Here is a 57,809-nt window from a genome sequence, read left to right on the forward strand (position 1 = left end):
AACTGTCATATTCCTTACTCATGTTACTTGGTACAGACATTTTCCTTGGTAGAACATTGGGGATTAGGCCTGGTTTTACAAGCTAAACCTCTCACTTATATGACAGTCGCATATAATTCTATTATATTGAAAACAATGTGTGAGCAAACAAAACAGACATAATGGTTTACTTTTATAAATTTTGACTTGGATGGAGAGTTGTCTCATTGGCACTCATACCACATCTTCTTATATCTATAATTGGTAAAAATGTAAAAAATTCGGGTACAGAAGTCAACAAAAACAAACAAATATGTCAACAAAGAAACATAAAATGGCATACAGACACTCTTAAAACAAAGCATATAAGCAAGTGAGTTTGAACATCTTAACTTTGAGCTACGATTACTTTATTGAAGAAACACAGCATACCGTTCTGATTTTTACTAATACTGCGTCGATACCGCTGTAGGTGGGCTATCCATCTAGAGTGGGCCCTCAGCCAAATTGTAAGTGCTTTGATATTGGCATGATTTAGATTATTCATTTTAGTCGTAAACTTAAAGCTAATACATTTATGTACTAAAATTGCACTATGACAGGCAAAATTGACATAGACAATTTAAGTTGTTCAAGAAATAGACTATTCAATATTTTGTTCAGCAGTAGAAAAAGTCATGATTATTTGTTTTCAATAATGGCAATATTCGAAGCAGGGTGGTTTCACATGTTTAATTCAAAAGATTGACTATCTTATGATTTCTTCAAAGGTTTTATGAATTGATTTGATATTTGATCGACTGAACATGTTCTGTAACATCCTGTGTCTAACTGACTTTATCTTTGACTTAGAACTGTTTTTTTAAGGAATGGTTATGTCATTGTGGCTTTGATATGTTTGTTTGTGACATAAAATCGACTGTAATAGCTTTAAATAAGAAAAATATATTACTCGTTAATTGTCCATCGCCAATTCTATACCGAGATACAAAGCATACACCTAAATGTACTCTTAATACTAGAATGGTAGATTATTGTAACTTGCATAATTTACACAAGCCTTCTTTGGAAACGTCCCATCGCTAAAACGGTTAGTTCTATTTGAAGTTTTTAGCTAATATACATCTTAACTGTGATCTTATAAATACAATCTCACTCGTGCACTTAAAACGTATTAAAAAAAAACAAGTGTGAATGTCCTATCGTTTATATATGTGTTGTTTGGTTGCAGTCTGATAGACGAATTATTACAGTGCGGTTAATTTATTTTCCTTTTAAATTTGTCTAAAAGTAGATACATCTATTAGTAAGTAAACTTTTCATATTTAATTGCGAACTATTTGATATTTTAGCATTACATAGTGTTTTGTCGTGGTTTCGTTCATTAATTCGTGTTTTATGAATTTGTACGCCTCATGTGCTCATTTTTATATTACAATGATTAAACAATACATCAGGCTTATACCATATATGATTAAGGAAACGCTTTTAACGAATCGACCGATAAGTCATGAACTGGTCTAAATATAAACATCCATGTCCTTCGGAATATAACTATTCGTAACTACATACGAGTTATGTCATTTTCACTACAATGTTCTTGTGTTGTGGTGTGCAGTTTTGCTGTGTTGTTTTAAGTCTGGAGGTATGTAGCACTCAACTCTTTACATTTAAATGTATATGATACATATTAACCCTGTGTTTAATATTAAAAGTTTGTAATGAATGAATAAAACACCTTATAAATTTCGTGCGTCCGAAGCGCAATTCTAAATTAATCAGCGAACGCACAAAAACATTGGAAGATTTTCGATTGAAATTTATGTGATAAAACCACAGCCAAAACATGTGTTTTTAAACTGTTAGGTAATAACAGGCAGAACTAAGTTATAGAACGTTTCGGTCTAAATTAAAAATTCTCTGCTGTTTCAAATGTGACACAAAATTTTATAATTACTCATTTCAGAATCTCTTACCTGCCTGGAATGTAAAAACATAGTTCAACCACATGACTGTTCTACTGTTACAAAGTGTGGCCCACATGAGGTTTTGTTTTTTATCTTATACCTATGTTATCAAATACGAACATATAACAATGTATAAACATACATGTGCCTATAACTGACGGCAAAGATTATTATTCAAAAATATATTTATTCTGATTATCAATTATAATTTCCAAAAATTGAATAACCCTATTGCAATTGATGACTTACCTTTTTTTATCAAATTTTTAATGTTTGAATTTTGGAATTGACTAAATAAATTGTAGTTACAAATCACACATATTAAGTAAAACACCGGAAGATTACAGTACCGAATTATTTGATTCGATGTATGTCGAAAAGGCATATTTTAATATCAATATGTTATAAACCAGATTAATTATAAAAGTCATCTGTACATGGTTTCCATTACTAAATTATGTATTCGTTATAAAATAATTTCTGACTATCTGTAATGGAATACGATACTTAAATATGATATTTGTTCTGATATTGATTTATGCCAAGTTGTAAAAAACAAAATTAATAAAACGCTGCTCACCGGGTAATATGGAAAAACTTAATAAAAAGTAAAAAGCCCAAAGAAACATCATAAAAGTCAAAATTGTAAAAGACGAAGGGTATGGTCTTCAAGTCCAGTTTGCTTGTTTTAGTGCATTTTGTTTGTTTGTATCTGTCGTAAATGAAAGTCGAAGCTAACAGGTAAGCTCAAATACTTTACAAGCAAACATATCATTGAAACAAAAACGAGGCCAGATGCGTCTAGCTTCAGCAAAACATCTCTTGGATTGCATGCACTTCGGTTGAAAACTCGTGATGAGCAACAAGTTTCAAATCAAGGAACAATAAAGCAATCAGTAAACCAAGAAGGATGCACATTGACAATTGTGATTTGGAACCTAATAAATTCAGAGTTCTTATATCTTAAAAGTTGATATTAAGCTACCGGATTTGTACTTACATGAGCAATATGACGAGGAGGATCTGCTTACCCTTCCAGAGCACATGAGATCACCTTCGGTTTTTGGTGTTTTACGGGTTGCTCAGTCTTAAGTTTTCTATGTTGTATTTTGTGTACTGGTGTTTGTCTTATTATCGTTTTTCGTTTTTTTGTCATGGCGTTGTCAATAGAAATAAGAAGATGTGGTATGAGTGCAAATGAGACAACTCTCCATCCAAGTCACAATGTGTAAAAAGTAAACAATTATAAGTCAAAGTCGGCCTTCAACACGAAGCCTTGGCTCACAACGAAAAGGAGTTTATTTTAGACTAATGAGTTTGAATTCCCTTTGGTATCTTTCGTCTCTCATTCTATGTGCAGAAATAAGATGGAAAAATTGAAAACATTGAACATTTTGAAATTTTGATAAACATTTCCGTTGGTGTATGAATTAGAGTAATGATATGTGTAATATGGGGATTGATTAAACTGATAATATCATGTACATTATTTGAAACATATAACGTTAGTTTTATATGACGTTTTTATTGCAGTTGGTTTGTTTTCAAGAATAGTCAAATAAAATTAACAATAGATGACATACTTTTTATAGAATGTTTTTTTTAACTGAATAAGTAAATTCTTGATAGTATGTGTGTGTTTCTTCCTTTGTAATGCAACTATTTAAACAGAACCTCTGATGAAACATAAAAAGCTAATGTTCGCTTTGTTTGCACGTTATAGAAATGCTACACTGAAAAGCAGATAACAAATGATGGTCACGTTTACTACAACGTAGGATGTGAAGATCAGACTGTAAGTTTAACGATATATACTCTATTATGATAAAGAAAACGATAGAGAAGAAACCAGCAGGCAACCAAAAACATGAAGTCGAATAAGATATACAACGATATGGTCAAAACGAAAAAGACAAAAAAAAAAAAACCAAACAAACAAACAAACAACAGTACATAAAAGGATACACATATATCAAAGATTGAGTAACACGAACCCCACCAAAATTTAGGACTGATCTCATATTCTCCTCAAGAGTAAGCATTGTTATAGTAATGGAAATCTAAGTGTTACTCATAGAAAATAAACATTTCGTGATAAAGTAAATTTTGTCTTGATAGGAGAAAAGAGGATGGGATGGTGGATTCGACAAGTTGAAATATTAGTGTTCATCTGTGTTACAGATATTCTATAACCCAGAGACGATAATTTGTGATAAAACATTCTGGCAGATATGGTATTGAATAATGTTTTTTAAGGTACCACTGTTTTACATTCCTGGTCTGTTTTTAAACTCAGTATTGAAATTTATATACTGAATTATTATTGTAGTGTATAAAATATATTTTTCAAACCTGTGAAACATTTATTCGCAAGGTCATCAAATATATTTTAACTGCAAAGATTCTCTATATGTTCCTCTTCTTTTTTTTGCAGATATGCTTAAGGAGCGCTCCGTTTGGAAAAAGAGATACCACAACAATATGCTCAAATTGTTGTGATTCTGATTTATGTAATATTAACAACCATTGTGTATCAGGTATGTTACAATCACTTATCCGTACACATTGCTTTTTCTAATCTACTATGGAAAATGTTCAATTGTTAACATATTTCTTTCATGAGGCGTAATTAATAATTTTGCAGTTGCAAAAATACATATGTGTAACGGCATTATTTTGAATTTGTCTCTTCTGTATTGAAGAGTCTGTGGCGTATTTTGGTAATACAAGAAATAAAAGACATTTTAATATCTTTATAACTAAGCTTTAATTAAATTGCACGTTATGTTATCTTGTTTTTTAATTTACGAAGTTGGTAATCAGAATATAAATCGATTGACCGTGTTTACAGTTTTTCATTTATGTACCACTGGGTCGGTGTCACTGCTTATTGCAACTCAATTAGTGATGTTAAAATCTTCTCAGAATCGGACCTGATCAAATTAAAGCAATGTATTCATATTTCATGTCACACAGACGACGTATTTTGATAAATCATATAAGTCAACGGACTCATTGCGGCAACTTATATGTACCTTGTTTAGTATTGAGGCCCTTGAATCTTAAATGATCTGGCTTGCATAACCTTATGTATTTAGTGTACCCGATGATGATAACTATGGAAAAGCGTGTCATATCTGATTTGTTTATAACGCAGATGCGGAATTCCTTTTGTATTTTCATATTCGTCTTCTCAACGATAGCGTGTTCAATTTGCATACTTAACCTTATGTAATGTAAAACATAAAAGAAAATTATCGGCTTAAATTGCTTAACCATGACAAGTAGAACTGCGGTGATGACATATTTCAGCGTAATTACCTTTTACATCTGAAATTGAACACAAATGGTACATTTGACCAGCATTACTCCAATCTTTGATTAAAACAAAAAAAAAAAAAAATACGTACAATGATCCATTAATTTTACTGATATCTTTATCATATTTGATAAGAAGGTCATCAGTAAGACAGCAATTAGTGGGCAGCTATTTTGTCATTCGTTGCTATAACATGCCATGATATCCAAGTATGAACATAAATCAACATTTCACACGTGAGATACATCCTGTTATTTCAATCCTCTGACGTCATGCAATATCAAGTGTTGTAAAAACGTTATCAACGACACTCCATTTTAAGTGCAAACTAGAGGGAAAATTATAGATGTTATAATTCACTACATTTTGTATTAATTTCTGTTAAATATCAGCAATGAAGAAGAATAACTAATCCACGGATAACAATATCGAAAAATATTCATCGCGTTGCCGCACAACAGAGATGATAGACGCACGCACTACGCACAGTCATGCATTAAAATGTTATTCGGTTACTCGTTGAACATTTTTTGGACATTAGAATTTTTATTTTTCATTCTATGAGAATATTTGAGTCTCTACATATCTGGGGATGTGATGTCTTTTTGAAAATTTTATTTATGCAGTCGGGAATCCAACCTTTGTTAATAGTTTGAAATATTGCTATGCATGTTCAAGTGGAAGACCAACGTCGGACGATTGTAACCAAATTACAGCGTGCGCACAAGACCAGGTATATAACTTATATATAGAATTTTCAAATGACACATTCAAGATCAGCTGAAGAGAACGATTAAGGACACACTGATGCTGATGACAAGTAATTCAATATGTTTTATATACCAATATCTGAACTAACATCAGTGTTTTGTGTAATTAGTCAATTTGATCATGTAACGATGCTAAAAGAATAAAACACAGTTCTTTACACAGCGACAGTATTTCATTTGGATTGCAAAGCTATCCTTTTGAAATGAAATCTTAAATTCTTACAATTTCCAAGCATATAATAATGTGTAGATTCGACCGATTAGTTTTTTCTAATTTATATAACTAGGTTGTTCCAACCAATATTTTAAAGTGCTTCTATTTGTTAACCTTCATCAGAACGCTTAAACCTATACCTTTTCGCGAATCAGGCTTTACTTGTAGAAAACTTATTAAAAACGGTATTTCACATCCTAAATTTTACTGTAGTATTTTACTTAAAGCGCAGAAATCACTATGTGATCCGTGTAAACTCATTGACTCTTTAAACAAACTTATTAGTAAAGGTTATCTTATTAATATAATTGTAATAAGATCTTTGAATATTGTTTACATTGGCACCAACATCGATTTCGTCATCAACAAATTAAAACATAACTAAATTTGTATTGTTTTCGAATGGTTTTTGGGATGTATAAATACACATTCACGATTTTTAGAGATTGCTTTATCTATATATAACATGATACATATTTATTATAAGGTTACATCCTAACGGTCCTACTGCCTGTCGATACTTTTATTTTGGCATTGCACAAGTCATGTCTTCTTTCACTGTCCATGGCGTTAAAACACTAAATCCGTGGGATGGGTTTTAATTGATTTTAGTCTCTGATGCATGATTTTTTTATTGTTAATTGTTATTGGCTTTTACCTAGCTTTCAGTAACTGCGAGTACTCTCAAATCGTACTTTCGTGTTAATTTGACCTGTTGACACAATTTGTAATGCATTTCTGTAATTCAAGGTTAACTTATTTTATGTTATATCTCGTTTCACTATTTTTAATATGTACCACCTTTGAGTATTCAGTATGACGATAAATTTTCACTTGTGTACTCGTACTCTAAACAACAAATTTTTTAATTTTGTAAAAAATATTTACATCCGTACTCCTAACAACAAAATTATTATATTTAAATTTACCTGTGTACGTTGTTTTATTTAACGCCATTTTTATCCCAGGTAAGAGTTGTCCTATTGACACTCTTCCTACATCTTTTTTTATTACTACCTGTAACGTCTATGTTATATAAGCACCTACGTTTTAATATTGTATTTATAGTGTGTCATAGATCAAACTTATTCGTTTAGTGTATGTTTACTTGTTTTTGTTTAAATGTCTTTTTGATCGAGTTAAGCCATTTCAATTGATATTTTATAGTGTGTCTTTTTGTGTTGCTAACACTACTGTCTCAGGATATGTTGAAGGCTGGCGCCTGTTAAAACGTTTAAACCCGCTTCATTTTTATGCACATGTCCTAAGTCAGGAGCCTGTTGGTCAGTGGTTGTCGTTTGTTGGTGTGGTTCATAGGTGTTTCTCGTTTCTCGTTTTTTATATAGATTAGACCGTTGGTTTTTCCTGTTTGAATTGTTTTACACTAGTCATTTTTGGGGCCCTTTATAGCTTGCTGTTCGGTGTGGATCAAGGCTCCGTGTTGAAGACCATATTTCGACCTATAATTATTAATATTTTATACATTGTGACTTGGATGGAGAGTTGTGTCATTGGCACTCATATAAAAAAAAATATTATAACGGACTTAAAGTATTTAAATGTTCATTAATTAGGTATTTATTTGCTTGAAAATATGATAAAAAAGAATAAACAAAGATTATGCAATCATCAAATGTAAAGCGCCCATCTCAAACATTTGCCTGTTCAATAGAGGTTATTATCCGATTAAGTTGTTAGTTACATAATAAAACTGTTCTATTGGCTTGTGATATTATTATTATGTTTTGTCCTTTAATCCTTAAGTGTGTTTCTGTATGGATCACTGGTATAACTGTTGTTTGAACAGTTTCACAGTTCAGTTAATGTTATGTAAGGTAAACAATGTAAACATGCATATACAGTTGTATATTCCGATGATATGTATTCAATTGTTTATTATGCATTTAAGCTGCACTTTAATCGCGTCTATTTTGTCCGCCTAATATATGACTACCGCAAAATTCGTGAAAATATATATGAGATACAACCATATCTTTCTATCTTTGCAGTTGTGTCCCGTTGTACGTTAATCATATAGTTTTTAATATAAGATAATTGAATCAAATACAATTTAATATAAGAAATAAATGGTCACCCGTATGACCAGGAAAGATGACACGTCAACCAAGCAAAAACGATAAAATGTTGGTACTGCTTGCATTGTGCATAATTCATGTATTGTGATTGTTGTTTAACATATAAGTCACATTGAAATTAAGCAACACTCAATTTTTCGTTATCTTGACATGATTATTAGCCTGAAAGGTTCTGTGTTCACGTATATATCGTCCACTGTTCTTCGGTAATTCACCAGTAACTATCGGAGTCTAATATCTTAAACTACAAAGTGCAATCAGTAAATGTTTAACTGTATACAAAGGGTCCTTCAATATCCAAAACAGCTAAAAGCAAAGACGAAGGGTGTTGGAAACATTTTTTTGTAATTATGGTTAAAAATACAACTAGTATTACTATTAAAACAATGTTATTACGCAATGCTTTTTTTTTTACAGTTATGTCAAATAAAAGAAATATTCAACTTGTTTAAAGAAGCAAGATGGATAACCGGATGTGCAGAAAAACAGGCATGTAGTTAATATTTGAGTATTGATTCATTAATATACTTTATAGGGCCAAACTGATAGACGAACTATATAAATATGTGGCGAATAAAGTGTTTAATATCTTGTTTCAAGAATATTTTGCGTTGTAAAATCTGAAGCTAATTTAAATATGCATGACAGATTATAAAAAAAACTAGAAGCCAAATGGAATTTGCTGGTACATAATTATTATTTTTCCTAACAAAATCAAAATAGGAAAAAATAACATTGTCCGTTTTTTGTAGCATCTTTAACATATTGTATTCATTCTTACATTAACAAAGAAATATATTTTGTAAAGGATTTTGATCGTCCTCTTACCCGATAAGACGTGCCAATTCTTATTCTCTTTTTCATTTTATTCGAAGTCCTATAAATCATTATGTATCAGTAGGACGAAGAATTATTAACTGATTCTATTTTTAGCAATGCGATGCAATCAGCCAACAGGTACATAATGAATGCAGTAACAGATGTTGTGGACAAAACCTATGTAATGCAGGGTGCAACAATACAACAATACCAACAGTATCAGCAAACCAGCTAGTCTGTGAGTAAATTAGATAATAAATCAAACGCCATCCTTTCCCAATGAAATGTAAAACAAATATACATATATATATACTAAGTACTGTGTTATTAATACTAACAGTGCGCACGGAATTCACATCATGTGTTGGTTTTTAAAATGTATTTCATCTTTTAAAACCCACGAGCATTACTACGGGTGCCACATGTGAAGCAGGATCTACTTACCTACTCTTCTGGAGCACCTGAGATCACCCACGGATTTTGGTGGGGTTCCTGTTGCTCAGTCTTTAGTTTTCCTTGTTGTGTTTGGTGAACTGTTTGTCTTTCCGTCTATTTTCGTTTTAGCCACGGCATTGTCAGTTTGTTTTCGACTTATGAGTTTGAACATCCCTTTCGCCTCTCTTTTCAATTACACAGCATAAATACAAAATCATTGTAACAACATTATAAAAGTTAAGAATAGTTTCAGCATATTAAAGGACAGACAGTCGTACAATAGTTTAATATCGTGAGTAATAAAGACAAATCAATAGCAAACGATTGAAAATAACATTTAATAAATTGCGTGCGTTCTAATGACTCTTTTTGATTTACCTTCATTAGGAACGCTCATACCCAAACATTTGATAATCAAAGGTCAACTTTGCAGGAGGGATATAGATCCTTATTTTCTTAATGATTTCTAAGATTATCCGCTGAGATCCATTTTTCTATCATTCAGTATGGATTCAAAATGAGATTTATTTAACTATAATACAGTAAATAAGGATACATTATCCATTTGACGTGACTCTGTGCTTATGTATCCCGTCATACTTTGAATGACATAATTATTTTATTTATTAATGTTACTTTTACTGTTGAGTCTATTTTTGGTGATTTACATTTGACGTGACTCTGTACTTATGTATATCGTCATACGTTGTACCACACAATTATTTTATTTTATTTATTAACATTACTTTTACTGTAAAGTCTATTTTTATAGAGATAAATAAAATCGTATAATATAAGCAAAATGAGGATGTTAAATTTGATGAATGCCTTTTTGTGCTTCTTCGTTACATTTGTTTGTTTTTATAGTGATTAAGATGATAACACAATGTTGACTGCTGTACCCCTATTTTTGACATTTTTACCTATTGTGTCTGTTTGTTTTGTTCACGAATCGTTGTCAATATAATGGAATTTGATGCGACTGTCATACAAGTGAGAGGTTTAGCTAGCTATAAAACCAGGTTCAATCCACCATTTTCTACATAAGAAAATGCCTGTACCAAGTCAGGAAGATGACAGTTGTTATCCATTCGTTTGATGTGTTTGTTTTTTTGATTTTTGCCATTTGATTGGGGACTTTCCTTTTTGAATTTTCCTCGGAGTTCAGTATTTTTGTGATTTTACTTTTTAACAATGTTAACATGTATATAAAATAAACACACAATCGAATCTTTTATCTGTTTCCTAAATGAACGACGGTGAAAAACAGCCAAAAATAGGTTCAATTTTGATACCCTCACGTTGAATGCAATAAGAAATATACTATGAAACTTTTTATGTAATATATCCCATCTTTAGCTTTGTATTATTTGTAATGTTATTAGTTATAGCTATAAATATCTTGAATGTAAATTTACAATTTTAGCAAAACTAAGTTGTACATTTGACGGAAAAAATACCTGTTTCTGGGCCTCAGAGAGCAATCATCAAAAAGGTATTACACAGTGGGAGTTTGATTCTTCCAACAAAACATTAACTGGTCTACCTACGCAAGATCACACAACTGGTAATGATTTTTGTATTATTTGACAGTAATCCCATCGACTAGATTTCGGACGATGGGTAATGCTTTAAATTGTACATGTAAATTGTTTATATTACAGCTTTATTTGACAAAATATCATAATTGTTAGATTTTGGTAGAAATCGTTATGCTTTGACAACTTTTGAAATCACAAGTACATAACAAATTCTAAAACAGCTGGATCGTGTTAAAGGCAATAACAAAGGCAACAAACTGCAGCAGAATAAACCATCGTGTATTTGATCGGAATCACAACAAATTAAAGACACAGTTCTTTAAATAATTTTAATTCACCAGATTTATATTTTTTTTTACTGGATACTTTTAACTTGGATGAATCATACGTATCAATAAAAAAATAAGAAGATGTGGTATGATTGCCAATGAACAACTCTCCATCAGAGACCACATGACATAGAAGTTAACAATTATAGGTCACCGTAAGGCCTTCAACAGTGAGCAAATCCCGTATATTCATTTCGAAGATGCCGTCACAGAATAGCTTAAATCTTTTAAGAAAACATTTCACACAGGAATTTTAAAATCGTGTGACCAAAGATGAACTGGTAACAATGTTAAATACAATTTTGCTTAAAGCGTAAATGTTTTGATTGAAAAGAGTGGAACCTTAGCTTCTTTATAATTTATCAACGTAACCGGAGATATAAAGAAAGACATATAACCTATTTCTATTCAATTTTTTACAAATGTTTTATAAACTTAGCCCTAGCGTTGGGAGGATTCTTTGATGTCTGTGTTAACGATATGCTTTCGAGGAATTAAAGATGACCGTTAAGCTTATTTGTACACCATGGCGTGTCAATTTAGGTGCCTAGACCAAAACATTATCCTAAAAATCTGGATCAACCTTATCCAATATCTTTAAAAATAAGAATGCATAAATTAATAAACAAACATTAGACTGAAAATAAAGAAAGACACTTGATCAGTATAGTGTTTCCGAAGAGATTTTCTTGGTTTGGCTTCATTATCACCACTCATACCCAAAATGTTTAAAAACCAATAATACACAAATACTTGACTACACGAGGAGCTTTACGACCAAAATGACATAAAATTTATATCATCTCAACTTTCCCTGAGGAAGTTGGAGCTTTAGTTTCTTAATAGTTTCTGAATTATCAACGGAAGTCTTTTATAAGTTCACTAAGGCTTTAATACTAAAACTCTGAATTCTGAGTACACCAACGCCAGTTAATTTTTCCGAAGTTAGGAACCTCATTAGAGGTTTGTATCATAATACATCTGCATCCAGGGGAAGTTAAAGTTTAACAGACATGTAAGATATACACACTCTTTGTAACTGATGCCCGTATGTGACTCACAATGTGCCTTTTCATTTTAATTGTTTTAAGGTTGCTTTTTTATTCATGAATACTCAACATCACTTTTCATTCATAATTGTTGTCATTAATTGTGTATTAATATATTATATTTAATTCACGATTAATTATTTAATATTTCAATTATGATGATATATTTAACTGCATAATTATTCAAATTATAAATTCTTGTTTATCATTACTGGTAACATCAGAATAAATAAATAACATAAACAAGAGATGGACGATGACAGAATGATGGATATGTGTTTGAAAATAGTAGAACACATTACAAAGGTATCATGGTGTATCATATATCTCAGATTTAAGCATAGCTACCTAAAATGTATTACAACGATGTTTATATATCATACATGATTTTAAAACAAAAACCTTTCGACATATTGCCAGGCATATATTAGAGAATATGCTTGATCTAGATAGAATTTCTCAAAAATGATTTACAATTAACGTAACCATAATCCCGTCTTTTTTCCTCAAATGTATACCAAAACAAATTAGACATATCAGCGAATGTGTACTTACTAGAGCAACACAATGGATGCAGAGAAGGCTCTATGTATCCTTCTTGAGCATCAGAGATCACACCTGTGGGCTTTTTGTTTCTCAGTCGTTAGTATTCTAGGATACATTATGTAGACTGTTGTTTGTCTTTTGGTCGTTTTCTTTTTTTGTCATGGCGTTGGTAGTTGGTATTGAACTTACGAGTTTGAATATCTCAACGCTTGAAAACTTTTGGTATCTGGGGAATAGGGATACAGTATATGTCTTTTGTTTGTATAATATGTAATTAAATCATTATTCTTCCCTAGTTGCAAATGTGTTTTACATTCTATTCATTACAGGTCAAGGAATCTTTTTGTTTGCTAAAATGGATTCTCATCATAGCGGTTATATATCACTGACGTCACCGACATTTCAACCAAATGTATCGTATTGTCTCAGTCTTTGGTATTCTACGACAGATCAAAATATCATGAAATTATTTGTTTTGGTAAAGTTCTTTTTTGTTCTTCTTCTTGCAAATAATGCTCTTAAACGTTGATATTTATTTTAAATATAAATGCAAAACTATATAATGTTTTAGTATTCAAAAGATATAGCTTTGAATGTACTGTAAAGCGGGTATTTGATAGCATTGGCGTTGTATAAACTGATACAAAATGCTATTAGCATTATGTCTGCTTATTTCAAAAATCAAATCTCTATTACTAGTGGTCAAGTTATTCGTTAGAAGAAAGCATTAGAAAGGGTTTCTTGAATATATGGCATTAATGTAATAGAACATTTTATTTGTATTTCTTTATTAAACTTCACCATGAAAGTTCTGATATAAATGATGACAAAGTAAAAGATGTTTATATACATAAAAAGTTATATAAAACTAATTGTATGATCGAATGTTGTATATGAAAGCATATTTTTGATTAAGAGTGTCATCATCAAAGTTAAAGATATGCAAAAAGACAGCAACAATATGCACGATTTGTATCTGTTTATTAAGATGACGTCATACTTTCTTCTTATTACCATTGAATCTGATACGCCATTCTGTATTGCAGGATGTCAAGTCAAGACATAGACACGTGTATCGTTTAGTGGCTCAAGTTGGAAATGAATGGAAAAAGTTCCAAACAACTCTACACCAAACATATTCGTTTAAAATAAGGATCGAAGCACATATTATTGCACATTCAAACAGACAACAAAGCCCAGCGTCCATCGACGATATAAAAGTTTTAGGAGGGCCTTGTAATTAAATATTGAATAAACATTTAAAAAAATCAAAAGCTTGTAGATTAACATAACGAAGTCTATTAAAAAATATAATTATAACATTTAAGATTAAACTAAATTAATATTCATTTAAGGTGGTTTGGGATCATAAACACTATAACTCCAATCACCGAACACATATATTACAAGCTAATGTTTACACTGAAATGATAAAAGTTTGACACAGAAGTACATTTTTTTTAAATCAATTTTGTTTGTATTAAAGACATTTCTGCATGTGTATATAATACATACAATTTTACAAATATGTAAATTTGGATTCATTTAAACAGGTGAAGAATTCGTCTTAAAAGTGCAAACGATCAGATATTTGATCTACAAAATATAGTTAAGTAAAATTTTAATTGTTTTGATTTGTGTCAAGAAAAACGAATCCCCATAATTTTTATCTTTAATGTACCGACCGTTTTCCGCCAATAGATTCTTTAAATTTTAAAAATCAATCAGAAAAAAAATATCTTTGAATTTTTATTGTTGTTAGATTATTGTATTTCTCCCTTTTTATTCTTACCAAAATAGAGAAAAAAATGAAAACAGGTCGGCGACCTTAATTATTTTTTTTTAATAATAACGTAAAAAGCAGTATGCAAGTGTTGTACTCATGAAAGGGCATATCATATGTTTTACACAATGTGTAAGATATTGATTTTTCTTTATTGTTTATACTCCCAAACGGACTAAAATTCAAGTAAGTATGGGAAAGGGAATGGAAAAAAATGACGCTGGCGTATATATAAACAGCCTGGTGGGGTATCTTTTACTTTAACAATTTCTTAAACATCTTTTCACTACTAGTATTTCGTTTACTGCATGGCTAATTCTTTGGTACGTGCATAATTTAAATGGTTCTTTCATATAGTAAATTATTAGTCAATTGTATAACTAAACATAAACAAAGGTAACTTCCTTTAACCGTAAACGATTGTTTATTTTCCCCATAGGTTTTTTTTCCGTATGAACGTTTTATGATATTTGATTATCCCTTGGTATCTTATGTCTCATTATTCAAAATGTGTTGATATCCAAACCGTTGGTCTCGAGTGTAACTAACGAGGGTAGCTTTGGATCCGGTATCAAATAAAGGCAACAGTAGTATACCCGTAGTATACCCGATGTTCAAATAGATTGATAGAAAACAAATCCGGGTTACAAACTAAAACCGAGGGAAACACATCAACTATAAGAGGAAAACAAAAGAACAACAGGAACACTGAAGTGCGACAAAAACAAACGCCAACATACATAGAAACGAACTCTTTGATAACAAATGCCATAGTCCTGACTTGGTACAGGACATTTTAAGAAAAAAAATGGTGGGTTGAACCTAGTTTTATGGCTAGCCAAACCTCCCGCTTATATGGCAATGTTAAAAAATATCGCAAAAATCACAACACTACGTGACAGAAATACATCACAAACACACACAAGAACACTCATCACAGAGAAACGCACAAACAAATAATATAATAGTCGACACAACATGCATACCGCAGAACAACAACGAACATCTTCCATCAACGACAGACACCACAGGACTTCACAAACAGTGACATACTTACGTAACGAACATGCAATCTCGAACTTTATACAATTATTTTCACAATACCAGTCCAAACAATTTTCATGACAATGATGGTATTGAAAGGCTATTTATAATTGTTTGGACTACAAACGATAAGACATAACACATTATCCAACCGAAACCACAATAGAAACATAAAAAATAAATACATGAATTTTGGATGTACAAAATACCGATCGCGAGACACGTCGTATAGCAATGCAAATTCACACTCGGTATAACAGTCATATTCGGGAATAGGTCACGTTCAGTACTTAGCAGACAGACGACATAGATGTTAAACCACAATCTAAGACGTGGTAATAATTTCATTAGTTAGTTTAGACACAGGCACATCGTATAGATCAACCAATTCGTGGTGGTGTCCATAAAATTTACGGAGTGTCATTTTTAATCTTTCCTCCTCATAATTCTGTTGGAGCAGTTTCTGCGTAAGGAGCACACTCCTGTATATGAAGTCAGTATAGTGTTAACATGCACGAGCATAACGTATCAATTTGGTATGTAAACACCATACGACGGAGCAGAGGGTATGTTACTGCTGAGAAATGGAAAATTGATAATTGGGATGTTGAAATCATCCCGTTTGTTATAGATTTTAGTGTGAAGTCGTCCATCTGTGTCAATATTGAGGAAAAGATCAAGGTATGAAGAGGTCCTTCTTGTATCAGTAGTATCCTTAATTTCAAGTTCACTGGGAAATATGAGATGCAAGTACTGACTGAAATATGGGTTATTCAGTGATAGGACATCATCAATATATCTGAAAGAAAAATTAAAGAATTTTGCAAGGTGCTTTTTCATTTTGTCTTTTAGAAGGTTCTGAGTGAATTCTGCTTAATACGAGTACGAGAACATGTCGGCCAGAAGGGGTGCACAATTAGTACCCATTGGAATACCGACTGTCTGTTGAAATATCAATCCTCTAAATTCAACATATATTGTCGATTAAAAAGTCCAGCATTTTGATAAACGCCTTTATCAATTAAGTTCTTTTATGAGAAATCAAAATAACGGATCAATAATCCTGATTGATGGATTGGTAACAAAACACATCGATTAGAGAATTCTTGATATACATTTTACACTCAGCAACTTGTGTTTTTTTTAAACTCAAACGTGTCCAATCCCTAAAACATGTCCATATTACGTCACTGTACGCCAACAAATCTCTAGTTAGAGAAGGGCACCGAAACGTATCCTGTCATAAATGAGCCATCATTTCTATATTTTAAAAACGCCTAATCGCAACCTCCTTGATGAAGAAGTGATCACATACTGTGGATTCATTTATTTTCGTGGGTACCAATTTTCGTGGATTGAGGAAAACTTTCATTTTCGTGGATATTTGATTTCGTGGTTTTGCCAAAGTCTGCATACATTCCTATAAAGCAATTGTGTAATTCGTTGGACAATGGAATCCGTGGTTCCCAGGTAACCACAAAATTCACGAAAATTGGTATCCAACGAATAATAATGAATCAACAGTATGACGTTAAAACAAATCAAGTCGAGAACATTACAGGGACTTTAGACCCGATATAAAAGTGCTCAAATGGAAAAAATATCGATTAGTTCTTCCTCCAATGTGATTTTTTAAGTAGATGCTGTTTTTGTTGTTGTAAAAGAGGGGACAGTAGGACAATATCTTGTCAAAGGGCCATGGTTCCATGATTTGAAGCAAAATGTCAAAAGATGTCATATAAAAGTGCTGGGGCTGCACCATTTGAAAATTGCAAAGACACTGCACGTGTCAGAGTGGTTTTCATGAATTCATTTGTTTACATATCAGTTAAACAGTGTATGTTTGCCACAGCTTGGCTCTCACAGCGAATATTGATTATCTATAATGATTTTCTTTGTTTCTTTTATCCATCTCTTCAATTTTTTGAAGTTTTCATTTTGGATTGTTCTTTTTTAACATAGTGGTTTTTTTTTTATTCTTCGGGAATTGGGTACCAAACATAAATGAATGTCCTTGAATAGCGGTTTTAGACTAGAAAAAACAGACCTGTTGAATCGTATTCGAATGATAAAATTTGCCATAGACGAGCTGACATTAAAAAAGAGGTATTAGCACTAAAAGTTTTGAGATGTTCTGATGTCTTAAAATGGACACCTCGGCGGATAACATTTGTATGACCATCTAAAAAGACTTAATCTTTTACACCCAGCACAGTCTGGGTTTAGACAAGAATACTCTTGCCAAACTGCCCTTATCAATATCATAGATAAATAGGTGCAGGATACATGTATGAATGATGGTAATATCAACTTAGCAGCCCTATTGGATTTTAAGAAATCCTTTGAGGTAGTAGATCATGATATTCTCTGTAAAAAACTTGAAATTTATGGATTTGATAATGCTGCTGTTTCTTTTTTCAAATCCTATTTGAATAAAAGAACTCAACAAATACAAATTGGTATTGCTCATTCTGAAAAAACTTTCTATCAAATATGGTGTCCCTCAAGGCTCCATATTATGGTCCCTTCTATTTATTTTATACATAAATGACCTTCCTATGTATATAAAAAATTGTTGCACTGATTTTATGCTGATGATAAAACCTTACATCTTTCTGGTAGTTGTTATTAACCTCAGTCAAAGGTACAAGAAGATTTGCATGGATTTGAGGAATGGTGTAATGATAACGATATGTTCATCAATAAAAATAAAACTAATATATGACTATTGGAACAAAGCAAAAAGCAATGCCACATTACAGTGAAAGTTGTTTAACTATTAACAATCAAGTGATACAATCTTCCACATGCGAAAGTATCTTAGGCATTAAAATTGACCCTTCCTTCACATGGACCAACCAAATTGATTTGAACTGCTCAAAAGTTTCCTCTAGGGTACACCTACTATTAAAGATTCAGAAATTTCTAACTCTAGACTGCAGAAAATTATTCTATAATGGTTATATCTTACCACTAATTGGTTATTGTTGTATAGTGTGGAGTAGTTGTAGCAGTGAGGGTTTAAATAGGATATTAAAATTACAAGAGAGCTGCTAGAATAATACTAGAAACAGACCCTTTCGCTCCTTCTGAGCCTTTATTCAAACACTTAAACTGGATGACAGTTGAACAGAGAATAAAATATCACAAGTTTGACATGTGATGACATTTAAGTGCATCAAAAATGATGCCCCATCATATCTTACTAGCAAGTTTTATTATGTTTCAGACAGAAATCCATACCCTTTGAGAAATGCTGTTCAAGGAAACCTCATAACCCCTAAACCAAAAAATAGAATTGTTCAAGAAATCTTTTATGTATTCTGGACCATTTTTGTGGAAAAATTTGCCAATAACATTACGAAATATTACAAATGTTAATTCTTTCAAATACAAAATAACAGAACATTAATTTTATTGAAATAAACCAGTTGAAAAAATATTGAATATTAATTATTTCATCATGTTTATTTTTTCATAACATTTTATGCAGTTGTATTGAACATTATCATTATACTTTACTTTTTGTCGAGCCTACGACTTTTGTCGAAAAAGCGAGACATAGCGATCCTACATTCCGTCGTCGGCGTCGTCGTCGTTGTCGTCGTTGTCGTCATCGGCGGCGTCCACAAATATTCACTCTGTGGTTAAAGTTTTTGAAATTTTAATATCTTTCTTAAACTATCCTGGATTTCTACCAAACAAGCTTGTTTATGATCATAAGATAATATCCAAAAGTAAATTTTGTAAAAAAAAAATTCCGTTTTTTCCGTATTTTACTTATAAATGGACTTAGTTTTTCTGCCAGGAAACATTACGACTGCCTATAATTGCTTACATCCACTTCATCTGAACATTGGTGGATAGTTGTCTCATTGGCAATTATACCACATCTCTTTATTTTTTATAAATAGCATCTCCTTATTTTTGATATTGAATAGATTATTATTTCAGTCAACTAGTTGTCAGTATGCAATCTCTTTCTCTACTATTTTCGTTTTTCTGCCAGTTAACATAACATTCACTCTGTGGTTAAAGTTTTAAAATTTTAACAACTTTCTTAAACTATCTTGGATTTGTACCAAACTTGGACAGAAGCTTGTTTATGATTAAAAGCTAGTATCTAGAAGGAAATTTTGTTAAAATTTTGTTCCATTATTTCCTTATTTTACTTATAAATGGACTTAGTTTTTCTTCCAGTTAACATTACATACAGTCTGCAGTTTAAGTTTTTAAAACATTTATTAGATTCATAAACTATCCTGGATTTTTACCAAACTTGGACAGAAGCTACTTACAATCAAAAGATACTATAGAGAGGAATATTTTTATTAATTTTTTTCCTCATTTTTGTTGAACCTGCGATTAACAGCAAAAGTAGGCGAGACACTGGGTTCCGCGGAACCCTAACGAATTTTATACTAACGTATGTATTGTATCAAACTATGTATACGTTTGCATTTTTGTTTATGTTTTTTCTATGATGAGGGCCTCAGGAAAGATTAGTTTTATAATTATCTGTGTAACCCTCTTAAAATAAAGTATTGTACAGTTGTTGTTGTTGAAAGAAATGATCGGGCACATTTGGGCGTGGTGAATAACTGACACGCGTAAGGGCAGACTATATTCGGACAGATCATGGTACCGTGAAGTTGTACATGTTTCGGCGATATGTAATTTTAAGAACACTTTTGAGCGAAACGAACACGTTTCGGCTAGCCAGACTCGTCAGGGGGAGGATGGACACGTTTGCAAGTATTACTTATATATCTTACGTTCGTAATGTAGAACTTTATCTGTGCAATAAACTACTCATTCATAACAATGTGACCTGTTTGCTTTAAGGATAACGATAACTCTGAATTTCAATTTTAGATTTATGTCACTTTTTCTGTATCATGTTTCGTCTTTTTTCGACAGTTGAACTTACACCAACATGGGAGATGTTAACTTGGGGTATTCACCCTGACGTATTTTTGGCAATTCAAATACACTACTTTCAAGTTTGAAAAGTTATTCCAGACTCAGAAATATCGAAGCAGCTTGGACACATATACTTCAAATGTAGATAATGATACTCTTAAGCCTGATAGTGGGAAACAAATAATATCAAAATTGAAATAGGTGCGTATGCAATAAAGCTGAGTGGGACAGAAATTGTCAAACAGATGCCGAAATCCAATTGTACTCTGAAGCATCATCTTTACCAATTTGAAAAATAAATGAAACATTACCTATTTATACAACAAATCAAAAAGTCATATACGCAATAGTGTATAATATTACAGTTGAAAGACGTAGGTTTGTAATGAAAAGTCTTTATGAAAGACATTGTGGGTCTTAAGAGAGCCGTTTTGTATATGCGTTACTGCCCTTGCCCTGCAATCTTCTGTCAAGTAGTAATGATTGTAAATACTTGTTCAGCATTAAAACCCCAGGCATCCTGCGGAATACACGACCAGTTCTTTTCTGCCGGATAACTTCTACCTCTATATTTTAGGTTTTGATTTACATATTCGTTTCAATTCAGGAAGTCATGATAAATTAGTTAAATACATATATACAAATCAATTATGAATGTTATATGTAAAACGAATACGATAGAATGCTGATAAATTGTTTAATCGGAATATTATACTATAGTGTTATTAAATGGGTGTTTTCATATCAATCCTGTATTACGTTCAAGTACAGTCGTATTGGGTTGCTGTTAGCTGCATCGGCTCGAGGCGTAGCCGAGGGCCAAATACAGATGCCCGAGACCCAATACGAATGTACAAGGATATAATACAGGATTGATATGAAAAAACCCATTTCATGACACCTTTATTAACCAATGACTTAAGATGCCCAAAGCTGAGGATATACACCGTGACGACCGTTGGAAGACTCATACAGGATCAATATGAACTATTTAGGGTAATTATCATTCTAATGCAAAGAATGTCGAATAACCTTTATAATTAATAATGTGCGATGAATAAACCTTTTATTCACCGGTAAATAACCCTTTGAGCCTCTAGATTTTTACACGAGTTATCTCCCATCAAAGTGACGTCACTGACGTATGTAAACAAAATTACAACGGCCAGGTTAGAAGTCCGTGGACTAGAATGCTGAAGAAACAAGTATTTGAAATTAATCGGGTGCCGACGATAGCTTTCAGAAACGGCCCTTTTCATGGTCTTCGATATTTTACAGAAAGAGTCTTCATTTGTCTTACATATGAGGCATTTTAAATAGCAAAAATAATTCTCTGACGTGAGTGTTTTGACAGTCTGTTACTACAATAAGACATGTACAATAGATTCTTCAACAATACGGCAGTTCCGGGATACGGTTTTTAGTTGAATCTGTCATGTGACTTCCCTCACCACGTGACAAAAATGTTGGCATCGTCACTTCCAATACATGTTGAGCAAACGGGTGAAAAATTTGATTTTATTCTGCACCAAATATTTGGGAAATTAAAATCTAATAAGATGATCACCCTCCCTCAGTCGTACGGGAATCAAGATTACGTACTTACGGAATATAAATTATTTCCATACTACCTTACAGAATGACGATTATGAAAGTGCTGGAAACTTTTAATAGAGCAGGGATACAGGCGCTCCTTCTATCTGGTAAATGACGTCATAAAGGCGTGCGAAATTGACGATCTTTTCCGGTGAAAGACAAGATTCCAGAAATGACGTATTATTTGCAATGCTTCGAAAGGCCGTTTTGGTATAATCAAACAAATGCCGGTGCCCCACTCGAAGCGGTGCATTTCCAAGATTGTCAACCCTACACATTTCACTCACTTCGGACTGTGCCTTCAGAGAAATAATCTTTTAACGGTTGACAATTTTGGATACGGTTCAAATTGTATAAACTCAAAGAAAAAAATAGTATACCATATGAAAACTGACAACAACTCTAACTGCAAACTTGTTGACATCTAATATTTCGCGTAATGCACACATCCATTTTCTGACACCTTTTTGAACTAAAAACCTGAAGTTCAAAAACCTGTATTAAGACCAATAAAAATTCTGTATTTACCGGTTTTTCTGTATTATACCTGTATTAACGACCAGTTCTTAGACACATGAAATTATATTAACTGGACAATTTATAATGTATTTTAAGTCATTGGTTAAAAATTGGTAGGATATACTGATATTTTGTTGTTTAGTTTGAAGGAAGAAATGTGAGTGTTTACCGGAAACGTGTCAGACTTTGATGTCGTAAATGTTTTCAGTGTTTCCAATAATACATTAATATTTATCGTGTTTATTAAAAAATACTTATTATACTATCCAACGTCAAAGATTTAAAATTGGGGTTAATCTGTATTGTTAAAAAGGTTATTTTAATCAATTTTACTTGTTTTTCCGTCATATGGCCGAAAACATTCTTTCCAAATATTGTTCAACAATGTGATATAGACCATATGTTGATTTAACACAATATCATAGGACATTAATACATTGATTACTTATAGCAAATTATTCTAGCGTACACATTCTGAATTCAAATCTCACTGTAACATGTTTAATCGTATTAAAGTATAGCATCAAGTGTAATACTTACAATAGTTTATACAGGCATTCGCATCATTGTTTTATTAATACAAAAAACACAAAATACTATGAAGATAAAGTGTCAACTTGGCTTCTATTTTAACTGTAAAAGTATTTTCAATATGGCTAAAATTTTGATCGGATGGTTTATCATTTATTGTTTCCTTGGATTATTTGGTACAGGTAAGCATACGATATATATAAGACCTAAATCATTATGCTGTATTAATGAAAAGTAGTTAATGTATATGGCAGCTTCCTCGGAACTTATTTCGTAAAGGACCATTTTCAAAGCATTTTTCAGTCCATACTTAAATTCAGGTACTCACATCTCCATCCTTATTCTTTGAGGTTCTACAAAATTATGGCTTATTTCCTAACAGGGGACCAAATTATAAATACATGAAGATAGGTCAACTTTACAATTTTGACACTTTTGTCAAATTTCTATAATTTATATAAAGAATAATTAGATGCGAAGGATTTCTATACAATCCCGCCATATGACGATCAATCAATTATTGATAACGACTGTACATTATTTTTGTAGCTATATGTGCAATTTCAACTGAGCAGTCAACCTTGATACATGTATATACAAGTACATATTTCTACTTATAAATAGAAAATTATCAATTTTGAAATATTTGTTATCAACTGAATTGTATAAACCCACGGTTTCTTAAGATTCCCTTTTCATACAGATAATTGGAGTGTGTATATACCAACCCTTTATTGTTTAGATTAATCACATCATAAATGTATCATAATAAAAAAATAACTTATCTTGATTCTCTTGTAAATAAATCCACAAAAATAAAAAAATATTAAAAACCCAATGACTCTAACTTGTTTGTACTTTTTGTTTGATTCATTGTTTTCATAAGTAATGTAATTCTTTTGTCGGTCGTTGTTAACACAGATAAATATATCGGTTTATTTAAAACAAGAGGAGTCCAATCTTCAGCAAACCCGATAAATTCATTTTATTTAATATCGAAATTTGAAAAGCAATGATTGAACAGCTCCCAAGTCGTTACAAATGCTGGCGGCGATTGATACCCATCCCGCCAACAGGTTTTATCCTGTAATCAAGTGAAACACATTAACGTTGGAAAAGTCAAACACCTTTTAAAAATAAAAACTCCTTATATAAATCTCGAATCGCCAATTTGAAATTAAATTATTCACAGATTGTTTTTAACGAAAATCAGGTCAATAATTTTGTGTAGTTACTGTATCAGTCGCAATAAGCTCTTTCTGATCGATAGTTTGAGAACCGTTGAAACATTGTTTTTTGTTCAAGTTTAAATATTGAACAAAAAAGATTACTAAGATCAAGTTTGATTTTTAGATTTATCCGTGTTTGCTGTAGTTTGGCAGCCTCTTGTTTTAAATGAATTGATAAAAAATGAAATTAGGACATGCGATTATTGCTTATCAGCATAAGTTATTAAAGATCATGTTCAATGAAAATGTTTTCAAACATATTTTTATATGAATAAAAATGTTTAATTTTGATTTTTTGTCTTTTTTTCAATGGGAAGCACTTTTGGAGGGACTACAAACTTCCTCTATTGTAATCTCCGTGAAATGGAAGTTATTGTATAATATGACATAACTGTGTGGCATTTGTAGTACAAGCTGGCTCCTCCCCTTAAATATCTTTACGATTTAAAGAACAGGTTTTTGCATATGCAAACACATAACACCAAATACATTTTTCAAATCCGCCATGACAAATAAGTAAGATCAACAAATACAAATCTAAATATAGAACACTGATAATTTTTGTTATTGATCTTATAACCGTAGCATAAACTGAGTTATATGCGGAGCTAGACTGATTAGTTTTTACACGAAACGTGACGTCTGATTATTTTCACAAATAAGACCTTATACCATAGTGTTTCATAATTAAATTGAAATTATGGTTATTACAATATATACTTTATTGTTTCTGTAATGACATTTTGCGTAAGAGAGGGTACATCAGAATAATCTTTCAGCTTATACGTTTATAAGGGCATCCGGCAATAACTGTTTACTAAAGTTCTGGTTAAATGATGTGAAGCATATGTGCTTTGAACATAAGTCTTTATCAATGAGTACATGTAAATGTATACCCCCTCCCCCTCCCCCCCCCCCAAAAAAAAAAGAAATAAAAAAATCCTGAAATAGTGATCTACATGTTATGGTTGGGTGGTAACTGTTTACAGATGAGAAATACATGTCCTTTAATCAACAAAGTTCTAACTAGATGAATGCGAAACTAACTGTTGAAGGCCGTACTGTATCTATAGATGTTTTACCTCAGTTGGGGAGTTGTCTCATTCGCAATTATACCGAATTTTCTTATTTGTACATGAAGTATCAAATCAAGATAATTTATAATGAGAGGGCGGACAGGGGGTACCTTTCTCCCTTCTCCTGCCCCTTTTCTCCTTTCTCCAGCCCCCTTTCTCATTTCTCCCGCCCCTCTCCTCCTTTCTCCCACCCTCTTTCTCTTGTCTCCCACCCTAAAACACGAAAAACTTATATATAGGAAGCTCATTTTAAAAGAAATCGATCAAATGTCTTGTTTTTTTATGCTCGTCCCCGTCTTGTCCTTTCACAAGATAGAAGTCTTGTTTCTTCTGCTTCAAGAAACTCAATAACGTTTTCACTGACTGTTAAACTGTTTGTTTGCATTGAATTTGTTAGGCTGATGCACGCCGTTTAACGATGATTAGAAGTAGAAATCCAAATTATAGAAACGCAGGATAATGTGTGAAAATACGAGGAATTTTGTGTCACATTTTAAATTAGTTCAATTTCGGAAAGAAACCCATTCATTTTAAAATAGTTGCCGAAAACGCTGCTTGCAAAATAGAAAAATAAAATTCATTTTGAAAAGGGACATAATTTAGCGAAAATGCATAGTACAAACAGGTTATGAAAATCAGGTAGAAAATCATGAAAATGGTTTGTTAGAAAGTAATTAACAAAGAAGAATAATTAAATTGTCTTCGAACTTGGTTATTTTGACGCACAACTTTCCCTAGGCTATGTTCCAAGTGTAACCAGTTTCTGAATATTATTGGACTGTACAGAAAATATGGTTCCGAAAGCTTGTAAAAAATAAACTGCCAACACTGTAATCGTATAAGCGCAGTTTACACTGGACAGCAATGAGGGAAAAGTTAACAAAGGCTTGACATTTTGGGATGTCAACACTTAATGTGCACCCATTTGGACGAAAAAAGTTATATCATTCAGACCCCGTTACATATGTTCTTTCAATTCCATTTTCAAAGCAAATTATTTCTCGAAATTTACAATCACACGATTCATTAAAAATAAACAGTGGCCAACAATAAATGAATAATCGGTGCTTTGATGAAAGAAAACCAAGAAAAGCGCCACAATATTTCTTTAAACAACAGAAACAACATTTTAACATAATTTTTATTTAGATTCATGTTGATTTACACTTGTGTGTATGTAGGGATGGGTGTGTTTTGTTGTTTGAGTTGGACTTGATGCACACTTGAGATTTCCCAATTACATTCCACTATGAACTGCTTATTCAAAAATATATTTGTCACCAAATGCCTTGTAAAATAGAACATAATCATATACGCTTAATATATATTTCGGCCCCTCGACAAATGCCGGGAGCATACTGATTTACCCGTGTCCATTTGACCGCCCGTCTCTCACTTCGTATAAAGCTAATGGTTTATACAACTATTTTCTTACTGCTATATGTCTTTTTTAGCTTCAACTTTACATTGTGTACCTGGTGTTAGTATATATATACCAAAAGCGCGCATATTGTCATTATTTTTGTAAACGACAGGTTGCTAAATTTGGCATTTTGAAAATATATAAAGGCACGTAGAGCACTTAGTCCGACTTACTCCTTCTACAGTGTACAATTTCAAGGTGGCACTTTTATAATGCGCCTAGATGGTTTGCCGAGTATAGATAATGCATATATATTCTCAGGATTTTTTTATTGTATAATTTTTCACGAATGACAGAATGTTGAACTTTGTCTTTTCAAATGTATTTTTAAATACAGTTTGCAAGGTTTGTCCGCAACTACGCACACAACCCAAACCTTTACATCATACAGAGTATATACTATATTAAAAATCTGTATTATTTTATCTATCACTTTTACAACTAACGGAATTTTTTTATGGCTGCATTAAAAATGTGTCTTTTAGACACAACTCTTTTCAGATTGTATTGTATCGTCCTAACCAGACAGGGGAAATGATTACAAAATAACAAATTCCATACAGATCCCGTTACATATTTTTTCAATACCTCCGAGTAAAAATAACATTACTCTATATTCAGTAACGTCATCTTTTTTCTGCCAAATTCTATGCATATCGGCCAACTTTGAAGCAATTAATCTAAAAAACCAAGGATGATGGCATGTGTTTCTATACATGCACGGACTCACTATAAAATCTTGGAATTGTTAGTAATTAGACTTTCTTGGTATATAAGAGATCGTTATGAATTAGTGACGTTAGGTTGTTTTTCGGTTAATTTAATATTTAATAGAATTTTATGGGACTGTCATACAAGTGGGAGGTTTGACTAGCTATAATAAAATGCTCCGCTGGGCGCAGCTTGATACGACCGCAGAGGTCGAACCCTGAACAGTTGGGGCAAGTATGCACAAAATATTCAAGCTTGATACAGCACTGAATTTGGATTGTGATTAAATATTTGACACAGCATAGGTTTCTGATACAGAATGAATGTGGTCTAAGAACTTAAAAATTTTAATTAACCTATTCAAACCATATCATTATTATTTGCTTTTATATATAAATCAGAAATAACCAATTTAAAATGGAAAATTTTAAAGAAAAAAAAAAAAGAAAAAAAGGGAAAAAAAATCCCTCCCCCAAATTTTTTGAACCCCCTTATGATTCATCACCCCAAACTCAATCCCAGCCTTCCCTTTGTGGTATGGTACCTTGCAGTACAATTTCAGAGAGATCCATACACTTGAACACAAGTTATTGTCTGGAAACTAGAAAAATGCTTGTTTTTAGGCTCCTTTTTGGCCCCAAATTCCTAAACGTTTAAGGCAATTACCCCCAAACGCAAACCCAGCTTTCCTTTTGTGATATGGAACCTTGTAGTACAATTTGATAAAGATCCATACAATTACACACAAGTTATTGTCATGAAACTTGAAAAATGCTTGTTTTTTGCCCCTTTTTTGGCCCCTGATTCCTAAAATTTTGTAGCAATTACCCCCAAAATCAATCCCAGCATTCCCTTTGTGATATGAACCCTTGTGGTACAATGTCAGAGAGATCCATACACTAACACACAAGTTATGTCTGGAAGTTACAAAAATGCTTATTTTTGGCCCCTTTTTAGCCCCTGTTGGTACCATAACCCCCAAAATCATTCCCAATCTTTCTTTTGTGGTATTGAACCTTATGGTAAAATTTCATAGAGATCCATCCACTTAAACTAAAGTTAGAGTGCGAAAACCAATGTGTCTTCGGACGACGACGACGACGACGCCAACGTCATACCAATATACAACCGCAAAATTTTTTTGCGGTCGTATAAAAACTGGTTTAATCCACCATTTTCTACATAAGAAAATGCCTGTAATATGACAGTTATCCATTCGTTTGATGTGTATGAGCTTTTGATTTTGCCATTTGACTTTCCGTTTTTAATTTTCCTCTGAGACAGGTATTTTTGTTATTTTACGTTTTATAAGCACTTTCTTGAAGCTTTTTATTAACTTACTTAATACAATAATTGTTTTCCAGCTAAATTTTGATAAATTTTATATACATTTTTGTCTCCCTTTTCTCCTTTCTCCTGCCCCTTTTCTCCTTTCTCCCGCCCCTTCTCTCCTTTCTCCCGCCCCCTCTCTCCCAGTCTCCCTTTACCCTGTCCGACCCCCCTATAATGTGTACAATGAAATATGCATGCCAATATAAAAATGAAGAAATGCAGTATAATTGCCAATGCAAAAAGTATACATTAAGACCAAAGGGTAAAGAAAAGAACACTTATTGGGCAACGTAGAGTCACCAATATTAGATTCAATAGTACACAAACCCATACCGTAAAGTTGACTATAAAAACCCAGCATGGTAAAATGTGAAACAATTAGGAAAAAAACCCAACGGCCTGATCCGTAAAGTCGGATATAACATGCCCCGACATGAAAGATGTGAAAAAATATAAAGAGAAAACTAAAGACCTAATTTATAACAAAAAATAATCGAAACATTATTATGACCGACAGCAACCAACGACAACCACTGGTTTACAGGTTCCTGGATTAGGACAGGAACATAAACATAATAAAGAATGTGGAGCGATCAAGACCTCCTAGCCTGGGATAGTGATGTAGCAACTCAACATATTAAGAACAAAATGCAAAATTATTTGGAAAGGGCTTGACGCCATAGATAGATAGGCATTAAGCACAAAAAAAAATTAAAAAAGGTATAATACAAAAAGAACTGATCTAAGAATACTCAACCGTTTAGACTTTTTCAAAACTCTTTCAAAATGGATTTACGACTGAAACAGATATAATTTAATAACTGTTTGCAATTTCCAAAGTAACATGCAGTATCTTGTCAACCTTAATATTCTTCTCGTTGATATTACTTGTACTTTTATTATCACAAGGAAACGGCAATTTGATATTCTTTTGGGGACAGGAAGATTTTCTTCCACATGAGCATATATTTTCAATCCCTTCAACAGTTTTTTTTTTCCAAAACAATGCTGCATGAATATTTTTTTCGTTATCCATGCACAACTATTTATAACATTTTGTAGGTCAGAATATTCGTTTTCAATTTGCATTTGGAAAGATTATTAATCTAAAACCATATTCAAAACATATTTTTATTATTATTTTACAGACGCAACTCTTTTGGACGTCCACATCTCGAAGATAGTGACAGGAAAAATATATTTTCCTATGGACCAACCTGTGGAGGAAGATAAAAATTACAGCTTATCACAGTGTATCTTGCAATGTCGGATGAAATCAGCAACATGTAAAATGGTTATATATGACTCATCAATAAACGACTGTGGACTTATCAGCAAATTTTACGATGACAAAGGTCTATCAGACTGTACTGAGCAAGTCAGGTCCCTTCGTTCTGATATTTTAGCATATCAAATATGAAATACAAGCATAAAAAACATTTTATGGTGACAATTTGTGGATGTTTTAAACAAACAATTAATTACGATTCAATTTCATAACAAAAATTAATGTTTTTGCCTTTGGAGCAAGGTCATTTTAGAAACAATTCAACATTGTATAATTTTAGACTGTTACAAATAAAACACTACAACATCTTTTATCCATTGATTTGAAAACAATACAACATTGTATAATTTTAGACTGTTACAAATAAAACACTACAACATCTTTGATCCATTGATTTGGAAACAATACAACATTGTATAATTTTAGACTGTTACAAATAAAACACTACAACATTTATCATCCTTCTGTAAATTCTTATTGATTTTTTTTTCAGTTAAGTTTCTGTACATTATATCAAATTTTGAATTATTCAAGACACCAAGGTTTTTTAGCCGGAGTTTAAAATTGCCTTAACCGTACTTTGCACAGCTTTTCAGAAATTGTGGTATTTAAAGCTCGACATTTTCGTATTTGATTTAACCCACCAACTGTTTCGTTTCATCATTCTTTTTCATCTTACTTTCAATTTTAGTATACTGTCGATAACGATTGATTGATTAAGTAATTATTCGTTTGTGTTTAATATAAATAAGAAGATGTGCTATGAATGCAAACGAGACAACTCGTCATCCAAGTCACAATGTATAAAAAGTTAACAAGTCAAAGTACGGCCTTCAACACGGAGCCATGGCTCACACCGAACAGAAAGCTATAAAGGGCCCCCAATATGACTAATGTAAAACAATTAAAACGTTCTACTCTGTATAAAAAAACGAAAAACGAGAAACACCTATGAACCACACCAAAAAATGAAAACCACTGAACAACCTACTTTTAAAACGTTTGGCTGTATCATGCAGGTCGATTTTTATTGGAGAAGCAAACCCTCACCTAACCTGGGACAGTAGTGTAACAGCACAACATTAGAAAAAACCATGAAAATCAGTTGAAAAGGACTTACCTGACAATATCGATACAAAGCAGAAAAAAACTAACGAAAACACAGACCGGACGTTGCAGCGTATCTATGCATCCAAAACAAAAAAGTCATACATCTAAGACTAAAATATCAATCAGTACATATCCAACATCCAATGGATTTAGGATAAAGACGCCATAAACAGTCAGATAAAAACATGACTTTGTGAATGCAAACAAAGACTGTTATGAGAGAAAACAAATAGAAAATTGTACATATTTTAGTCAAATTAATATGAAGAATTATTGACTGATTTTTGCATAGACACCCATTTGAAAATAGTCCATGTATATGCAGGACAAATATTAAAGACGTTGTCAATAAAACTTAATTCGTGTTAAAAAAAGTTAACAGAGATAAAGCACTTTGTAATAACATATTCTTACCTATCGAGTCAAACTTATTTGGCTTAATCCCAATTCTTCAGTCAATCCAACAGCACCCTCTCGGTCATCATTTGAAAGACTTTTTAACTAAATGTATGCAAAAAGCCATAAAAGCGTTCGGTACAAGAAAAAAATCCTAAAATTTCATGAATATGAAAATGATATAAAACATTTAGAGCACAACTTAGGAGTTGTAAGTAAATAACCGACCGTGCGAGGGCTGTATAGCCAGTCAAGGTAATGAAAACTCCCATCATCATCATCATTTTTAAAATTCTTTCGACCGTGCAAGATCTTCAAATTTAACTGGAAACTATCTATATTAATGGATCTAGATTTCAAAATAGCACATCATTGTATTTTCACTAATTCTAAACTCATGACTATGAAACTTATTAATTACAATGTATGTGATGTATGTGAAAAGGAAGTAGAAAATATCACTCATTTATTTTTATTATATTCTGAACTAGTAGAATTTCATAAGTTTCTGCAACAAAAGTTGTCAGTTTTATTTGATTCTGACAAAATTAATAATGTAGTGTATGAAGTGGTATTCATGTTTGGTTTACTTGGATATTTCAAAGGTGTAAATGTAAGTTTTGTCAATTTCCTGTTATCCATAGCGAGATATTGTATCTTCAGAAGAAGGAATGTACTTAAAAATTTAAACAGTAATGTTGATCTTATCAGACTAATTAAAAACACTTCAAAACATTATATAACTTACCTGTATGAATATTTGTGTGGTGTAAAATGTAAGAGAAATGTTTTTGAGAAACACTTTTTAAAGTATAATATTCTTGTGCAAGAGACTGAAGGTGTCATTGCATTTAATTTTTGATTATTGTGTTGATGATATATGTCATTATACTTTTAACCATTGTTTTGTGAATATTTTTGTGTAATATGTAATATATCTATTGTATATAAATGTTGAATAATTGAAAAAAAAAGTGTGATGCATATTAAGAAACCAATTACAATTGAATAAGACGGTTTGCCTGTCTGATGTAAAGCTCTATATGCAAGACTCGTGGCGTCATGATTGCCAAACTAACTAGGTGTAGCATAAATGTTTGGAAGGGTTTCTGTCTATATGGAACTAAGATGTTTTGATGTGTTAAATGTTGAGTCGAATATGTCTGTACTTTCTTTTCATTAAATTATTATTTGTAAAAAAAAAGAAAAAAAATCATCATGGGTATTCAAGGTCGTTGAAAACTTTTCTCATCATTAAGATACTTAATCTGATGAGACAATCATGGGTGAGAGTACAGATAACGCATCTGCCTCTAACTAATCATGAAAATATTTGCTGTTAAAGCCTTATTACCGTAATACATTTATATAAAGTATTCTGTCTACTTTTAATTTGAGGTAAAATATTCAGGTAAATAACACATGTTTCATTCTCCTGTCAGGAATACACTGTTTCAAGTTGTTGTATGCATCATATAATCTCCAACAGCATTGATCCTTCTACTTGTAAAAGCATTTATTGCTTTAATAAGGTGTATAAAATTATGTCAGAACTCAAATGAAGCAGACATATTGTCTTAATTCATCTGCATTATTTTATCCCTAAAGACAAATACATGTATGAAGTGTAACACCCCCTTACACAAACACACACAAGATACACATACACACAAACACAAAAACAGACCACCATAACCACCACGTTAAAAATATCAAATGCTTTAGTGAAAAATTATCATTGGAACCTACATAAATTATTTCTAACTTTTTTGAAAAAAGACTATAAATGAAAACCGAATTATATTATCTCCCCTTAATGATAAAATGTTGGGAAAATTAACCAGAGTTATCTTACATTAATCATAGAGAGGGGCTAGCAAACAATTTTTAAATATAGCTTAATTAACGTTAAAACAATTTTCCACTAAAAAAGAATGTTACTTTTTTCAAATATAATTACTTTGTAAGCTAAATCTTCTAATTTTATTTGATATTATAAATTGTTATGACAATAGATAAACATGCTACATATTCAGAACGAGGACATATTAAAAGTAGATATTATTGTTATTTTCTGTAAACGAGGCCTTACTGGATGAATGTCGGGGAGATTTTGACTGCTTTTGGAATACGAAATTGTTCATCACCCACAGCAAAACGGTCGCCCAACTTTGTCAAAATTTTTACTTCCGGTCGGAAAAAGACCTACGCGACAAAGTCATATAGAATATGCTATTCAGAATCAGGATTAAATTTGTTTGTTATGATTTTCATATTCGAATCTTTTAAGAGATATTGATTCTTCTAAAGTTTCCCCAATGAATCGAAATCATTGATTTAAGGAAATCGACACTTTTGTTTTGAATTTCCTTAATTTCATTTACATTTAAGATATGAATTATTGTTTTAAATATTACCTCATATCACGAGCATTGTAATTCGAATGATCATATTATGATATAATTTTAGTATATAATAAGAGACTAAGGAAAAATTGTATGCGTTCAGCTGGAGTTGACTCGGAATTTTCAAAGCAATATACTTGTAAAAAACAACTTCTGGTAAGTAAATTCATAAAGTGACTTTGAAGAAAAAGAGAATGACAAATGATAATTATGACGTGTTCAAGAAGCAACCTTCGTGTCAAAGTAAAAAATAACAGTTGTATTGTTGTACGTTAAACGATCTTACCAACAATTCAACTTTGATTTAATATGCTACATCATCGTTCTTAGCCAACATATTATCCTTTTGCTATAGTGGCAGCAACATTTTTCAACCTCCATCTTGGTAAACTCAATCTTAAAGTCATATGAAACTTCAAATTTTGGAAAGATTTTAATATGTTTTCTATACTTAAATGGCTAAGTTTCACTCTTAAAGGAAGTGAACGTGAACTTTTTAAAAAAGAATATCGTTTACATTATCAAAATCTTCATAAATGTACCGATATTGAATTATTGACTTCCCAGACACTAATTCGCCGATATTTTCCCATATGCAGTGACCTTAACTACGAGACCTTAAGTTATAACTTCGGCCACCGCATAGCGCAAGTGCGAGGGGAAAACCGTGATGTAAGAATGTAAAGAAACGTGCTCTTGAAGGTAAATAGTAATAACAGATTCTTAAAGAACAAATTTAATACAACAAATGATTTAGCAACTGTTAAGGAATAGTTTAATTAACAAATGGGAACGCATGGTAAATATACTTGTATATAAAAACAAAAAACAAATGGCATGGCTCTTTCAATTTATTTATCTGTCACGCTTTCCACGTGCTCTGTTTTAATGTCAATGTCAGGATCCGGTAAACTTCGGCAACAAACTCGAAAGTTATTTAGCTTGAGATCAACAACCACTGAATGAAATATTTTTTACCGATAGTACGTTACAGATGTGTAATAACTATAAAAAAACGTGCATGCAAAACTTAGTTTAGTATATATACATGTATTGATTCAATAATTTCGAAAACATAAAATTTCAAGAAATTCGTTTCATATGACTTTAAAAAACTATTATTTGACGGGTTGATTAATTTGTTCTTTTCCTTACCTCGTGTAATGTTTGTCACTGAACGTAAATAAAAAAAACCAAATATAAATACGTTTGCAGTAAACATTATACATGTCAATGAACTTAATGTTTTCATTATTTAAAAAACAAAACACCTGAGATGCATGTGTCATTATTTGGGGGGACTCGGTGGCCGAGTTGTCTAAGTAGTCGAACTACTGTATCACTAGCCCGTCAGCTCTGAGATTGTTAGTTCGAATCCCGTGCGTAGGTGCGCTCGGCTCCAGTCGTAATTGACTTTGATTGCCGGTTTTCCTACCGATGGTCGATTGCTCTCTCCGGGCTCTACGGTTTCCTCAACCAATAAAAACTGACCATCATGAAATAGAACAATAATGCTGAATTTTCCTCGTTGGAATTAGCCCTTACTTGAGTCAAACTAAAACCTTTAAAATGTGGACAAGTGTGTTCCGACTTAAGCATGTTAAAACGGTGGGACATTGAATAAGTCTGTCTGCATGTGTTAATCTAGTAAAAGAAGGGTATATTCATATCAAATTAACATAAACAGTCGACTATACGGTTTAGGATTTCATCATTGTTGAAAGCAGTATGTTGGCCTTTAATTGCTTACTACCACTTCATTTTAACTCAGGTAGAAAATTGTATCATGGGGAATCATACCAAAACTCCTCACTCTATATGTATTTTAACTGAGAATATGCATCCAATATTTGCCGCTGGGTAGCCATAAATCAATCCACCATAAATTGGTAAAAACATTTAAAAGACTTAAATCGTATGAATTATTATTGAAAGTGCAGCATGAATGATTCTACACAATTTCAGAAAAATTCGACTTCCAGACAGTTATACCGGTGCCATATGTGAAGCAGAATCTGCATACCCTTTCGAAGCCCCTAAGATCACCCCCAGTTTTTGGTGGGGTTCGTGTTGCTTAGTCTTTATTTTTCTATGTTGTGTTTTGTGTATTATTGTTTGTCTGTTTGTCTTTTTCTTTTTTAGCCATGGCGTTGTCATTTTTTTTCGATTTATGAGTTTGAATGTCCCTCTGGAATCTTTTGCCACTCTTTTATAGTAATATCTAAACTACTAAATTAACGGTTTTCTATTTGTTAGTCGGCATGGTGTAAAAACAAAAAATCAAAGAAGTCAACTTTATTATATAAAATAAAACAGGACAATGGTGTTGATTAAGGCCCTATTGTTTTCCACATAATTATTATTATCTATGATTAACAAGTTAACGAGTCGAATCTGATACCGATACCGATACCAATAATACCTGTTACCTGTTACCTAATCTCTACGTTCTGTCTCTGTCAAGTGCCTCAACAGACAGTGTATTTGGGATTGGCTATATTACGGATTCAAACAGAAAGATTTTGAAGGCATATATAGAGAACTGTGCACCTTATAACCAGCATGACTTTATTAAATGACAATACGAAGACAATAAAAATCCAGACTGAAAATAAGGCGTAACCTGTACTTTAATTCAGTCGCAGTATGTTCTAGTAATCTATGAAGTTAACACAATTAGGAATTGTCCTGTAAATACTGTTTTTGGTTTCATATAAATGGTAAGTGATAGAGACCTTAGGTATATTGATTTTGGGTCATTGGTTCACTAAAATGAAATTGAGGTCAAGGTCAAAGGTCAAGGTCAAAGGTCAAGGTCATATTCTTAATTTTGACTTTTCCTTGTTTTATGATCTCCTCTGTCACTTTTAAAGATATATATATAAAAGAACTAGTGCAAAATGTTTGCCTGATTGTGATGATGATATGATGCATTTGGTCTGAAACAATCCAATGACATCTAATAGGAGTTATTGTCCCTGAAATTTAAGGTTAATTGATTATTTATCCAACTTGGTACATGATAAAGCCATAGGGTCTTTTGCAAACTGTTGGTGTTCATATGACTTTGAAAAATATCAACAGGAAGTGACCTTGAGTAAACCGGAAGTAGCCATTTTTTGCACATATTTCATGGAAAAGTACCTAGAAACTATATATTTTTTAAATACGCATACTTGAACCTATCATTTTAGACCAGAGGTGATCTTCAATAAACCAGAAGTACTTTTTTAGTACCTAATATCTCCCTAATTACAAGCAAAAGTATATAGAAACCATATATTTTTGGAATCAGTGTGAATAATGAAAATATGATATCAGGCCTGAAACAATCCAATGACATCTTAACGGAGTTACTGTCCCTGAAATGTTTTATTTTAAAGTAAATTGATTGTTACTTCAGATTGTTACATGACAAAGCCATAAGGTCTTTTGCAAAATGTTGGGTGACATATGAGCTTGAAAAATGTCAATCGGAAGTTACCTTGAACGAACCGGAAGTAGTGATTTTTGCACTTATTTTATGAAACCCTAGAAACCATATATTTTTTGAATGGACATACACAAACCTATCATTTGAGATCGGAAGTGAATTCAATAACAAGACGTAGCAAATTATCTCCCTTATTACAGGCATAAGTGTAAACAAACTTTATATTTTTGGGATCAGTGTGAATAAAGCTTTCATATAAGACCGGAAGTGACATTTTCTAAACCGGAAGTAGCCAATTTTCTCCCTTTTTACAGGTAAAAGTATATATAAACCATATACTTTTGGAATCAGTGTAAATAGAGCTATCATATGAGATCGGAAGTGACATTTTCGAAACCGAAAGTTGGCAATCATCTCCCTTATTTCAGGCAAGAGTATATATAAACCATATCTTAATTGAATCAGTATGAAGAAACTATGATTGGGAGGCAATAGTAACTTTGAGTAAATCAGAAGTAGCTTCTTATCAATCATTTAGAAAATTGATGTGGAAAGACCTTCAATTGTTCTTAAAACAATTGGTTTTGAATTATACTAATGTTATTGAATTTTTTCATGTACACATGATTTTAGCTTATTTTTGTTAGTTACTATTTACCCCATTGATCGATATCAAAAAGTTAAGGCTTAGTGCTCCAAATATTTCATGTGCCTGTCTTAAGTAAAAAACAATTATCAATCATTGTCTTCGGTTATGTATCCGTTCTCTGTCCTTTATAGATGTTGACGGTAGATTGCTTTGACAGTTTCTGTTAAATATATTTTAGCTTCTCTGTACTCTGTAAATGTAGACACTTGCCTTTTATTGAAGTATAATAACCATAAGAATTTATATTTGTGACATTCGTTTGATTTTCACTGGCGTATATCTGGCCTTGCGGTCATAAAAGTTTCGAGCACGATTATCGTTCTCAGACTCAGAAATCAACCAATCAAAATACTGGATTTGGTGTTTCGAGCACAAATTTTGTACTCCGCGTACTGAGTACAGTTTTATGACCGAGGACCCTGATATATACCTTTTTGAGCCAAAATCATAGACTTAAATAGTTTGAGATAAATAAAGTTCGAATTGATCATCAGTGTGACATGCAAATTTGATTCAACTTATCTTCAACACCGAGGTTAGGATATTAGTACTGTTGAGTTTAAACGCAAGTGCTATCTTAGTTGAAAAGTTTTTTATATACATGTAATTAGACACGGAGTTTAAAAAAAAACTAAATCAGGTAAATTTGATGAGGTCCGATCAGGGCCAGAATAATTATTTTCTGCTTATCAAAAACGTGGCACAAAGACTACTTTGTCTATGAGGACATTGATTAATGTGAACTTTTGAACTTAATCATTAGAAGAAGTAAACGTTATTCATTCAAGTCTTCACAAAAAAAAAAATGAATTATTCTAAAAAATTCTATTAATCTAAAAGAAATTGTCGATGTATTCACAAATCAAGATCCAAACGAGGCATCGGGACCCGATGTAATAAGTCATAAGACATAAGATTTTTAAAATTTGTCCCGTGAGTGTAGCCGTATTCTTCCAATAATCTTTAATAAATCCGCTCGGCTGTCAAAATATCCTTCAGACTGGAAAATTAACAGTCTTATTGCTATATTCAGAAGGGGGATATTGTTGAAGGCTGTAGGATGACCTATTCTTAATAACTTCTATGTCATTTGGTCTCTGGCGGAGAGTTGACTCTAGATAAGTGCTCGAATCAAAGCAGATGGAATGTTAAACTAAATAATAAAAGAAAATTGAAAACCATAAATTACGAAGAGTTTTGCCAATATTTCGAAGGTCATTTTTACCTATGGTTTTAAAACGTCGGGAAGAAATTGACTACGCCATTGCAAAAAAAAAAGGAAGAAGAGACAAACAAGCTTTCAAATCACTGAATAAAAAAAATAAAGACTGAGCATCTCAATCCCAACCAAAACATAGGGGACCACATGTGCTCCAAAGGGGTAAACAAATCCTGCTCCACTAGTGACACTCGTCGTATTAGTCATGTTCAATGCATTGATGAGTCATATCAAGTGAATTATCATTTTATTATAGCGTATTGGTAAACGTCTATTGTCTAACCCAAAGAAAATGCTTGAAGAATCGCCCATAACATTTTTTGAAAGTTTTTGTACTGCAAACTTTGATATCTCAGTAAATATTTCTTTTTTAAAATTTGTATTAAGTAATATACAAAACTAATATTTCTGTCATTTGTTCTACTTGCAGATCTTATCCAATGCGATGATGGGCAGTTCAAAAATATCAGTTTTGGTTATTATCATGTGCATCGAATGTTTAATGTGTAAGAAATGCCCAAACCAGGTATGCACATGTTACAACTCTAGTAAATTAGCAAAATGTTCGAGGCTTACATACATACCAACATTTCCGGATTATATCAAATCTATTCATTTCCAAAACAATAAATTTCATACTCTGACAAGACGTTTTCTTTCAAATATAACACGGTACTATATACAGTCGCTATCTCTGGTTTCAAACTCAGTTCGTCATATTAATGACGATGCGTTTGTCGACTTAAAGTTTTTACACTCTTTAGAAATATCAAAAGAAAAAAGATTGAATATCACATATTTCAAAAACGCATTTAGTGGACGTGGGACAACATTAGAAAAAATTCGCCTAGAGGACAATGGTTGGACAGTTATTCCAGATTATGTTTTTACTTCTTCAGCACTAACAAACATTACAGAAATACATCTTGGCAGAAACAGTTTTTCGAATTTTTCATTGAAAGGGATAACCAGTCTCAAGAACTTGAAGACACTAGATATGTCAGAAGATAAAATAATAATATTTATCATACCAACGATCGTGAATTTACGAAAATTAAATATGAACAATAACGATATTGTCCGACTTCCAAGCTTTTGCGTTAACAATAGCGATGCAAGTAATGTTCCAAGACTTAGATCATTGCTGTTAAGCGAAAATGCTTTATCTAATATAGATCCTAACACGTTCAGATGTTTGCCGTCTCTAGAAACCCTGCAACTCAATGGAAATAGGTTGAAAGTTTTGTTGTCATCGACGTTTGATGCAATGCACCAATTGAAAAAATTATCCATTGAAAAAAATAGGTTTACAAAAATATACGGAAAAGCTTTTCAAAGCCTATCCTTACACAGGCTGAATATTGGTTTTAATAATTTTCACTTTGATCATTTAACAGGATTCGATCTAGACAATATCTTTAGACATACTCCTAAGCTGGAATACCTTGACTTAACAAACAACTTTTTAACATCATCAAAAAAATTACATAGAATGTTTAATCCACTAGAAAATCTTACCGATTTGAATCTGCACTCCACTCGTCTAACATGGATACCACATAAAGTTTTCCAATCACTGCGATCGCTAAAACGGTTGACTCTGCAAGGAAATTCTTTGTCCTCCTGGAATGACAGGCTATTTGAAACGATGAAAAATTTAAAGCACTTAAATCTTCAAGGCAACTATATCAACCTTATCAACGAATCATCGTTTCCAGACGGAATGTTAAACAGACTTGAAACACTTGATCTATCAAATAATCATTTTGCATGTACATGTCATCTTATGTGGTTTCGAAATTGGCTCAGATATAAAAATCATAGTTTACCAAAACTCATAAACTTTCCAGATAAATATAAATGTATTTATCCAGAAAAAATGCATGGAATACTCTTAAAAGATTATAATCCAACGAAGGAAAGTTGTACACCCTGGAACCCTTTATTCACAATTGCAATTACTTTAGCATCTTTCGCTGTCTTATGTCTTGCTCTATTACTAACTGCATACAAATGCCATTCCAATATCAGAAACTACTGCTACTTGTTTCGACTGCACACACTTAAGCGCAAAGGCTATATTCAATTAAATAGCAGCGAAGACTACGAGTACCATGCATTTGTAGTATATTGTGATGAAGATAGGGAGTGGGTTCATAATATTTTCTTACCAAAACTTGAAGACGAAGGTTTCAAACTTTGTATCCATTTCCGAGACTTTGATGTTGGGGTCTCAAAAACTGAAAATGTTGATACTTATCTAAAGAAATGTTGGAAAATTGTAGTTATTATGAGTAATGAATTTGCAAAGAGTGAATGGTGTCAGTGGGAGTTAGAATTTTCACAAGACCGCAGACGCAGGCAAGGAAGAAACGCTTTTCTACCAATTATGCTGAAAACCATTAATTCAAATCACATGATATGTCCAATCAGAACATTGCTGAAAACAACTCCATATGTAACATATCAAACTGGAGTAGGGGAAGATTTATTTTGGAAAGCTGTTATTGAAGGCATACATAAACCTCTAGGCCATCCACTGGTTGCAATATGAGAGACTGTGTTCTTTACATTTCGAAAACGTCAAATTTTTGTTTCGTTTTTTTATGGTAATTATTCTCTTTAAATTAGTGAAACGTTGTTCATGTCTTTGGTAACTAAACAGTTTGAAGTCATAAATCTGCTTGAGGCTTGAAATGTAAACAGAATTTGTTTTTAAGTTTTTTTGTACGTTTCAAAATGAATTAAATTTGACAAAAAAAAAATATTTTCAATTAAAAGGTTGAGGTTTTTGTATAGTATTGAAAAAAATTATATATCCCCGTTGAAAATACCCAATAATCTGCCGAGTATGTAATTAAAAAAACGCTATTTCGTATCACATTGAAGGATAGGCCGACTAAATTAATGCACTTTTCGTATCATTTACATTTTTTCTTGAAATGTCCTGTACCAAGTCAGGAATATGGCAGTTGTTATTACATAGTCCGTTTCTATGTATGTTGGCGTTTGTTTTTTTGTTTCTGTTGTTCCGTTTTGTTTCCTCTTATAGTTGATTGTTTCCCTCAGTTCTGGTTTGTGGGATTTGTTTCAGTTAAATCGATTTATGACTATTGAACAGCGGTATACTACTATTGGCTTTATTTACTAATATCAAATTCTGTTTTGTGTGATAAGTAAAGTATATCTTCTTGCGGAAACAGAAAGCAGATTTTTCAATATTTTTGTTTTGTTGAACTTATCAAGAAGATGAAAAAAACTGCATTTTTTACTGTGAAAGGAAACCTAAAACTAAATGTCATACAAATACTAGAATACTATGGTAAACGCTTACAATATATCCTAAACTAATTGACCAGATACGATATCTACCAGCAAATTTATGTCAGTTCTCACCAATGGACAAGTGTCTATGCTATATCTCATGTGGTTTTAATTTTCTGATTCAAACTAGTTTTTTTTCCCGATTCTATTGAAACATTTTAGACTAGCTATTAAATCCGTTCAAAATGTATACTGATGCGACTGTTTCACTTACATATTTGTTTGTTTGTATCTAAACATATGATCTCCTTTATTTTAAAAACATGGTCTTTGAGCTTACTTGTACTTGCGTTTCAGTGAATAAAATGTTTTTTCGATGTCAACATTTCTTGCCATTATTTTTACGCATCTTAATTTGCGAGAGAAGTGTCATGTACCTGAAAACATGAAGCATTTAGAGTAAAATTTTGCGTCCGATAGCCAGCAATCTTTGTTTAAATAAAATTGAAATGATTGTTTTAACGTCGCTTCCTATACTTCACATTGAATCTAAAGCCAACATTCCGATCGAAAGTTAAAAAATATGCTTGATCTAATGACACAACAATTGAATCAAATCTTATATTCAAAGAATTAGCGATTAGCTAAATACCATTTCAACTAAGATGTTTTACCGAAATATTGTAAAACCATATGTGGTAGTTTTGTGTAATGAGTATATATAATTATAATCCCCAAACGGTATATAATAAACCTTCAGATAAAGAGAGCTTATCAAAGACTTCCAAAGAAATTCCGTAATCAAGAAACAATAAATGTAACCAAAACAGTTTACTTGGTTTAAAAAAAAAATAACAATGTGCATGATAGCTGTGTGACCATTTGGAAGCAGATATACAAATAATGTAATAATATCAATGGAAAAAAAAACTCAGTTTTGTGTGTTATCATACAAAGAAAAAATGCAACTTTGTTGTTCATAAAGGTCGATTTATAACAATGCTTTTTGTCTCCAAAGCTAAATAATCCGCAGCAATATTTTAAACAGTTATTCCACTATACGTTTCAGAACACATTGGTTGCACTTGATGTCATAACAAATATTTGTCATAATATGATTAAAAAACGTCAGATGTATATTCTGTATAACGTTGATTTTGATCAGAGTATGCGGTCTATATTACTACAATCAAATTATTATTAATAAAGGCCTAGAAAACTATGATACAAAATAAATGTTTGACATTAAGCTATAGGGATATTATAACACCATCAGGAAAATCTTACATCATAAGTATGTTACCTTTGTGTGAAAAAGGGAGATGCGACGAAGATCACCGTACATACTTGTGAGCACTCAGCCCTACTTCAGCCAATGACTGAGGTGTAACAGCATAGCATAAGAACAAACTGTTCAAATGAGTTGAAACTGACTTAACCCATGAGATTCGCACGAAGTACAAAAACAACTTACACATCTTAATACAAATTTTTCTTTGAAAAATGATGTTTTTTGTATATAGTTTGATAGCCGGCAATGTGACTATATGAACTTATAAATTTGTAAAGCTCACATTTGATGCAATGGAGACAACTATTATGGAAATCATATGATGGCATTTGTATCGGTTAATAAGTTTGTAGCTTATATCTGGTCATCCTTTCGATGTAGGAGTTTAGAGTAGATATGTATATATACATGTGTAATGAGTATATATAAATTATAATCCCCAAACGGTATATAATAAACCCTCAGATAAAGAGAGCTTATCAAAGATTTCCAAAGAAATTCCGTAATCAAGAAACAATAAATGTAACCAAAACAGTTTACTTGGTTTAAAAAAAATTAACAATGTGCATGATAGCTGTGTGACCATTTGGAAGCAGATAAACAAAGAATGTAATAATATCAATGGTAAAAAAAGTCAGTTTCAACTCATTTGAACAGTTTGTTCTTATGCTATGCTGTTACACCTCAGTCATTGGCTGAAGTAGGGCTGAGTGCTCACAAGTATGTACGCTGATCTTCGTCGCATCTCCTTTTTTCACACAAAGGTTACATACTTATGATGTAAGATTTTCCTGATGGTGTTATAATATCCCTATAGCTTAATGTCAAACATTTATTTTGTATCATAGTTTTCTAGGCCTTTATTAATAATAATTTGATTGTAGTAATATAGACCGCATACTCTGATCAAAATCAACGTTCTCATATAATGCAATTAAAAAACTGTGCCTCTTTTTTTAATTTTTAATTTTTGTATTCTTGTCTTTCATTTTTGCTAATGTGCTTTGTCTATGTGCCTTTTTGTTTTTCATTGTTACATATGACGTGGCTCTGATCTTATACATAAGGTCATTGTGTTATTGTGCTATGGTAAACTTCTGTATTTTTGTCTTTCATTTTTGCTTATGTGCTTTGTCTATATGCCTTTTTGTCTTTCTTTGTTACACATCTGTTTGTTTTTATAGTGATTAAGATTATAACAGAATGTTGTCTGCTGTACCCCTATTTTTGTCATTTTTACCTATTATGTCTGTTTGTTTTGTTCACACATCATTGTCAATATAATGGAATTTTATGCGACTGTCATACAAGTGAGAAGTTTAGCTAGCTATAAAACCAAGTTTACTCCACCATTTTCTACACAAGAAAATGCCTGTACCAATTAAGGAATATGAAAGTTGTTATCTATTCGTTTGATGTGTTTGAGCTTTTGATTTTGCCATTTGATTACGGACTTTCCGTTTTGAATTTACCTCGGAGTTCGGTATTTTTGTTATTTTTGTTATTTTATTTTTTTTATAAGTATAAAACTAGCGAGGAGGGTCTAAGTGTATTGTCTTGGTATGACATTGGTAAAAAACAAAATTTCTGGTTAAACGTTTTTTTAATGTTTAATGTGCATGACACTAAGAAGAGTAAAAGTTTTAACGTATATAACAGAATTAATCGAAAGGTGCAACTTTTACCTGTAGATGTGTACATGTAGATGTTCAATGTCACGTCCCTTATGTTTTGGTGAAAGTTGTAACACTGGTTATCTGTCTCAAGTCAGTATTTTTATATGACATCTTTTTTTATTTTTTCGAATGTAATCAAATATTAAATGATCTAAACCAGTTAAACAAGGTAAAATTTCAATATCATAATCTTGTTTGAAAAGCAAATTCAGTGTTGTTTATTGAAATAAAAAAAAGTGTCGATTTCCCTATTAAATGAAAGTTTTCGTTTCATTCATCTAGAATACGTTCAACTAAGGAATTTTATTATTTTTTCAACTTGTAGTTCGATTACATTTTTTTACATAAGGAAATGCCTGTACCAAATAAAGGCATAAATCGATTGAGAGAAAACAAATCCGGGTTACAAACCAAGTCAGGAACATGTCAGTTGTTTTTCACTCGTTTGATGTGTTTGAGATTTTGATTTCGCCATTTGATAAGGGACTTTCTGATTTGAACTTTCCGAGGAGTCAGTCTGTTTTTTTTCTTTTTACACCATTTAAATGATTCTGTAGCTATTGCGATCTGATTCTTGTTTAAAAGGTTGTTTTAATGAAGAAATGAAAGAAACAAAATAAACAAAATCAAGAAGTACTTGTAATAATAATAGACATATAAGAAAAATGGAAAAAAATGCAAAATGTACTAATGAGTTGGAATATCATATCATGCATTAACTATTTTCATATCAATAAATGTGTATGCACGCAGAACAAAGATCAACTGATTAAAGCTCATAATACAAGGACACACTTCAATATCACGATTTATATTTAGAATGTAAATAGCAATAAGGAAATTATAAATGTAGTTTTGGTGTCTATTTCCTTAAAGGTGTGATATGATATATTCGAGTTTTATATCTGAAAACGGAAAGCATATACTTGAACTTTACTAGTTGTTGCGATTTTTTCAATATTATACCATTTGAATAAAGTAATATTTTGAATTTCAATTGTTCTAGATTTGCAGGTACGGCAGATTGCTAGAGGCTTTAAGATATGTTAAATTCTTAAGTATATTATATTCAAAATATTTATCAACATCAGCAAGATCCGAATTTTCTCTGCAACAATTCACGCATATACAATTATACTTTATTAAAATGTAAGGTCCTTTGCATTGTTTTGGTTAACTAAGGTGTGATAGAAGTATCAATTACACGATAGAACCTTAATCACTCTTATGATTCACTTTGAATTATTTAGATATATACCTTCAGAGATAAAAAGATAGATAATAAAAACATTTAAGGTTAATTGTTTTATCTGGTAGCTCAGCTCTTTTAATCTTCCTTAAAAAATGAAGATGATCAAAATCAACGGATTCAGCGTTTTATAACGTGAACTACATTGATAAAGTTGTTTTTTATGTTTATAAATAGATATTTTTCTCATGTGTATGTACTTACGTCAAATAATTATCATATTAGTAAAAAACCATTGCCTACAAACTTCTTAATACACTTATTAATTATTGAGGATTCATTAAATATAAGGCAGCTAACCAATGTACTAATCCAATCAATCGATTAAGAGACAAATCAAAGTAACAAAAAAATACTGAGGAAATCGCATGAACCTGAAAAGGATCGAGACCAGGGGAGACGACAAGGTAAGTGTCTTGCCCTATGCTACATGACCCGCCATTCGAATCCACGCTCAGTTAAAATGTCACACTCAGGAACATTACAAATCAGAGGACTATGTCTATGTATCTCTGTATGATAGCATTTGTTTTTGTAGCAGTTCAGTGTTTTTGTTGTTCCGTTGTTGTCCTCTTATAGTTGATGTGTTTCCCTCGGTTTTGGTTTGTGACCCGAATTTGTTTCAGTTAAATCGATATATGACTATTGAAAAGCGGTAAACTACTGTTGCCTTTATTTATTCATGAAAAGAGATGACAGAGACAACATGACTTGAGACACCAACAAATCTTACGGGTAAACGAGTTCGTGATGGTGACGGTTAAATCTATGAAGTTTTGATTAAAGTTGTTTATCTTATTAACAATATTGGAGTAGAGTTTGTATACCATGTATACGGAGCACACCCTTGTGAACGAAGTCCGCATAGTGTGAACATGCATGAGTGTAATCCATTAACTGAGGTATGTAAACGCCATACGACATAGCAGAGGCAATGTCACTCCTGGTAAAAAGAAAGTTGGGATACATAATGATTATTCTGATGACATAGATGGTTATATGTCTCATGTGTTTATAGGACGAGGAGAAGACACTAGATTATCTTCCACTGATGTTTAAACCTATTTACGTTATTTCGGAGCCACATATCATTTAGAACTTAAGTATTGAATAGAAAAACAAAGGATATGGGGTATCCGTATGATTAATTTCAGTAACGAACGCTTACGGTTATCATTTAAACGATGGATATTAATCTATTTCATAAACACATGTCTGAATATATTTATATATATATGGTAAATATAAATGAGACTGCAACCCAAACAGAACATCAAAAGAGTTTTTGTGTGTTTTTGAAGGGCAAATACTGATTTTGAATCATGGATTAATACCCCATATCTTTTGTTTTTCTATTAAACATAATCAAAACGCAAAACAAATTAGCACTTAAATTTATTTTTTTTCTTTTCACTTCTTTCTTAGATGAATGACTAGCTTATATCGGTATTACTTAAATGAATATTAAGAGTATATCAATTAATTAAACGAATATCGTATTTGATAGAATAGTAAAAAAATAAGACATTAAAAAGAATAGCAATTATCTCATTTGCAAAATGTTTGATCAGACAACACTTTTCATGCTGGCCTGTTATTGTATTTAAATTGTTAAGTTCAGACAGCTCGTGTTTATATTACTAATGCTCGATCATTTATAAAACCTTAGCATTTAATTCTGAATACAACACTTTATACTTTTTACTAAGTTTATTCAATATTTTTTTTATGAAACTTCAATATCTTATTTTCATCTTACAAACAGGCTATTTCAGAACATGCCATACTTACATTATAATGACCATATATGGAATTTATTTGTATACTATGAGACAAATAAATAAAAGTAATTTTGCTAGTTTCCGAATTATATTTATTTCATATGTCAGAATTGTATACATTGATTTATTTGAATAACATATTGTTAAAACTATTTCTAAGTTGTTATCTTTCGAAAAGATATTTTTATCAGGCTATCAACAAGCTTGTTGTATAACCAGCTTGAACGTGTACAAACTAAACAATCACAACAATATTAAATTTGGATAAACTAACGTTTAGTAGTTAAACCTTATAAAGATTAAAAATATAGTTCTTTTACAAAAAGTATGAGGATCAATATAGATTAATCATTTAAGGTAAACGTTTTGTAGGTTTGTTAGTATTGGATAACATGTCCATCCAATGTTAAGCTGAGCATCTTAATTTGTAACGAACTCGATAATTAAGCGTAGGACTCACATAGAATTGACTGTTTTAAATCCAAAAAATTGGTTATCTAGAATAAGCTAACACGGAATGGGTATCAGAATTTATATCAAAATGTAGCAATACGTTTTGGTGTTCGAATCAAGCTTGCAATGATTTCCATATTTCAAATTGGATTTCTTATCGTAGAACAAAAGACAAAAACATTGTTTTCACGCGTATGTTATTACTAACATTGCGTTAATTACTTTCTTAGCTAACTGATGGTTGTTAAAATGAAAGGAAAATAAAAATTTCACGAAGAAGCACCCCTTGGTCACCAAACAATAGCTAAAGCTGTTTTAATTACTAGATGACATTTTCAGGGAGATTACCTAATTACTCGTAAAATATTTGTACTTTTTTTAAATTAACTTGCAATACACGATTCCTATTTTGAAACAAACCGAAGCTTACGTTTTTTTACCATTTGAATACTTTGACGATTTACTCTCGGCATAACACAACGTTAATGTTTGTTGTAATTTACCTATTTAAATTTTCCTATTTATAACTGACAAGGTATAAAACGAAAAAAAAAATAGGTTGAAACACTTTGAATATATCTATATTGGTATTTAAAACACCTTTGAACCTTTTGAAAATCCATTTTCTATCTATTTGACAACATCTCTTTATGTCTTCAACAAATTTTAAAGTGAACGGTCTATATCAATGCAGAATAACCTATGAACTTTCGCATATATATCAAATTACATTAAGGAAGTTTTTTTAATACATTTATAGAAGTGGATATTTATACATGCAAGGTCGCAGTAAGTAAAATAATATAAACGTGCATTCTTGTTTCTATAACTTCAGACTAAAATGTGATTTTAATATTTTGAAATCTTCATGTGCTATTTTAAAAACATGATATACATCCAATATTATACCAATAGTACGATATGACAATCATAAAACGGACTGAAAAGATCGTAATTATACAACGCACAGTAATTTTGTGGTACTATAAGTATAAGCACTTCAAATGGTGATGCAATCAATTCCATGATTAAAATAGAAAAAAAATAGTCCTTTTTACATGAAGCATAAACACTTTTGCCTTCAAAGATGGACTGATGTTATAATGTATGGAAAGGTCACACCTAAGTCTTGACATCACAATATTATTAAGAAAGAATTACAAGGCCATTGAACACAGATCTAATGTGAGCTCACGTTTTGTTGAGGTATAAAGGCATTGTGACCTAGGAATGATATACCATGATTTATGCCATCATTGTCTCTTGTTTTATTTGGAAATGTTAGTCTTTTGTAGACGAAATGTAAGTCTGCCGAACAAAATTTGTATCGTGGTTTCTATGATGAGTTTATTTACAAACACTGGGTCCACGCCACTGCTGGTGGAGGTTTTCTCCTCGAGGGTATCACCAGCCCAGTAGTCAGGACTTCTGTGTGGACAGGAATTATCATTGATATGGTCATAATCCTAAATTAACTGTTTACAAAACTTTGAATATTTGAAAATTCTAAGGATTTTTTACCTCAGGAATAGATGATAGTAGCTGTAACAAAACATTTCGGACTTTTGGGTCCTTCATGCTCTTCACTTTCGTACTTTGTTTTGTCTTTTAAACTTCTAGCGTCACTGATGAGTCTTTTGCGCGTCTGCCGTGCAAAATTATAAAGCTGGTATTTATGATAAGTTAATTTCCATATAAATGATGTTCTTTAGGATACAGGTATTTTTGGCGTTTATGCTTAAATATCAACCCCTGTGGTTGAAAACAACCTTAACAAACATATCAGGCTTATCATTTGGTACGTTTTGTCTACATGAGACTCAGCAGTGATGCTCGAATCAAAACAGTTGGTTGGACAATAATCCATGATTTATATATTTGTTAGAACTCATCTCTTTACAACTTTTTGGTAGCTTTCTTTGAGTCTTGTAATAGAACATATAGGATTTAAGAAAAAAGGTTTACTAGTAAATTGAGCACTTAGATGACGACTTCCATGCATAACCTCTCTATGTTGTTTCTAGTATGAGGTATCATACACCATACAGAAAATGTGCCAGATATTATCGATATCAAAGGAAGAAAGAACAGATCGTTTATTTTATAAATGTTATGCATAAGCCTTTAAATATAGAGGTCCGGCCTGCTTCATAAGACTTTAATATTCACAATTTGACTGCACAACCATACCCTTCAATTTCCCCGTTATCTGATGCATTTTATGACGTATTTCTCACCAGAAACCAAACTTTGTTTATAAAGGGCATTAGTAACAAATAAGAAAAATAAACATTAGATTTTTTTCAAACCATTATGGTAAAATAACATCTCTAATGCATTATGTGCTTGCAAGTCAATGATGAAACCTCATTTGGACCATATAAATGCAACATTTAATTTGAACATTATTGAAGACGGTCGTCAATATGTTAAGCATGAGGTCAGTGTGTTCATTCATTTAAAAGAAAAGAATGTCATCATTGAAAAGTAATACAAGGGAGCCACCAGAAATATCCATTTCGTTGACTTATCCGACCAACACAAAGCCATTCTCAAACAGGTTAAAATATGATTTAAAAACATATTTGTAATCAATAACATGAGATGAAACAGACCTTGAAAAACGTCAGTATACAATTGCACGTGCCTGTATGTCTGTTTATATTTATATTCATGTTTATACTTGGTTATATGATCATCGACAGTCTCTGGAGATCATCCCGGTGGATAATTAGAGGGCTTCTAACAATTGAGACTCGCAGTTTTTCCTTTCTTGTCTACATCATTTATAGAGAGTCTTAAATGTTATTGACAAGGTACAAAGTAATACCATGATCATCTTGATTATATATATATGAATGACGAAATTGGACATCTGCAAGCAGGATATTTGACTGATTAATGGTGAATTACATGTATATTGTAAAAGACCTCTGTTGATAAAAACAATGTTTAAACAGCAATTTTCTGTACAAATGGTCTGAATGCCGATAAGTCCTTGATGGGATATTTCTGGGATCGGTAACAGATATTTACAAAGCCATACATAGAGAAAATTTTAGAAAAGTATTCTCAATTATTATATAGCAAGACGTTGAAACACAGCGTTCAGACTTTTGAGATCCTAAAGATTTAATTGTTGTAACACACTTTTGAATTGGATATCTCAAGTACAATAACGTTTGGTGAAGGCAAAGGAAATACGTGTTGTACGTTTATCGTTGTATATCGGTATGGGTTTCCCTGTACATAGTTTTGACAGAAAATTGTTTTGTTTCAAACTTCTAGCTTTGACATGCTTTAAAAAATTCATTAAACATCACTCTCAGAGGAAGAAGTATTTGTATGTTGATGGCTACAAATTAAAAATATCATAGACACAAGCATATATTTGAAGAAAAAAAGGTATAAAAATATTTTCCGTATATTTTCACTGTACTACTTTATTTTTTTTTTAATTACAGATTGAAATGGCTAATAAAAAAACGTATATGATGTTAGTTTTCATGTGCATTTATTACGACTGTACATCATGTGACCAAAAATGTAGATGTAAACAAAATAAACATGATAAAGGATCAGCTACTTGTTCTGAGCTCACGTACATACCGAGATTTCCAGAATATGTCAAATCTATAAATTTTACTAACAACAAATTTCACATTATCAACAGGGAATTTATGTCAAACTTAACGAAAAACAACATTACATCTCTAATCCTTACCTCTAATGCAATTCGAATTCTATACGAGGACGCTTTTTCTGGTTTGCTAGTTTTGAAAAGCCTCATTATATCAAGAGAGAAGTCATTGAATATTTCCGATGTCAAAAAGGCATTAATTAAATTAGAAGCTACTCTGGAAAACATTAGCCTGATGGAAAATGGCTGGACTTATGTTCCTACTGGCATGTTCGATGCAAAAGAATTTAAAAATATAACGAAAATTTGTCTTTCTAAGAATAAATTACGAGAATTTTCTTTCGCCGAAGTTGCAAATCTTGTAAACTTGGATCGACTAGATATCTCAGAAAATAAAGTCATCACACTTGATGTGACGCAATCTGTTAATGTGAAACAAATAATTGTTAATGGGAACGATATTGTTCGTCTATCGAGTTTTTGTAACAGCACTGACGGGACAAGTCTACTGCAAACACTTCAATCATTATACATAAACGACAATGCTCTTTCTGAACTAACACCGACCATGTTCAAATGTTTGCCGTCACTTACAACCCTCCATCTGAATGGTAATAGATTGACTGCCTTGTTGAACGATACATTTAGCGGCATACCTCAGCTGACCAAATTACATATTCAATACAACAAATTCAAAAAAATTGAGAAAAATGCTTTTCAAAGTTTATCATTGCAAAGGCTAAATTTTGGACATAACGGATTTCATTTTGATGATGATCGACGATTTGATCCAAATAATATATTTAAACACGTCCCAAAATTAACACATTTAGATTTGACAGATAACTTTTTACAATCAGAAAACAAACATTTGTTACGTCAAATGTTTAGTCATTTACAAAACCTGACTTCTCTGAATCTCATTTCAACATATCTGCAGAAATTACCAACGAACGTTTTTCACTTGATGTCATCACTTCAAAGCTTGATTCTTCAAGGGAATTACTTGCGTGACTGGAAAGAAGAAACATTTGAAAATATGACAAATTTACAATACCTAAATCTCCAAGGGAATTATATTCAGTTGATTAACTCGTCCTCTTTTCCTAAGGAACTGTTAATGAGGCTGAAAACGCTCGACCTTTCGAACAATCACTTCTCGTGTACATGTGACCTTATGTGGTTTCGTGATTGGTTAAGAAATAAAAATAAAAACCGACCAAAATTGTCTAACTATCCACACAGGTACAAATGCATTTATCCGGAGAATATGCATGGAAAATTTTTGATAAAATATAACCCAACCAACGACATATGCACTCCTTGGAATCAATTATATACTACGGCGATTATTTTGTCATTTTTTGCATTTATAATATTTACTCTAATAGTTATGGCATACCGATGCCACGCAAATATCCGTAATTATTTCTATCTGTTTAGAATACACAGACTAAAACGACGGGGTTACATACGTCTAAACAGTAGCGAGGATTTCGAATATCATGCATTTGTAGTTTACTGTGACGCTGATAGGAAATGGGTTCATAATATTTTCCTGAGAAAACTCGAAGATGATGGTCTCAAGCTGTGTGTTCATCATCGGGACTTCGATGTGGGTGCATCAATAACAGAAAACATAGACACTTATTTACAAAAATGCTGGAAAATTATAGTAATTATGAGCAATGATTTCGCTAAAAGCGAGTGGTGTCAGTGGGAGGTGGATTTTTTGCAGGAACGCAGGCGTCAACAAGGAAAAGATGTTTTTTTACTAATCATGTTGAAAACAATTAACTCTAATCATATGACATGTCCTGTCAAAACTTTAATAAAGACAACTCCATACCTGACCTATAAAGATGGAGTAGGGGAGGACTTATTTTGGAAAGCTGTCATTGAGAGTATCCAAAAGCCTCTTGGAGATCCACCAGTTGCAATGTGACATGTCTGTTGTTAGTCCTTCATAATTTTACTTTGTAAAGATAGGTTCTAAACACCACGCATACTTTCCTAGAAATAGTACACTGCGTTTTAAAATGTCATTGAAAGTTCATTATCTTATTAAAGATCAAAGCTACTCTATTGTGATTCCGGGTAATAAACTTTCTTTACAGGTAAGATTGAACGAGAAGTTTTTGTTTTTGTTTTTACGTGCATCTCGCCAATTAATGTTCAACGCTAAAATATTTGAAAGTCAAAACCCTATTACAAACGTTGAATAGCTGATACAATATTAAAGGACAAAACGTAATGCCCAACCCGGACAAAGAATCTACTGGTCAATATTTTAACTAAAGGCTCTAATTAAAGAGCCCGTTTTGCTTAATTAGGTCTGTGCATATCAACAATGGACACTATCCAACATTGTAGAAGAGAAGCGAAAGATATAAAAGAGATATTCTAACTCATAAGTCGAAAAGATCTGACAACGCCTTGGAAAAAAAAAGAAAGAGGAACGAAAGACAAACAGCAGTACACAAAACACAACATAGAAAACTATTCATATTGTAGATAGAATATAATTCAAGGATAAAATCTTTTTTTGGTTGATCTTGTATTGCTGATCATTTTTAAAATTTTCTATTTATGCTTAAAACAGTTTGATACTGGATCCGAAATTTCTATTTACAAAGTATATAACTTATTCACCAAATAAGTTATACCCATCAAATTACGTCATTGAACTAAAATATATATAAATGATACAAATCTGTACAAATACCAATTTGTCTTTAGTCAGGGACAAACTTGTCCAAATGGTACAGTTAAGTACCCTACAAGCTATGACTTGTCTTATACGGGAAAATTCATACTTGACAATCTACAAGTTGTACAAATCTTAAAGAACAGGCACCAACCTTGTTCTTTGTTCCATTACAATCATAAATGCCATTCCATATTAGAGAAAACAATCTCTAATAATCACGTACCGTACGTATCATGGCCATCGTCTTCGTAGACTTTAGACGAATGACAAAGAGCAAGGAATCGTTCCTGCTTATATACCACAATGGTAGTCGTACCATTCTTGAAGGAGGGGGTGTTCTTCCAAAGTGCATCATTACTCGTATTAAGAGTTTCCACTGGATCACCCCTTCACATTTGACCTTACCCAAGGTTTATACCCGCCAAATATATTTTCTATCTTTTATTGAAATATATACAAATACATAAAATAAGGCTTCTGTCGAACTGTAACTAAGGTAAACTATCGAACCTAAGATACAAAATCATCACATAACCCACGCCTCAAAAGACAGGCGTCCCGCATGACCTTAATTTAAAAAAAATCATATGTACACAATCTAGTCAACAACGAAATCGTCCATCTATTTTAGTTTCCACTTTTTTCATCGAACTTACCAACAATCTAGCAGTCAAAATAACATGTCGTTTACGGCATTTTCATTTGCTTCTTAAAAAGATCAGCACGTATAATTTTGACCTTCAGCTAAACAAAACTTGCCATTAATAAACTTCTGACTTTGGTGGTAAGACAACCGCGTCAGTGAGTGTAGCAACCACTCTGTAACAATCTATTGATCAGCGAAATCATAGGTCTACCCTTAAATTCTCTACATAAGATATCTATTTTATCATCATTATGTATGTGTCAGTACTTAGTCAGGAGCCTGTAAATCAGTGGTTGTCGTTTTTTGTAGTATATCATATTTGTATTTCGTTTATTGTTTTGTACATAAATCTGGCCGTTAGTTTCCTCGTTTGAATTGTTTTACATTTGTCATTTTGGGGCCTTTTATGATTTACTATGCAGTATGGGTTTTGATCATTGTTGTAAGACTGTACGGTGACCTCTAGTTGTTCACTTCAATGTCATTTGGTCCAGATTTGTCTTATTAGCAATTATACCTTATCTTCTTATTATTATAAATACCAAAAAAACATAGTTAAAATTGTCATGTGTGGGCAATAACTCCAATAAGGATTCGACTAACGATATCTGCCATGTTGACTTAATTATAGATCTTAACTTGTGGATCTTGTTTTGTTATTCAAATTTCCATCTGTTTATTATAGTTTCCAACAGGTAAAAACGCAAAAAATTGGTTAAAAATGGGACTTAAAGGCACTTACTTATAACGAGTTGACCAACTATTAGAGCAATATCAACTTATTTGTAGATTTTGCCTTGTGGATAACTGTGTTGGTTACCTAAGTCGCTCTGGTTTTAATAGATTCAAGATCAGAGGAAAACACACAAAAAATTTGTAAAAATCGTCATTAAAGAGCAATTACCCAAAAAGTAGTTGACTTACAATTTCTCAAACGAGATATATTTTAAGATATCGTCTTGCTGATCATTTTTCTTTATATATTTAAAGTTTCTATCAGTCTTTAACAGTTATGAGAAATCAGACAAAAAACGCAAAATAATTGTCAAAAAACTGTCATGTCAGGGCTATACTAAGGGGTTCAGTTAGATTTTATCAAAATTTTAACCCCCTTTAAGCACTCTTGGCCCACAACATGAGCTACACTTGGCGTCCTTCCTCCGTTGTCGTCGTAATTGTCCGATAACTTTAATAAAAAATCTTCTCTGAAATTTTATTAAAATTGTCCACGATCAATAATAGGGTATTTAGTCTACAAATATTGTCCGATGACTCCTCCGTCCAACCAACATTGGCGACATGGCTAAAAATAGAACATAAAGGGGTAAAATTAAAGTTTTGTCCATTATCTTGAAAACCCCTATAAAA

The 57,809-nt window shown here is 32.0% G+C and overlaps 3 protein-coding genes and 1 long non-coding RNA gene across 4 annotated transcripts; all 4 read left to right on the forward strand.

Annotated features, from left to right (window-relative positions):
- The first annotated feature begins 1,922 nt into the window (after positions 1-1,922).
- Positions 1,923-4,479, forward strand: LOC127716228 (uncharacterized). The gene is made up of 3 exons (XR_007988820.1): positions 1,923-2,025; positions 3,670-3,741; positions 4,381-4,479. It is a non-coding gene; the product is annotated as an uncharacterized LOC127716228 (long non-coding RNA).
- Positions 4,480-4,564: 85 nt separating this feature from the next.
- On the forward strand, positions 4,565-14,391 carry LOC127715956 (apical endosomal glycoprotein-like). The gene is made up of 7 exons (XM_052222061.1): positions 4,565-4,571; positions 5,892-5,998; positions 8,763-8,834; positions 9,279-9,402; positions 11,026-11,166; positions 13,394-13,542; positions 14,111-14,391. Exons 1-7 carry the CDS (start codon positions 4,565-4,567, stop codon positions 14,306-14,308), a joined length of 798 nt encoding a protein of 265 aa, XP_052078021.1. The 3' UTR covers positions 14,309-14,391.
- A 20,129-nt stretch (positions 14,392-34,520) lies between these two features.
- LOC127714462 (toll-like receptor 13) lies at positions 34,521-43,620 on the forward strand. Its single transcript, XM_052220521.1, has 2 exons — positions 34,521-34,586; positions 40,162-43,620. Exons 1-2 carry the CDS (start codon positions 34,524-34,526, stop codon positions 42,283-42,285), a joined length of 2,187 nt encoding a protein of 728 aa, XP_052076481.1. The 5' UTR covers positions 34,521-34,523; the 3' UTR covers positions 42,286-43,620.
- A 6,579-nt stretch (positions 43,621-50,199) lies between these two features.
- Positions 50,200-55,165, forward strand: LOC127714463 (toll-like receptor 3). Its single transcript, XM_052220522.1, has 2 exons — positions 50,200-50,234; positions 52,910-55,165. Exon 2 carries the CDS (start codon positions 52,916-52,918, stop codon positions 55,028-55,030), a length of 2,115 nt encoding a protein of 704 aa, XP_052076482.1. The 5' UTR covers positions 50,200-50,234; positions 52,910-52,915; the 3' UTR covers positions 55,031-55,165.
- Positions 55,166-57,809: the final 2,644 nt, after the last annotated feature.

The sequence above is a fragment of the Mytilus californianus genome, unplaced genomic scaffold, assembly GCF_021869535.1.
Source record: "Mytilus californianus isolate M0D057914Y unplaced genomic scaffold, xbMytCali1.0.p SCAF_9, whole genome shotgun sequence".
NCBI classification, from domain to species: Eukaryota; Metazoa; Mollusca; class Bivalvia; order Mytilida; family Mytilidae; genus Mytilus; species Mytilus californianus.

Coding starts and splice junctions, on each gene's coding strand:
- LOC127715956 (XM_052222061.1), top strand. Junction 9,403..11,025: donor ATCAGCAAACCAGCTAGTCT/GTGAGTAAATTA, acceptor TTACAATTTTAG/CAAAACTAAGTTGTACATTT. Junction 11,167..13,393: donor TACGCAAGATCACACAACTG/GTAATGATTTTT, acceptor TATTCATTACAG/GTCAAGGAATCTTTTTGTTT.
- LOC127714462 (XM_052220521.1), top strand. CDS start 34,524: ATGCGTTCAGCTGGAGTTGACTCGGAATTTTCAAAGCAATATACTTGT. Junction 34,587..40,161: donor CTTGTAAAAAACAACTTCTG/GTAAGTAAATTC, acceptor TTCTACTTGCAG/ATCTTATCCAATGCGATGAT.
- LOC127714463 (XM_052220522.1), top strand. CDS start 52,916: ATGGCTAATAAAAAAACGTATATGATGTTAGTTTTCATGTGCATTTAT.